The sequence below is a fragment of the Callospermophilus lateralis genome, unplaced genomic scaffold, assembly GCF_048772815.1.
Source record: "Callospermophilus lateralis isolate mCalLat2 unplaced genomic scaffold, mCalLat2.hap1 Scaffold_146, whole genome shotgun sequence".
NCBI lineage: Eukaryota > Metazoa > Chordata > Mammalia > Rodentia > Sciuridae > Callospermophilus > Callospermophilus lateralis.
The window spans coordinates 461,370-533,458 of record NW_027512598.1 but is presented as its reverse complement, the minus strand read 5'-3'; positions in this window follow the sequence as shown (position 1 = coordinate 533,458).

Here is a 72,089-nt window from a genome sequence, read left to right as displayed (position 1 = left end):
GCTTAAATAAACAAAAATTAAAGGTCCACAATTTGACTATCTACATATACTTATTTGATTTTGAAAATTTTGAACATACAATTTAGAAACAATTTTTCAAGTAAGTTGGACTTTCATTCAGAATAAAACAACTTTATACTTGTCAACATTAATTAAAATAACAATTTTGGGAAGTCAATAATTCACATCAACACATTAATGTTCAATTTGTTACCTGTATGGGGCTGATGCCTGTCTGGTAGAATCAGATGTTAGAAGTTGATAATACAAACAGCCTCTGCTCCTAACCATCTATCAGAAACTGCTTGGATATAGTATTGGGAAGGCAAAGGTTCAAAAATAGGGATTGCAAATACCAGTAGTTGAGCTTCTTTACTAATGACCTAATGTGAAATAAAGTCTAAAATAAATAAAGTTCTTAGTAGTCAATTCTTAATAGTATCTATACCAGATGTAATAAAAATAAACTATGTTGGATTTCTAAATAGCTCAGATATTCAGGTACTACAGTAACTTGTAGGTGATTTCCTTCTGAGGATTATTTGATATAACAGAAGGTAAAAATTTCTACTCACTTTATATTATGTATATATATGCTATCATTATGACATGTTACCAGTTTGATTCATTATCAGAATTTCCCAAACATGATTCATGCAATTATTTCCTGATTTCTATAATTTCAAGTACCATATTATTATTTACTTAATATTTTTCTTTAAATCTGATCAGTATCTTAAGTGGAATATCTGAAATCTCTTAAAATATATATGTTACATGGTTATCAAGAAGAAAAATGCATGAAAACAAAATATTGCTATAAAATAGTATCGGTATCTAGTCAAGATTTTCAATCGGAAGCTTGCTTTCTCTTTGATAAAAAGAGAAATTACAAATAAAACATGAGTTAAATATGTAACAACAATTGAGTCTTTACAGATAATTTTACAAGGAATGATCTTTTCACTATGCAATTTATTACTTTGCACGAAATTATTTTTACCCTCCTTATTTTATATATTCCATGCCTCTAGAAGCCATGCCTTAAACCATGGTAAAGATAATAAATGAATTTCTTGAACTAGGATCAGACTGAATAATCAATATTGTCACACTGAATCTCTGTGTTCCTTTGAAACAAAACAGGAAAACAGAACATAACAAAACTTTCATGGCACTCTGAAATCAGAGAGATAGTAAAAAAACAAAAATTGTTTATATATTTTTTTATGATAGCTAAATAATAAGGTTATATTCACCTGGTTTTAAGAGCTAGAAAATACTCTGAATGATAAATATGATCATTTGTAGGATCTCCCACCCAAATCCACCAGGGTTCTCCTACTGTCCCATGGACCTAGAATAAAAATTATCCTACTACTATGAAAATCATAACTCAAGTAACAGTACTGTTTACATATCAGCACCTATTAGTCTAATAAATTTTGATATATAATTTATAAAACAAAGTTCACTCATTTAAAGTATACAGTTCAATGGTTTTAACATATTTAACAAAGTTGTACAACTATGAACATAATCTAATTTTAGAACATTTTTATCACCTCCAAGAGAGTACTTATATTCATTAGAAGTATGGACATGGCTATTCTAAACACTTTGTTAAATGGAATGATATAACATATGGTCTTCTGTGACTGGCTTTTTAAACTTACCGTACTATTTTTATAGTTCATCCATGTTTTAAACTGCATCAGTACTCTGCTTCTTTTTATTGTCAAATAATATTCCACTGGACATATATATCATATTTTTTTTATATAAGCCAATCTCTCTTTTTTCCTTATATGGTCCAATACTGTTCAGTATTCACTTCTTCCTCGGGGACTCATGAAAAGGAGATCACATCCCAATCATTTCTCCTCCAAATCTTCTTGTACTGTTTCACATGAGCTTTTGGGGGACACCACATTTAAACCATAACACCTGGGATAATTTTGATTCACATAAAGCCAATCACCTCATGACATTCTCGTGACAATATCTATAGTAAAGGAGAAGTCCATAACAAACACTTGGCATAATTAGACTGGGGGGAGCATGTATTTGTGGGAAGAGGGCTTACAGTTTATGTTGTGGGCTGAGGAAGTGGGTATGTGTTCCCCTTACTCCATTAAAAGTGAAAGAGAAGCAGGAAAACATTTGGGAAGTATCCAACAGTGTGAGCAGAGCAAAGAAGAGAATGTAGAGCTTATTGTTCACTTAAACTTTTACTGTGATACTGCTGATATACATAACAGATCTTTGAAATTAGTTCAATATTAAGAAACAAAATGAGAATAAATATCACTGAATGATTATTATCATTTATGGGTAGGATCTACATTTAAAATACTTAAAACTTTGCTAATATAAACTATTTTAATTAATTGCTAATTTTTTGGAGGGGGTAGTGGGGGTTGAACCCAGGGCCAGCAGCTAAGCCACCAAGCAATATCCCTAGCCCATTTAATTTTTTTTTTAAATTTTGAGACAGGGTCTTGCTAAGTTGCTGAAGCTGACCTGGACTTGTGATCCTCCTATCTCAGCCTCCAGAACTGCTGGGATTAAAAGCATGTGTGACCACATCCAGCCTTAATTGCTAATTCTGCTAAATAACTTCATAAAATTTGGAGTGATTTTTGCTCTTTTGCATAAATAAAGAGATTTCACATGTAGGTTCAAAATTTATATTGAGTTATATGCATTCATGGATATGTCAAAATTAACAATGTAAACTATAATGTACTAAAAAAACAAATAAAAGAATAGAGAAAATAAATTTATTGGGGCTGGGGATGTGGCTCAAGCGGTAGCGCGCTAGCCTGGCATCCGTGTGGCCCGGGTTCGATCCTCAGCACCACATACAAACAAAGATGTTGTGTCTGCCGATAACTAAAAAAAAAATGAGTAAATATTAAAATTCTTTCTCTCTCTCTCTCTCCCTCTCTCACTCTCTCTTTAAAAAAAACAGAAAATAAATTTATGTTATATAATATGAAAATTCACAATATTTTTTTAAAATATTTATTTATTTATTTTTAGTTTTCGGCAGACACACATCTTTGTTGGTATGTGGTGCTGAGGATCGAACCCGGGCCGCACACATGCCAGGCGAGCGCGCTACCGCTTGAGACACATCCCCAGCCCCCACAATATTTTTATATCTGGTAAAATATTTTATTTTCACAGAAAAATTCATTTAAGCACTTTTCCCCCTTCTTACCTATTTCATCTTTCCTCATATCTTTCAGCTTATCTACAGTAAGATTTTTTTTTCTTCTAATCTTGTTAGAATGTGTGGTGGTAACACTGAAAATTGTCTCAAAGGGCTAGCCCAACCCCAAAGCCTCTTGTTGATGACTTTACTAAGATTCAGGAGCCTGTAGGTCATGGTAGGCCAACGTTTCCTCAGAGCAATTTCAAAAAGGGCACGAACAATTCTAGCTGCATTCTGAAGAATAAAAGGGGGAGATTGGTTGTTAGGTCCAATGTATTTGTAAATTTGTCATTAATTTATTATTCAAACTCAGTCTTCTAGAATGAATTAATAAAATCAACAAAGCAGCAGGATATAAAATCAATACCCATAAATCAAATGTATTTCTCTACATCAGTGATGAATCCTCTGAAAGAGAAATCAGGAAAACTACCCCATTCACAATAGCCTAATAAAAGAAAAAAACAAAAACAAAACAAAACAAAAAAAACCTTGGGAAATGAACTTAACAAAAAAGGTGAAAGACCGCTACAATGGAAATTACAGAATAATAAAGAAAGAAATTGGTGGAGACCTTAGAAGATGGAAAGATCTCCCATGTTCTTGGATAGGCACAATGAATACTGTCAAAATGGCCACACTACCCAAAGCACTATACAGATTCAATGTGATTCCAATTAAAATCCCAATGTCATTCCTTATAGAAATAGAAAAAGCAATCATGAAATTCATTTGGAAAAATAAAGAGACCCAGAATAGCAAAATCAATCCTTAGCAAGAAGAGTGAAGCAGGAGGCATCACAATACCAGACCTTAAACTATACTACAAAGCTATAGTAACAAAAACGGCTTGTATTGGCACCAATAGACATGTAGATCAATGGTACAGAATAGAAGACAGAGAGATAAATCCACATAAATACAGTTGTCTCATACTAGAAAAAGGAGCCAAAAACATTCACTGGACAAAAGATAGCCTCTTCAACAAATGGTGCTAGGAGAACTATAAATCCATATGCAGCAAAGTGAAATTAAGACCCTATCTCTCACCATGCACAAACCTCAACTCAAAATGGATCAAATATCTAGGAATTAGACCAGATACCCTGAGCCTGACAGAGGAAAAAAAAAGTAGGCCTAAATCTTCATCACATCAGATTAGGCTCCAACTTCCTTAAAAGACTCCTAAAGTACAAGAAATAAAATCAAGAATTAATACACAGGATGGATTCAAACCAAAAAGCTTCTTCTCAGCAAAAGAAACAATTAATGAGGTGAAGAGAGAGCCTACATTTTAGGAGTAAATTTTTTCCACAACACATTGGAAGAGAATTAATCTCCAGAATATATAAAGAATTCAAAAAACACTTATAAAAATCCCAATCAATACATGGGCTAAGGAGCTGAATAGACACTTATCAGAAGAAGATATACAATTGATCAATGAATATATGAAAAAAATGTTCAACATCTTTAATAATTAGAGAAATGCAAATCAAAACTACTCTAAGATTTCATCTCACTCCAGTCAGAAGGGCAGTTATCAAGAATACAAACAAAAAGAAGTGTTGGTGTAGACGAGGGGAAAAGGTACACTCATACATTGCTGGTGGAACTGCATAACTGTGCAACCAGTCTGGAAAGCAGTATGGAGATTTGGAATGGAACCATCATTTGACCCAGCTATCCCACTCTTGGGTCTTTACCCAAAAGACTTAAAATCCACATATTACAGTAATGCAGCCACATCAATATTTATAGCAGCTCAATTCACAATAACTAAAGTGTGCAAGCAACCTAGATGCCCTTCAATAGATGAATGGATAAAGAAACTGTGGTATATATTCATGAAGGAATATTACTCAGCATTAAGAGAATAACATTATGGCATTTGCAGAAAAATGGATGGAGTTCGAAAATATCATGCTAAGCAAAGTAAGCCAATCCCCAAAAAACAAAGGTCAAATGTTTTCTTTGATAAGTGGATGCTGATCCATAATGAGGGAGGGCATGGGAAAAATGGAGGTATTCTGATTGGGAAAAGAGGTGGGAGGGAAGGAGAGGGGATAGGGAAACAGAAGGAAAGATGGTGAGATGTGATGGACATTATTACCCTAGGTAGATAAATGACTGCACATATGATGTGACACTGCATCATGTACAATCAAGAGAAATGAAAAGTTATGCTGCAATTGTGTACAATGAATCAAAATACATTCTTCGGTCCTGTATACCTAATTAAAATAAATAAATAAAATTTAAAAACCCAACAACACTATTCATTACATTTAAATAAAAATAAGAATTTTAAAATAAAAAACATTTAAAACATACTTTTTCTATATTAAATCTTTGAATAAAATTACAAATATAATGTAATAGAATAATTACATGAGATAACATAATTATATAAGATTAAAGATTACTTCTCAACTTAATAAAGGTATTTCTAAATAAAAATAATCAAAATGTATACTTTAAAGGTTAGGATTTTTTTAAATTTATGCTTAGAATCAGGTATGGTGGCACACACCTGGAATCCCAGCACCTCCAAAGGTTGAAGAGGAGAATCATAAATTCAAGGTCAGCTTCAGCAACATAGCAAAACCTTGTCTTAAAGGAAAAAATAAAGCCAGGTGTGCTTGTGTGGGAGGCTGAGAAAGGAGGATTGCATGTTCAAAGCCATTCTCAGCAATTTAGCTAGGCCCTGAGCAATTTAGTAAGACCCTATTTCAAAAAAAAAAATAGAAAGGGTTAGGGATGTGATTTAGGGCCCCTGGTTTCAATCCCTAGTACTAAAATAAATAATTAAAAGAAAAAAGTAATAAAGGACTGAGGATATATTTCAGTCATAGAGAGCCTCTCAGTTCAATCTGTAGTATTATGAAAAACAAAGAAAAGAAATGAAAGACAAAGAAGACAAAAAATAACTTACTTTATTTCACATGATGGTTTAAATATATGAAGAATTTTTTACAATACCAGTTTTTAAAAGTTATAAATTAAATGAGCTGTAGGTTTAGGGAACAATTTTCTTTCAGTATTCAATATTTAAAATCAGAGACCTATCATACTGGAATATATATATTAGGCCTTATATAAGATAGATTTGTTACTAAGCCAAACAAACCACTAACTTTCACCCCCAGTCCTGATTTACAAGCACAGGTTACATAAAAGATGTACAAATCAATATCTTTAATTCTAAGGAGAAACTGTAGTTCATAGAATTTTTCAAAGTAATGTATTCACAGAATAATAGAATTAATTCCTTGGTCTCTAGAGATAAACAAAGAAGAGAAAATGGGGAGTAAGATTCTTACCTGTGCAACATATGCAGAATCTGACATAAGGGAGAAACTATCCATCTCTCCTCGGCTGGTGGAAGTTTGAAGTAAGATGTTTATTTTCCCATAACTATTTTCTACACCTCCAGGAGCTGAGAGTTCACAAAAAATTTTTAATAGAGCATCTAACTCCTCTATTTCTTCTTCTCTGACCTAGAAGAGTCAATATTTTTATAGTAATATTTGGTTTGATTTATTTAAAAATCATATTGAATGTTTTTAAGATTGCCTTTTAGTATAATGTAATATTTTACTCTTGTACAGCTAAAACCCAGTAATTTTCCCATAGGTAATTATAAAATATAATATGAAATTATGTTGAGGCAGGTACAATTATATTTATTGTTCATCACCAATATTAAAGTTGCCATTGACACATAAAAATTTGATATGCCACAAAAATTAAGTCATCTGACCTCACCATCTTTCAACTGATGAGGTTTCATTTTTTATTTGACCAGAGTAAAACCTCTGCCCAGACTGATTAGGGAAAAATTGATTATCTTCAAATGCATTCATTATAGTCATATATTTTATATGGCATAATGCATTCATAGCTTAAAATTGTGAAGTACTATTTCAAAGTATTATAGTTTTCACTGTTAATAACATTAAATTATAATATGGGTACAGAATCATGGATTTTCTTAACATTTTCTTCAGTGAACTATATTGCAAATAAACCAAAACATATACAATATATTTTTGATAAATTCATTAATACACAACCTATTTAAATTTCTTGATTTGGGATACAAAGCAAAGCATGATGTTAGGTATGCTGTGATATTATTATCTAGAACACTGAGTTTTCTTGTACAATAGAAAACACTGCTGATACTCCAATATGCCATATGGCTTTTTTTATTGTATCAGGAAAAACAATTAATTTCAAACTTTCATAAATGAATAAATGTGTCTATGTTGTACATATCTGACTGAAATTTCAAGTAATCTTACCTTGATCTGATCAAATTATTCGGCTTTGGAGACTATCTCAAATATGTCACCTTCTGTTTTGTGAGCATCGAAGAGTTCATTAAAGGTCTACCAAAGTAAGTGTCACATTTAATTAAAATAGAATATCAAAAGATATTATCAAATTTATGAAAGATTATAAAACACTCTTAAACATAGTTAAGAAAGCCATTAGAACCAAAAAAAGATCAGTAAAATCATCTAATAAAATCTATACTAAATGTCTAAAAATGTTCAACATAACATTCTGGTCTTGACTTCAGTATAGGCATATGGAAATCTGCATCATTTACTAATTATAAGCTCACATACATCATATAAAATTCAGAGGGAAATAACTAGACAGCATGCAATTCAAAGAGTCTCAAAATATGAAGAGTGAGAATACACAGAAAAATCAGTTAAAGGCCATATGGAAAAGACAAAGGTACTACAGGGCTAGAGTTGCTGAAAAAGAACTGCAAAAAAAGAAAGTGTTAGGCTGTAGTTTGGCAGCAGTCTACTAGCAAGAGGACAAATGAGAAAGGCTGTCTCATAGAGACAATGAGATGAGAGTAGGTGATATAAGGAGGAAGGACTATGTCTGGGATTGAGGAACCACCAAATCACAGCTCTGAGATAATATGTGAAGAGGTCTTGCAGAAATCTAGTGTCATACACATATAGGTTATTCTGAAAAAATGAGGAAAACCAAGTAAGCACATAAAGGTGTTTTTCTGAAACCTGTTTTATATATAAGCAAATGTTAAATCTACAAACCCGAGATTTCATATAAGCTGAGTTTTTCTTTTTGATGATTTCTATTCTCCTATTTTAAAAACAACTTTATGTACAAAAGGCAAAAATGAATTTAAGAAAAAGCTCAAAACACTATCTATTGAAAAAAGTATAAAAATTCAACTTAACCTATTTAAATCTCTTCATATTTAAGTATTCTCCCAACAGGTTATCATTGTATTGACATGTACTGATATACATACATGAAAACACATAGAGAAATGTATATGCTTTTTAAAAGTAAAAATATTAAAGTATCACATCATCTTAAACAGGACGTTGTTAAAAAGCAACAAATCCTCTTATAATTGTATGATCAAAATTGGCCTTAAAAGTTTCTTAAATTACTCATCTAGTACAAACAGGCTGACTTGGTAATTTTAGTAGTTTCTTAAACTCTTCTTTAGTGTTTCTTACTAATATGCAATTAAGTTTTCAACTTTTTATTCAAGGAAATAATTAAGCTATCAAGTTCAGCTTAAAATCATTCTGGCATACACTCCGTAAGACTTACCAATAGGCTTCAACTATTTCAGGTGTATGTAGTGTTTAGGATATGTTCATGAAACAGGATGGCAGAAGAGCACCATTGCTATCTAAAGTCATTTTTTTCTTGTCATTACTAAAAGTATATTGCTGAATTCATATAAACTAAATGTATTTGCTCATAAGTTGCTTTTGTTATTTGGCATTATTAATATATTTTGAAGTCTAGAAAATATTTGACTATAAAAACAAACATTTTTGCATTTGTTCCTCTCAGAATATTACCTCAATGGTATTGTATTTAATATACTAGTGGCTGGCGGTTCTACCCAAATCCGTTGAGGAAAAATAACCACTTCTCTCTTCAAAATGAATCATCTGAGCTTTGTCTAGTTTTCATCCAACTTCAATGACTAACTGTTCTCGATGCTTCTTAATGTTGGGTCAATCTACAGGAAAGAAATATAAACACTTGATGTTTTAATTAGACTTTTAAAAACTTAATTTTGAACTGGTACTTTGAAGCATAAAATTATATGTATCAATGGTGTAAAGTGATTTTTCAATACAAAAATATATTGTGCAATATTTAAAACAGATTAAATACAACTATCTTTCAAACATTTATCATTTATTTATGGTAAAAATTTAGTACTCATTGATCAGTCTAACATTTATCATTTATTTATGATAAAAACATAGTACTCATTGATCAGTCTCTCCCCATCCCTCTCTCCAGCCCCTGGTAACCACCATTCTATTTTCAACCTCTGTAAGATCAACTTTTTGAGATTCTACACATGAATGTGATCAGGTGGTACCTGTTTTTTTGTACTTAGCTTGTTTCACTTAACGTAGCAACATCCAGTTCCATCCCTGTTACTGCAAAGACAATATATCAGTCTTTTTTTATAGCTGAAAAATGCACCATTTGTGTAGAGGTATTAGATTTTTCTTTATCCATTCATAAGCTGATGAACACTTAGGCTGCTTCCATTTCTTTGTATGGATAGTGCTGCAATGAACACAGGAGAACCGATGTTCTTCAACATACTGATTTCATTTCCTTTGGTTATATACCCAGTATTAAAGCTGCTGATCAGAGAGTTTTCAATTATAAATTCTGAAGTACATTCTATAGATTTAAGAAACAACTAAAAAAGATTTTATTTGATTAAATAAAGAAAGCTTTAAAATTCATTAAAATTATCAATCCACATAGTCTTTTTGGATAATAAAACTATCAATCTGTACAGTCTCTTTAGATACCAATATTATTCTTCCATGATCTTATAATCTTTCAGGTTATAGACACAGGGAATCAGGTATAAGGAAAAAAAAATCATCTTCTCCTTCCCACACTTAAATAGGCACTTCAAATTACCGAACCATACTTCTATTTTATCAGTCATTTGGGGATATGATGGCAAGAATGCTTTCCCCTGTCAAAGGTAAAATAAATGCATGGTTATTCCCTTAAAAATACAATTCTATTGTTTTAGTAATTTTCACAACTGTTGGTGGAAAAATCCATTTTGTCTATAATAATAATAGAAGCAAAGAATAAAATGAAGTTGACAGTGAACTTTTATATAGTTTTAAAACTATTATAATTTTTTTCTAAGTATAAATTGATATTCAATACAAAATACTAAAAAATATTCTTTTTTTAAAAGAGAGAGAGAGAGAGAGAGAGAGAGAGAGAGAGAGAGAGAGAGAAAGAGAGAGAATTTTTTAATATTTATTTTTTAGTTATCGGCAGACACAACATCCCTGTTTGTGCATGGTACTGAGAATCAAACCCGGGCCACACGCATGCCTGGCGAGCACGCCACCACTTGAGCCACATTCCCAGCCCCCTAACAAATATTCTTGTTGTTATGTATATACATGTACAACCATACTGTACAAGTGCACAACCATACACATCTAAGTCTTGAAGATTAATCTTTTGTTATGAGCAATAATGTAAAATATGACCTTTAATGGGGTGTTGGAGAAGTAGTAAAACTCCTAGAAATCTAATGAGTTAATACTTCTTCCATTTATTTTAACTTAGATCTTTATGGCAGCTTAAAAAGTTTTAAAAATCAGAAAAATGAGGCAAAAGGAACCCAACTGCAGATAAGTAACATAGCATCAAGAGTATTATCAGCAAATATTTGCTATAAGTGATACTATATATATCAGGTCCAAACTACTTGATTTCTTTTTGTCTATAAGAATTCTATAGATACAAATTTACAGAGCAACAAAATCAAAACATATAAGTTAAAGAAAAAGTTAAGATATAGAACTGTAAAGGCAGTAAAACAATGAATCCTGGAATGAAACAAAATTCCTCTTTTTCAAATACCAGAAAACTATGTTAAAGTTTTCATTATACTGCAAAAAAACTTTTGATATTAACCTAATACTTAAAAATCAATTGATGTGTTTATCTTATTCCAAGGGATATTTAACCCATGAAAATACATGTACTTGTTTATTTTTAGTCCTTCAGAAAATTTTCATTGTACCTTTGACTATTCTCAAAATGATCATATTTGTGATGAGAACATTTAGAGACACATAATTTAAAAAGTGCAAGGTCTGTTGGGATTGTTGGGTCACAGCAGCACAAATCATAATAGTCAAATTATGTGACCAGTTCAGGTACCCATTAACATATGAATGAATGGAGAAAATATGGTATATGTACAAAATGGAGTTTTATTCAGACTTGAAGAATGAAATGGCATTTGCTGGCAAATGGATGGAACAGGAGAACATCATGCTAAGTGAAATAAGCCAGACTCAAAAAAACAAGGACTTATGTTTTATCTCATGTGGAAGCAAGAGATAACTAAGGAACTAAAAAAAAAAAAACAGAGAAAGGGGGTGGGCAATGTCCCATGAAAAAATAACTGAGATCAGCGAAGTAGATAAAGGGGACAGAGGGAAGGGAGAAGGGATGGAAAAGGGAGGAACCGAGTGAAGAAACTGACCAAATTATGCTATGCACATGTATGAATAACCATCAGTGATTCCCACCTTTATGTTTGCCTATAGAGTATAAGTTAAAAATTAATAAATATAAAAATGTATGAAATCACAGATTACAATGCAGTTATAAATTGCTTATAAAGTAAGACATCCATATGAAGATCAGCACATATTTCAACTGAGAAGCAGAAAAGTAGTGGAATTCTATGTAAAGAAGACCCAAGTATGAAAACCTAAGAATTTCAGATTACCATCTTCAGAACTAGTTGCTACTATTATTCTTAATGTTTCCCCCCTAAGTCTTAAGTTTCAACTCTTCCATGCAAAATCTACTGCACAAGAAAAGGAAAAATGAAAGAAAAACCCCAAAAGTTTGGCAATTGCTTTGATAACAAATGTATGTATGTGTATATATATATATATACATATATATATATATGTGTGTGTGTATATATATATATTTACCAATACACACACACACACACACACACACACACACACACACACACATACACTCTCAATGGATATGTATGTGTATTTATTTATCAATACAATATTTGTGTGTATGTATATTGGTAAACAGAGAAAAACTATAATTTTGAGTTAGACTCAACCTCTTTGATAATTTTGACTTAACAGAAGTAAATATCATATGAAGATGGTGAAATAATGTTTTTATTACATTACTACTGAATTTTATCTGTAATTAGGAAGCATTTACAGTATATAAAGCAGAGTTCTAAAGAAAAGACAAGATCTGTAAGCCACATGGATCACACAACTATAAAGCTCATAGGAAAACCTGCTATCACATGTATCTAATTCTCTGTCTATGCACACACATTGAATCATGAAACTGACTTCAAACTTTAAACTGTTAAGACAATAATGTATTAATGCTGTCTTTTATTTCACTATAGGGAATAGAAGGGACATGACAGGAGGAGTAGATTGTATATAACAAGTGTATTTTTAAAAATGGTATATATGTTTCCTTATATATGGTTGTTTCTAAAACTCAAAGTACCAGAGTAAAAATCATGGTGAAATATTAACATCTAACAGAAATATACCTGAAAAATAGAATGATACAAATATCAACATTATTAATGGGAAAAGAGATTTAAATAAAGGAAAATAATTACAAGGAACCAATTTATCTTTTTTTTTAGTGTATTTTAAAAAACAATTAAGGCTCTTTATTTTTCTTCTAGGTCCATAACTCTATTCAGATGAGGCAACGGTAGCAAATATTTATCCTCACATCATGAAAGAATTACAAAACTAAAAAGAAGGCCTGAGGTTTTTTTTTAATAAACGAGTTTAAGTTTTCTACCTGATAAGCTTTGTGACTGATGCCATACACTAATGGATTTTCTCTCATCCGTACATAAAGGTAAGTGTAACTTATCCACTTCACTGCTTCTTCCATGTTTGTGACTGTCCCCAGAGTAATCTGCAAATCAAAAATACAACAGAAATTAAAGGAATGCATTAAAGTCAAACATAAACATTACAGCAAAGGCCATTCTGCCAGAAATTAAGTTTTCAAAATAGATCACTGTGCCACATTTAAAAGTAGGTAAGCACAATCACTGAAATGATTTCTCAGTTAATGAAAACAGCAGGCCTCTTTATTTCATTGAGAATAATACATTGGAAATGCTATCTTCCCAAACTGAACTTACTCAATGATGACATTTGATTGTTTTTCCCTGTATGGATTTTAATTCTACATAGCATTAAGAACATTTTTGACATTTGTTAATTCTTTTTCATATTCTGTATCCATTTTGTTTTAGTTTCATTTTATATAATAAAACTACTGAATATGTTTAAACGTAAGTGTACCAGAATAAAAATAACAAAATAAGGGGCTGGGTTTGAAGGAGAGCACTTGTCTATGCACATTTGAGGCACTGGGCTTAACCCTGAGCACCACATATAAAATAAATAAAATGAATAAAGATTAAAAAATAAAACTCAACATTATTAAAAAAATAATTAAATATTAATTCTGTCGAGAATTTTGAGGTTTATGTGTATAAAGTCATTCATAATGACACAGATAGCCTAATCCCCATAACCAATTACCGTATATGAATCTTGCTATGCTAATTATTCACTTTAATTTAGGAGAAAGAAAGTACTATAGGTTCTGTTCTATGATATATCCCTTGAAAGATGGTCTTGGTTCCCACATGGTCTGTCCTGATTATTACTACAGTACAATAATATAGTAACAAGTTAGAATTTCAGAGAGAATCCTGGTTAGAAAAAAAAAAAGTCATCTACAATTTTCATCCTCTTTATTCATCTGGTTATCTTAAATAAATATCAAAATAATAATTTTTAAAATGTGTTTTTAAACTTAAAATTTTCTCATTACAAATTTCTGTATCTCCAGGGATTTATAACATTATTTATTTAATTTGTATGTGTTTATAGTGCTTCCCCTACTCAGGTATTTTCAAATATTGCAATGAACATGCTCCCCCCCACAAAAACTAGCATGGTTCCTTCACGAGATGTATAAATTTTTCAAAAGAAAACTATTCTATGTTTCTAAAATTCATTTTAAAGTACAGGAACAAAAGTTGCTGTAACAAAAATTTACTTAAAAGTAATAGAAGAAATAAGGATAAAATCGCACTGTTACTCCCTTCTTTAAAAGTGTGTCATTTAATCAAAGTAAGCCATGTGAAATGAACACCTGGGTTAGGTGAATTTCTCCTCTCTAAAAGAGAAAATGAATTCCATTTTTTAGCATTTGAATTCACATCACAAAACTTGGTTCTTCAATAGTCTTCAATAGCATCATAACTAAGCATACAAGTTAAGTCCTTTGTACTCTGAACGGAACCTACATGCCTAGCCCTCTGTGCATCTTATACTCCAATGACTAGATATTATTCTCTGAATATATCTAGTATTTTCGTTTAATGGTCTTTTTCTTTTCTCCTTGTAATGTCTATTGAAATCTGAGACAACTAGCTTAAACTTACCTGCTTCCCTTTGGTGTTCCCACAGAACTGATTTTCCTTTTCTTAAGCAATAACAATTCTTGATTTACATAGTACATATGTGTGTACATATTCATTTCTAAATCCTGTTGAGTTGCCTGTATCTCAGAGGTAGAGGCCTTGCCTTGTTTAATCACTTATCATTTAGAGTGTCACTCAAGACATGATCAATTAAACTAGTATTGACAAGTTAATTTAAAACTGAATGTCTTGTTATACAGTCTAAAATAATGTCTTAATTTACAATATTTAATTGAATTTCTGACCATACTTTAAAATCCCCTACTGTTATATATGTTTGATGTCTATGTTTTTAATTATAAATAGTGTATTAAAATAAAAATCTTGGTGTAGATTTAATTTTTCATTAAATTTTTTTCATTTAAAAAAATTCCCAATTTTAGGACACCAAGATTAAAGGTGCTGGAAAAAGATTAGCTATTAAAATATATTACCAAAATGTTTTGTAACAGGATTGAAATGTTCAAATACCACAGAAAATCTGAGTGTGCTAAATCCTCAAGGCATTTTCAGAATTGAACATTAAAATGTTTAGTTTTTGACAATTAATTTGAGTTAAGAATATATAATCTTTTTAACGTATTTCATCTAATGATATTTTCATCCAAACTTTGTTTACTCATTTTGTTTCTTTTTTTTATTCATTAGCTTACTTTTCATTTATTGGCACCTGTATTTCTTAGTTATTAATTTTAATAAATGCACATATTAAGATGTTAATATTAACTAACCTATTGTAGTTGTAACCAGTATTTCTACCAACCTGTTTGCTGCCTTTTACAACTCATTATTATTTTTGTTGCTCCAAAGCTTTAAATTTATGTATTTATTTATTTTTTATTTGATACCGAGGATCAAACCTAGGGCCTCACACTTGCTAGGTGAGCACTCTACCACTGAGCCACAACCCCAACCCCTAAAAGCTTTAAATTTAAATGTGGTGACAGCAACAGTCTTTAAAGCTGTTATCTTTTTATATTCTGACCTCTTCAAAGGTTATAGATACCATTATAGAATGTGTTGTTTTTCAGGTGAGGTATACATTTTATCCTATTTTTAATAAAAATCTCATTATATAGGTATCTACTCACTTTTTAGTGAAGAAACTGTGGATTAAGTGAGTTAAAAAGCTACATTAGAGTTTTTAAGTCAAAATTGAAACTCAGGTTTCCTTAGAACTAAGGTTTTATTCCACTGAAAACAGAAATCATATTTCCAAAAATCCAATTAAGCAGTCAGTGATATTTATTACTAATTTTTTGACTTTATTTAAAAAATATTAACAAACTTTTGATATCCTTTCTATGTGGCTAAAACAGCAGAATTACTATATTAGCTTACAAGATGAAATAAGGTAGGATAGGTAGATGAAATTGGTAGGATACATGGCTAAGGAAAAAATAAACTCTGAGAAGATAACATTTTGGATGTAAAGTTAAAAAATAAAATATAGTGAACTATCACACACCCTTGCTACTATCTTTAGTGAACAGAAATCATCTACTCCAGAAAGAGAAACTTCTAATTATATTTAGTCTTAGTGATACTCTTAAGTTGTTGAAGCAGAAAAAAAAGCTATTAGTATTAAGCAAAGTTCCACCAATTTCGTTGCTATCAACTTAGGTAAAAGCTATGCTGAATCTATGAAATTAAGAAGATTATTGTAGATTTAGATAATAAAAAGTCATAAAATTATATTTCAAAGTAACTTGAGGGTTTTAACTTTTTCAATAGATACTCCCAGTAACAACATTCATTAGGCTTATTGCATGACAGACCATATTTAACTAAAACTCTCAATATCACTAATATATATATACTCAGTACCCATGAATCAAAGTGCCCATGATATGACTCAGGGACCATGAGTGAAAAGAATTCAGTACAGAGATGGGTGGGAATGCTAGATACAATATCAGAATTCTTAAAGACTTATGTACAATTTTGTCCCTGAAGAGGGAAACAATATAGATTTGACTGATATCTTGAATGAAACACAATATGAAGATTCTACCTGAAATACCCATTTAACTTAAAATGAAAATCATAACTGAAAACAATGGCTCAATAATAAAAAAATATCTACATCCTATTGACACATTTACAAATATAAGCTGCTACTATTCCTTGAGGTATATTGTGTTTTACATAGAGGTTGCTTGAGACAGTATCTTAGAGGGATGGTAAAAAAAAAAAGGAAGACTATGCTGGGTGCCATGGTACACGCAGTAACTTGGGAGACTGAGACAGGAGGATTGAGAGTTTAAAGACAGCCTCAGGAAAAGTGAGGTACTAAGCAACTCAGTGAGACCCTGTCTCTAAATAAAATACAAAATAGGGCTGGGAATGTGGCTCAGTGGTCAAGTGCCCCAATTTCAATCCATAGTACAAACACAAAAACAAACAAACACACAAACAAAAAATATGACTATGCAGGGTAAAATAGGAAAATTGAATCCATACTGCTCATTATCCTTTCACCACCTTAAAATTTCATTATCAATGTATGTTTTTTAAAAAATAGTTTTACAATATGATATTTAAAGTCTTATCAGTTTCAGCCAGTTTCCAAAATGATGTCAAAGCAATCCCACTTGTTTCTCATAAAACTCCACTAAAATAGGTATTAAATACTCCATCATCATTCCATTTGATAGAAGAGAAAGTAAGTTTCAGAAATGTTTAGATGCCTGAGGTCTTATAGCCTCTAGAGTTGAAATCACACCAGATTTTTATCAACTTCTTGTTTTAAGCCTCATTTGGAATTTATGAGATACTCCCTTTCCAGAGGAAACCTTGAGTTCAATCTCTATCTTGCAAGCTACTTTTGGGGCCCTTCACTTTTCACTTTTCTCTCTCTGTCTACTTAGTTCAGTAGATGATTTAGAAATAGAGGTGAATTTTCTTATGAGGGTAACTTTCATATTGGTGAAGGGAATGATTAGGGAAATCTTGAGAGAGACACAGTGAGAAGGGAAAATGAAAGGCCTCTTAGTGGAGTTTTATTATTTAAACAAACAAGGTTATAACATATTAGATAAAACTATAAAGAAGTGCATTTAAAGGTCTTTCTTGTTAAGAGAGGAATTTGAGATGATATGTTAAACAATATGAAGTAGAGTAAGTATGGCCCAGTAGAGATTAAACTGTATTTCCATTAACAGGAGTCATGAGGCTAAATTTCTATGTACTATACTTGCAGATGTACCTTGTAATTTCATTTTAATGTTTTGAGTGCTTAATTTCCCACTTTCCAAAATGTAGGAAAAAATATCTCTTATCACTTCAATAATAGCTTCTTTGGAATTGTTAGAAAGTTAATATGACTACCAATAAAAAAAATTAAATTCTGGGACTCTGAGAAAACACTCAAAAAATACTCTCTCTCTCTCTCTCTCAACACACACACACACACACACACACACACACACTTTTGCAATATGGAGGAATGAACTGAGGATTATGCACATGCTAGGCAATGCTCTATCACTGGGCTAAATCTAAAGCCCTTTTTGGACAGGGTTTTCCTAAGTTGCCCAGGCTGACCTTGGAACTTGGCATCATCCTGTCTCAGCCTTCCAAGTAGCTAGAATTACAAATATGCACCACTACATTTGGCAAGATTATTTTATCTTTTGTTATAATATGAACTGTGAAAGTTTCACTTTTTAAAGTCTCTTTAGGAGAAGTAAGGGATAGAGTTAGGTTGAAGAAATTTTCTTCTATTTCATTAAAAAGGAAAAGAAAACACAACTCAATACCCTAAAGACTTTAGGAAGTCCCATATTGGATCCATTCTTTTTGCTTTTGAATAAATAGAACACAGTACAGTGAAAAGGGTGGACTTCAGAGTTATATTGGTTCAAATCATGATTTAGATAGAAGTGTCTGGGGAAATTATATACTCTCCCTTTTACTTTATCTATATAATGGGTATAAAAATCTTTAAAGGACAGAATAATAGTGCAGATCATATAAGAAAATTAAAATGAAACCACCTATAGATGGTCACCCAAGGCCTTTTGTCATAGTTTGTCCAAACTTGATGTAAATTATTAAATTGATATTATTAAATAAAATCTTCTATATATCTTAAGAGAGTACCAATACACAAATTACCTAGAATAGTTCTTAAATGTAATGTGCATGAAATCACTTGGGAAGCAGGTTGAAATGTAGATTCTTATTTGGTAAGCCTGAGATTCTGAGGATCTGATTTTCTAACTAGAATGCAGGTGATCCCATGGTTTTTTAGTTATTTGAGCATACAACAATTAGTAAGGTAATGTTTTCAAGATTTTTGGCCTCAGAGTTCCTGTACATTTTTTAAAGACCTTTTGTTTTTTTAGGTTATATCTGTCAATACTAACCTCAGAAGTTAAAACTGAGAAATTAATTTAAAATATTAATTATTTAAAAGAACAAAAATCCAGTAGATAACATATTTTTTTTAATTTAACTGCATTTCACATTTTAACTACAATTTAAAAATCAGGAATAAGTATTCCATTAAAGTCATATTAAAAGAAGTGATAAGTGAATACATCAAGTAGTGGAACATTTCAAAAGATCATTTAGTCAAGAAAAAAGTCAAAAAATCTATGAAATTAATGTCTTAGAATTGGTAGATGATAGATATTTCATATGTAAAATACCAGGTATTTGTGGCACATTACTTGCTTTAGTTCCTTATTGCTTGCTGTAATTTGTATCCTACCTGTTTTTCTGCATGTCCATATTCAGGTTCTTATGTAGGTAAAAAGCAGGATATCTGGCCACAATTTTTTTGCTCTTTCTATAAGAGACATAGCTGTTCTTACAGTGGCATTTTGAGCATGTACAAACACCATCAATGACAATAAAGGAAAAGAGATTATTTAATATTCCAGTTTATTAAATTATATCTCAATACAAAATCATCTTATATAATCAATGATAAATCTTTCAGAACAAATTCCAATGTATGCATTCTCCCACAGTGCCATGATTTTGAATAAAGTATATACAGAATAAACGCAAGTTAAATAAAAATCCATAACATGGCTTTATTATTGGCCTATAAGTTGGTTTATATCTAATGGATGGTTTCTATAAAATGTGTTTAATTTTGTGCATTCCTCTTCCAAAGTCATCATTCATAATGCTTTTATTCATACTATAAATTTGAAAAAATAATGTGACCAAATGAAAAAGCAAAATTACTTTTATCATAGTAATGAAGTAATTGTGGGGAAGGTGGAGATCATAAAAGAAACACAGGAGAGAGGAGGTACATAGCCACAGGCAGCCAATATAGACTACTAATGGTTTTCTTAGTTTATTCTCTTCAGGTGAATTCGCACGCTGCCTAAGTGTCCCTGCTAGGGAAACTGCAGGCAGCCTGCAAGTTCAGCTCAAAAGAGTTGCCACATGAGCTGTATGTAACTAGCAAAGCTGAAGAGGTCGGGTTGCCTGAGTTCCTGGGAGACCACATCTTGCCACAGTGTGCATCAGATGCCAGACATGGGGACCTAGGATTTAATGTTTGCCATGTTGCATTTCAGTATTCTTTGGTCTGATGGCTCATTATTATTTTCCTATTCCGCCCTCTTTGAAGGAGAATGTTTACCCTGCACCACTGTATTTTAGAAGTATGTAACCTTTTTCTATTTTTAATTTTATTAAGGACTCAAGGTTTTAGTTTGCCTTGAGACTCTTGAGGACTTTGTAATTGGACTTTTGAGCAATGCTAGAATGGTTAAAATTTGGGGGACTCTTGGAGATGGACTGAATGCATTTTGCATGATGAGATGGACCAAAGCCCTTGGGGGCCATGTGTGGAATACTATGATTTAGTTCTTATATGTCCTCAAATGCCCATGTATTAAAGGCTGAGAGTCCAGCTTGATAATATTAAGAGGTGGTGGAAACTTTAAGAGGTGACGATAAATGGGGATTTTAGGTCACAGGGGGCATTATTTCAAATGTGTCAAAGCTGGTCTTTTAACCCTCTCTCTTTCCAGCCACCATGAAGTCAGCAGCTTATTCTACCATGTCTCCAACTTAATGTTCTGCCTCACCACAGACCAAAAGTAATGGGAGTTTCTGAACATGAAAAGAAATTTATGAAATCATGAGCCAAAATTAGCCTTTCCTGTTTTTAAGTTGATTATCTTAAGTATTTTATTACAGCAATGGAAAGCTAATACAATCTATAAATTATTAAAGAAAATGTTCTCACATATGTGATGCTAAAACTCACATTGGAGTAAAATCTCTTAACAATCATTCACAAAACTGGAATGTTTAAATAACTAATATTATTTTAGCATCTATTCAATATAAAGATACACATATAATCTGGAAAAAAATCAGAATTTCTTCAAAGAAAAAAATCTCCAAAGCATTTAGAAAAAAAGGGAGATAAAAGCATTTAAGTCAACTGGAAAAATTTAACAGAAGTTAACAATAAAGGTATAAAAACTTGAGATTTCACACTTTATCAGGGCTCTCAGTTGCTGATAGTATTTTCAAAACAAACATAATACGTACACACATGCGCATGTGTAGAAGTACACATACATATATGTAAATGTGTGTATATAGGTATATGTATGTTTGTGTGTGTTTTGTTTTTGCAGCACTGGGAATTGAACCCAGGGCCATGCAGGTGCTCAGTGAGTGTTCTGTCACTAAGCTACATCCCAAGCACATTTTTTTTCTTTTTATGGTGATACAGACTGTACCCAGGGCTCGGAACATAAAAGGCCTATGCTCTACCACTGAAGTACTTCAAAAGGTCCATATGAACATTTTTAAAGACTACACTAATAGAACTTATTTCAGAAAGTGTTGCTTCTACTTGAAAATATCTTCTATTTTCTTACTTTTGACTAAAAAAAAACTCTGATTTTGGTGGGCTCTCTAGCTTGCACAGAGGAAATATCTTTACCTCACAGAATGTTAAGAGACTACATTTCGGCTCAAATTATTATATTCTCATAATTACTGACATAATCTCTTTAAAACTAAGAAAAAAGGAAAAGTCTGTTAACCATAATGCCCAGATGAAGCTTCACCAATTCCAAATCTGTCACAATCTACCATTTTATCCCTTCTAAAAGGTAGGAACATTTCAACTGCAATTTTGATAAGGTAGATTTTTTTCTTCCACATAAAAATAAAATTTATTATCTATAAAACCTCAGTAACCCTCATCTTTATATTTAATCAAACTTAAATTAAAATAAAGTTACTTCTTATTTTGTTTACATATTTAATCATTCAAATGTTTCTAAGCATATAGTCACTTTCAAGCAGTAAGAAAGTTAAAAAAAAATGAGATAAACTCCCCACCTTCATTGAGGTGAGAATCTAGTATGGTATAAAGAAACACAAAATATTTTTACTTGATAAATATTTACTAACCATGTATGTGTAAAATATTACTAAAAGGAGAAATATGAAAATGTCTGGAAAAGACATGGGACCTTCCATGAAAATCTGTATAAGAAAGAAAATAAAACTACACATGATTTAGACAGTGGAACCAAAGGAAGGATGGAATGAGGATAATGCAGAAATTCTAAACATTAAGCTGGTGGGTCTCCTTTATTCACTCATCCTAAGATATTTATGCAGTACCCACTATGTTCCAAGCCTTGGACTGAGTAACAGTTATACAATATTCCAAGACTCCAATTTTGGGGAGGAAATAAAAAAAACTAGGATATACAGCCTGGCCTGGCTGTAGAAGCAGCATATGTAACAGGGGCTAAAGTAGTTTTTGGAATATTTATCTTTGGTATCTTTGGTGTTAACGTGAAGAAGTATTTTTCTCTTCCTTTTTTTACACTGAGACCCAGGAACTCCTTCATGGATTCACTGCTGGTGCGCATTTAAACAGATTTGTAAGCCCTCTTCTAAGACCATCTGAGTAAGAAGAGGGGTGGGATCAAGAAACTGAATTATTAACAACTACAGAGATCACTGAAGTATTATGTGAAATGACATATTTATCCTCCCCAAAGTCAAAGAAGTTTAAAAGAAAAATAACACCACCACAATAAAGATTTTTTTAAAGGTATTTTATATAACAAGTAGAGCCTCAAATTCATTTACCAGATAAGCTAGGGTAATATAATATGACAAGATTTTTATTCTCCATAATGCAAATGCTACATTATGTAAATTCTTTTGCAATAAAGATACAGTGAACATAAGGGAAAGTAAAATATGACCCTAAATCATCATTAATTATTTCAGTCTGACTTTTCAACTTATCACTTTGCAAATTATTTTCTTCTGTAGCCAAGAGAAATATTAGTTACAACTTAAAGTAGCAATTTATTTTTATTAAATAATCCATGATGTCTTGTTCATTAAAGTAACCTAATTTTCTTTTTAAGATTTTTCTGTCTAGAGGCTTCAGTAGAAGTCATTACAAGGTTTTGGGTCTTTATAAACATACTTGATTTTATACTTTGTTAATTTGGTTAATTAATTTAAATGGTCTCATGAAAACTGTTCTGTTAGTTTTTGCAAAGCACAGGTTTTTAAAAACTAAAGTATAAAGAACTGCATTTGATATGAAATTTGGATATTAAAAAAAACTATGACATTACTTTTAGGTAAAATTTTATATGTAACATTAAATAAAATGTAATTCAATATGAAAATCTGAAAATTTTGAAGAAGCAGAGCATGGAATGCTGTGGTAAGGAGAGAGAAAACTCCCTTAAAATTGAATATTTGGTACTTTCTAGATTATGTGGGTTTGCATCTGGAATACAATACTTTGTTGTTCTTTTTGTTGCTTAAAAACACTTAGCCACAATGCCAGATAATGCATAGTGAAGTCTAGCCTCATTAGCATATGGGAGTAAAGAACATAATGCTCAGTGTTAAGCTTTAGGTATGAAGCATCCCCCAAAAGTTTATGTAAATGCAAGAAAGTTCAGAGGTGAAATAGATTATGAGAGGTGTACCTATCAGTTCATTAATCCACTGATATGGATTTAACTGAATGACAAGTTTAAGTACGTAGGGTATGGCAAAAGGAGAGAGGTCACTGGGGAGGTACCTTTTTGGTTTCTTCCCTGGTGAGTACGGCTCGCTTTCTGTTTCCAGGTTGCCATATCCTGCGAACCATGATTTTGTACCTCGATGTATGCCTAGAGTTATGGAGTTAGCAGACTACGAATTAAACCTTTGAACTCATAAGCCAGGTCTTTTCAGGTCTTTTGATCACAGTGAAGCAAAGCTGACTAAAATATCTGTTTACCCTAAAACTGAATTAACTAGATATAACTAAGAAAACTACAAAATTGTTTACATTTCTGTGTGTACAACCCACAAAGACTTCCCTTCACAATTCTAACTGCTGGGATATAATACCCCAGGACTTTATTCCATTGAAGTTCCATAGAGCAGGCATTTCCCAACTTGTAAAGCTTCCTGTGGACATTCAAAAAGAAAGGTTGCCACTGAGGGGTAATGAACTTGTAGCAACATGTCCTTTGGTGACTTTTAATCTGTACAATCAGAATATAGTTTATAGAGAACAGGTTTCCTTGAGTTTACGTACTCTGTGAAAGTGGAAAACAACCCAGAAAACTCCTCTTAAAGGACTTTATTCAAAAACAATATATTAATCCCAAGAACAATCAATCAAAAATTTGGGTCTACCTTTGGGAAAGAGAAACAGAAAATGGGAGGAGTCTCAAACTTTACAAATTATGGCAGGATAAAAGCTAATGAAATTGAAGGCAACTTAAGGAAATAGATGTTTTTGTGGTTCCTTACTGATCCATTATTTTTGTTATTTGAATAATTTTATTGAACATAAAAAAAGAACAAAGGCAGGACATATATACCATCAAATTACAATTTAGAATAACCCAAAGAAAGCTTCCTGATGGAAGTTTTGACTAATCCAATAAATGTTCTAAGGTATGTGTCTTAGTTAAAAAAAAATGCTAACCAGAATTTTAGAGATTTATACTTTTAGGAGGAAAAACAAGAGAAATGTGCTCCAATAAATTTCATACAATATCATGGAATGCAAAAGTTATCTATAGTTGAAGGTGTTGAGAGCCTCTGAGGGCTGTGTTGCACATTATGCCTAGTGAACAGGATAATTACACATATCGGCATCCAAAATATAAAACTGTGTCTGGGAACTCACAGTGGACATTTCCTCTGATTGACTGCCCAGAGACATTGTGAATTTCTATTCAGCTCTGCCATGTCCCACACAGCACGAGAGTAGGGTGACCTGCTAGAGTAACACAGCCCTTCTGAAATGGGTATGATTTGACAAGATGCCAGTCAACCTGCTGTTTGCAAGAGGTCAGAAAGCAAGACTCTACCCTTGAAACCTTATCTCAGCCTTTGATGTACACCATTAAATAAACTATGGGAGCCATTTTCTTTTTGTCTAGCTGCAGCTCCTCTATGGACTGAACCTATCAGGACTCCATCTTTAAAACTATCCTTCTGACTCTTTCTTGTTCTTCGTTAATTATTCCAGACTTTAATTTCTCAGGAGGCTTAGCCCTTGGAGCAGGCAAGAATTCCCTGGTAAGGTGCTGGACACCCCACAATAGAAGGGACCTATGCCAACTGCCACTACCTGTGTTTCAAGCCCAAGGACTACACTACTTACAATGTGATGACAGTGTATGATCAAGTGAAAGCATACATTTTCCTGCATTTTTCTACATTCTCTTCCATTTTCTACAATCTAACAAAGTTAGAATACTGAAAAAGAGATGAAAAAAAAACAATGATTTTTTATTTTTTTTTAAATGGATTAACAGAAACTTACAGTCAAAATGGGGGCTAGAAAGAATAAGCTAATACAGTATCTGTGATTGAGTATAAAACTTAAAAGCTTTAAGCTTTCTTGACACACAGTTAAAAAAGAAAACATGCCCCTGCACAAAATGGCAAAATAGAGGAGGGTGTTTTCCTGACTGCTCCCTAGCATGAAATCAAGATATCAGATAGGCAACTTTACAGCAAGGGGGGGGGGGGTTTACAGGGAGTTAATACTGGACTTTCAAAGCAGATCAGAGACTCAGGAAGTTGGATATAAGAAAATAAGGAGGAAATCCCCAGCAACACTGCTAGCACCTCCACAGTAGTCCCCCTGTAAGCAAAGTGGAGGGATATAGAACCCACATTCTCAGGAGGCCTGTGGCACATTTGGGTATGCAGAGATCAGAGATCAAAGACAATGCTATGCTGTATCCTATCCTTGTGCAGGACAGGAAGCATGACTATATCGGCTGTCCACAGACAGAGAAAGGAGCCATTTTGTAGCTGCACCATGGGCCCATGGGTGGAGAGGAGAAGCTTTGGGGACTGACTTCTGGCAAATTTAAGCTGGGTTCAAAGTACAGGCTTGGAGAACCCTCACTGCATGACATAGAAAGTGCCTACCAGAAGGTCAGATGCAAAAAGAGGATTTCATGAAAGAGTACAGGTCATTGAAACACCACTGACAACCCCAGCCCCAACTCCCTCCAGTCCTGCCTATTGCAGGACCAGCTGGGAGGGACAAGCTCAGCCTGGTGGGGGGAGGAGTGATTTGACTTTGGAGCCTGAATCTGAGTTTGTAGGTGACAAAAGGGATAAATGATTTTTTCCTCCCTGCAAGAGTGGAACCCAGAGTTTCCCAGCATGGGCAGGCAATTGCTGGGTCCTGGAGGAGAGCTGATTTAAAATCCTCAGACTCAGTGAAGAACACAGAGACTACCCATGCCTAAATCCAACTTCCAGGAGCTTTGCCAACAAGATCTCCTCTCTCACTCCAGCAACTCCACCACGAGGGGGGAGTAGACATCACACACCAGCCCATGCCACCTAACACTGCTGAGAAGGGAAGCCAAGAAATTCTCAACTCCAACTGAAACAATTCTTTGTATTTCCATTGAGAACCTTTTGTTTCTTCTTCATTTCTCTGATTAATGGTGAATGAATGACAAATGGACACCTATACATATTTGTCTCTTTTTATCACTTCTATAATTTTTGGAAGGCAGTTATCATCAATAGCTCAGTCTTTTGTGGGCTATGATATTTGATCACTATATTTCAGTTTTATTTTATATTCTATTACTTATTTTTTTATTTTATTTTTTTCTTTTATGTACTAGAAATTGAACTAAGGGGCACTTAACCACTGAGCCATATCCCCAATCCTTTTCTGTATTTTATTTAGAAACAGGGATTCATTGAGTTACTTAGCACCTGGCTAAAGTGCTGAGGCAGACTTTGAACTCACAATCCTTCTGCCACAGCCTCCCAAACCACTGGGATTACAGGCGTGCATCACTATACCTGGCTTAATTTTTTAATGTATATTTTCTCTCTTGCTCCCTCATACTCTTCACATCCTATATCTCTTCTGTTCTCTCCATTTTTAAAATTTTCCCCACTTTTGAAATTGTGAAACCTTTTGCAAACGTACTTTTTTTCCTATGGGCAATAACTGATCACATCATTTCTGTTCATTGTGCCAATGAACACAGAAAAGGATGTAGCAGGAACTATTTGGTTTAAAGCTATATATTATTTGAATGTGTTGCTGTTATTATTTGTCTCCCCCAAAACTATGAAATACTGGAAAGCTGCAGGGAAAGTATAGGTCCACAGGGTAGAAACTCTACAGCCTCAGATTGCTATCTTTAAGTAGATAGGCACACAAACAACATGAAAAAGCAAGGGAACAAACTGCACTAACAAATCAACATGATCCAATAACAGAACCCATATACAGCACAGTGAAAGAAATGCTCACAATTAAACTGATCTGTGCAGTACAGAAAGACAGAAGAAAAGATGTCAGAGTGAAACTACAGGAAGTGAGAGATCACTTCAATAAAGTGATAGTGGAGATTCTGAAAAAAGAAATCAAGCAGTCAAGCAGAAATTCTAGAAATAAAATAATCAATAAAACAAATTAAAAACTCAATGGAAAGTATCACCAGCAGACTAGAACACTTGGAAAATAGAATTTTAGACAATGAAGAGAAAATATATAACCTTGAAAATACTGCTGAATACAGACAAAAGATGTTAAAAGACCACAAATAGAAATTCTAAGAAACATGGGATAACACAAAAAGACCAAATTTAAGATATACTAGGATAGATGAAGGCTCAGAGATAAAGCCAAAGGAATGCACAATATTTTCAATGAAATAAAATCAGAAAATTTTCCAAACCTCAGGAAACAAATGGAAAATAAAATATAGGAGGCTGACAGAATCCCAAATATACAAAATTAAGACAGACTCACAACAAACCATATTATCATGAAAATTTCTATTATTACTGTGTGTATATAGTGAATGCATGACCAATGTGATTCTGCAACCTGTATTCTCACAAAAATGAGACATTATATTCCATGTGATTCAAATGTAGGATATGTCAAGGTCATTGTACTGTCATGTGTAACTAATTAAAACAAATAAAAATAAATTAAAAATTAAAAAATTATAGATTTTTATTGGTGCAATAACACAGTAGAATAGAACTTCCTCTACCCTTATAAAATAGTCATTTTGAATCAGCAAGAAATATTAAAGAATACAATTAAAATATCAAAAAAAAAAGAAATTGCCTTACATAATTAGGATAAACTTTTAAAGGCTATCTGAGAAAAATAACAAGTCAAATTTAAGGAAAAATCATTCTGGATCACAATGCAGGCTCTCAAAGATAGAAAGTTTTGTAATAATAAAGGCCAAACTCTGAAAGAAAATGGATGCCACCAAAAACACAATACCTGGCAAAATTAAGCTTCAGAATTGACAATGAAATAAAAACATATCATGATAAACCCAAGTTAAAAGAATTCACAACTAAAATATATGCTCTACAAAACATACTAAACAAAATATTTCATCAAGGAGAAATAAATGATAAAAGTGAAAACCAGCAAATGAAGGGACTACCCTAGAAGAATAGTCATAGGGGAAACAAATTCAAATTATAAACCAGAAATAAATCAAAATGACAGGAAATAAAAATCACTTCTCAATAATAAAACTGAATGTAAATGGCCTAAACTCATCAATCAAAAGACAAGAATGTTGGTCTGGGGTGGTGGCTCAGTGTTAAGAGTGCTTGCCTGGCATGTGTGAGGTTGCCAACCAGAATATTTCACTGTAACAGTGGGAAATTTTAAGCTCTACTTCATTCTCAGTATCACATATAAATAAATAATAAAGTTCCATCAACAACTAAAAAATAAGATACAGACTGGCAGATTGGATTAGTAAACAAGATCCAACAATATGCTGTCTTGAAGAGATCTCGTAAGCAGGACATCCATAGATTTAAGGTAAAAGGATGAGAAAAAAACTTACCATTCACTGGATAAAGCAACTGTGGTACATATACACAATGGAATATTACTCAGCATTAATATATAAAATCATGGAATTTGCAAGTAAATGGATGAGTTGAAGAAGATCATGCTAAATGAAGTAAGTCAATCCCAAACAAGACAATGGTTGAATTTGTCTCTGATAAGTGGATATTGATCCATAATGGGGGTAGTGAAGGGAGCAAGCAAGTAAAGGAGGAACTTGAAATAAGGATGGGAGGAGAAGGAATGGGGCCTAGGTATATGTGTGAAGACACAAATGGGGTGAATTTACTTAGTGTACAACCAGAGAAATGAAAAATGGTGCTCCATATGTGTACTATGAAATGAATTCTGTTGTCATGTAGAACAAATTAGAATAAATTAATTAATTAATTAATTAAAATCTTAGCATTCACATGGATCTTGTAAATAAGCAGGGGTTTCTATCCTCATATCAGATAAAGTGGACTTCAAGTCAACGTTAATCAGAAGGGACAAAGTAGTACACGTCAGACAACTTAAGGGAATTATACATCTACAAGACATAACAATCATAAATATTTATGCTCCAAACAATGGAGCACCTAAATACATCAAACAAACCCTTCTCAATTTCAGGAATCAAATATACAACAAAATAGTAGTGGGTGACTTTAACACAACTCTCTCATCACTAGATATGTCTACCATACAAAAACAAAACAAAGAAGCTACAGAACTGAAAAACACAATTAATAATTTAAACTTATGAAACATATATAGAATAATTCATCCGTCAATGACTTACTATAGTTTCTTCTCAATAGCACATGAATCATTTTCTAAACAGAGCATATCTTAGGCCACAAAGCAACTCTTAGCAAATAAAAAGAAACAGACACAATAAATATATTTTATCAGATCATAATGGAATAAAATTAGAAATGAATGATAAAATAAAAATAGAAGCTGCACTAACACCTGGAGACTAATTACCATGTTAATAAATGACTAATGGATAGATAAAAATTAAAGGTTGAAAGTTAAAAAATGCTTAGAGGTAAATGAGAATAGAAATACAACATAATATACTCTCTGACAAGTTGGTTCTTTAAAAAAATAAATTTCATAAAACCTTAGCAAAGCCAATTGAGAAAGAGGTTAAAAAACATAAATACTAAAATCAGCGATGAAAAAGAAAATATTATCATGAAAAATACTTATGTAAGTATTTTATCATAGAGGATCATCAGAAATTATTTTGAAATTTATGCTCCAATAAAATAGAAAATCTTAAAGACATAACCAAATTTCTAGAGACATATGACTTATCCAAATTGATTCAGAATGACACAGAAAATTTAAAGATCTCAATATCAAGCAATGAATTAGAAGATGCCATCAAAAGCCTCCCAACAAAGGAAGGTCCAAAACGAAATGGATGCTCACCCAATTGGTACCAAACCCACAGAGAACAACTCAAACCAAAACTCCTCAAATTATTCCATGAAGCAGAAAACTCTTCTAAACTCATTCTATGAAACCAGTATCATCCTGATACCAAAACCAGACAAGGACACATCAAGAAAACAAAAGTTCAGACCAATATTCCTGATAAATATAGATGTAAAAATTTCAATATAATAATAACAAATCAGATACAAAAAATATATTTTAAAGATATTGCATCAAGACCAAGTGGTGTTAATCCCTGGATGCAAGGTTGTTTCAACACACGGAGATCAATAAATGTAATTCACCACATTAATAGAATTAAAAGACGAGAATCACATGATTATCTCAATAGATGCAGAAAAAGCTTTTGACAAAAGAAAGCATCTATTCATGTTCAAAACACAAGAGGAATTAGGCATAGAAGGAACATACTTCAACACTGTAAAAGCTGTATACATTAAACTTATAGCCAACATCATCCTAAATGGTGAAAAATTGAAAACATTCCTTCTAAAAACTGAAATAAGACAGGCTGCCCTCTTTTATCATGTCTATTCAACATAGTGCTGAAAACTATAGCCAGAGGTATTAGGAAAAAGAAAGAAATTAAATAGATATGAATAGGAAAGGAAGAGCTCAAACTATCTCTATTTGCAAAAGGAATAATCCTATATTTAGAAGGCCCCAAAACTGCACCAGAAAATATTTAGAACTCATAAACAAATTCAGTGACATAGCAAGATATAAAATTAACATGCATAAGTTAACTGCATTTCTATAAACCAATGATGAATCAGCTGAAAGAGAAATTACAAAAACTGTCCTAATTCACAACAGGTTAATAAAAAAAAAACCACCTGGGGAATCAATCTATCAAAACAGGTGAAAGACCTCTATAATAAAAACTACAGGGCTGGGGGTGTGGCTCAAGCGGTAGCATGCTTGCCTGGCATGCGTGCGGCCTGGGTTTGATCCTCAGCACCACATACAAACAAAGATGTTGTGTCTGCCGAAACCTAAAAAATAAATATTAAAATTCTCTCTCTCAAAAACATAAAATAATATAAAATAAAAACTACAGAACACTGAAGAAAGAAATTAAAGAAAATGTTAGAAGATGTAAAACTCTCCCATGATCTTGTACAGGCAGAATTACTATTGTCAAAACAGCCATACTACCAAAAGTACTATACAGATTTAATACAATTCCTATTAAGTTCCCAATGACATTCTTCATAGAAACAGAAAAAGCAATCACGAAATTCACTTGGTAAAATAAGAGACTCATAATAGTCAAAGCAATCCTTAGCAAGAAGAGTGAAGCGGGAGGCATCACAATACCAGACCTTACACTACTTTACAGAGCCACAGTAACAAAAATGGCACAGCATTGGCACCAGACCAGAGACCCTGTGCCTACTACAAGAAACTGTAAGCCCAACTCTTCATGGTGTGGGCTAAGGGACCAAATTCCTCAACAAGATTCCAGAAGCATAATAAGCAAAATCAAGAATCAATAAATAGGAAAATATCAAACTAAAAAGCTTCTTTAGTAAAAGAGGCAATAAAAAAAACCTGAAGAGGGAGCCTACAGAATGGGAGAAAATCTCAAAGACACGTGTACTTCTGCTATAGCATTAATCTCCAGTATATATAAAAAACTCAAAAACTTAATAGCAAAAAACCCAAATAACCCAATCAGTAAATGGGCAAAAGAATCGAACAGGCACATCACAGAAGAAGAAAAATAAATGGCCAACAAATATGTGAAAAAAAATTTCAACATCTCTACTAATTACAGAAATGCAAATTAAAACTACATTGAGATTGCATCTCACTCCAGTCAGAATGGCAATTATCAAGAATATAACTAACAATAAATATTGGTGAGCATCTGGGAAAAAAGGTACATTCATACATTTCTGGTGGGAATGCAAATTGGTGCAACTATTCTGAAAAGCAGTATTGAGATTCCTCAGAAAACTTGGAATGGAACCACCCTATCACCCACTTATCCCACTGTCAGTATATACTCAAAGGACTTAAATTCAGCATACTATATTGACACAGTCACATCAATGTTTATAGCAGCTCAATTAACAATAGCTCAGTTACAGAACCAACCTATGTGCCCTACAACCAATAAATGGATAAATAAAATGTGGTATAAATACACAATGGAATATCATTCAGTGATAAAAAGAATGGAATTATGGCATTTGCTGTTAAATGGATGGATATGGAGATATCATGCTAAGTGAAATAATCCAATCCCCCCAAAATAAAGGCTGAAGGTTCTCTTTGATATGTGGATGCTAACACACAATAAGGTGGTGTTGGGGGGCAGAAGTTCAGTGAATTAAATAAAAGAAATGAAGAAAAGAATTGGGGTAAAAGAAATACAAAAAGGTCTACTGAGTTAAACAATGCCCTACAAGTAGCCCTTCAGGTAATGCACCCAGTGGTATTATGTAAAAATGTGGATGTGTAACTGATGTGATTCTGCAATCTGTATTTGGGGTAAAAATGGGAGGTCATAACCCACTTGAATCTAAGGTATGAAATATGATATGTCAAGAGCTTTGTAATGTTTTGAACAACCAATAAAAAGAAACACAATGTAAAAATAAATAAATAAATAACATAAAGTTGTTGTGTTCAACTACAACTACAAAAATAATTATTTAATCTAAAAAATGAAGCATATCTTATCACTTATCTGGTGTTTCCAAGGCAAAATCAGGAACTCACTTTTCCTGCTGTTATGGTTGAAAGGTACTTTTATGCATGCTTGCAGAATTATAATTTCAATTTAAGGAGTATATATCAGCATTTTTGATAAACAAGAAGTTTCCAGAATTAATTATTCAAAGAACAAAAACTGTTATTTCTTGAATTATTCAGGATTTTGTTCTGGGTAGTTTTAAATGTTCTTATTGAAGAAAAGTATTAAGGAATGAATTAATCTATTCAACAAGAATTCATTGATTTTTCACTATATCTCAGACCTTTGCTTGCTGCTTAGAATATAAAACTCAATCAGAGCCAATTCTAAGTGTTCAGATTTAGTATCTTGTAGGACCCATCACTTAAACCAAAATTCTAGCACAGGTTGCAGTGGTAGAAATCTATCTAGATTCATTAGGAAAACACACACACACACACACACACACACACACACACACACACTAAAATACTAACCCTTTGGACTTAATCAAAATATAAAACTTTTTTGCATCAAAAAAACATTAAATAAATGAAAAAAAAACCCTACAGAATGGGAAAATTTGTAAATCATGTGTTGAACAGGGACTTATATGCAGGCTCCATAAAGAATTCTCACAATTCAAGAATAAAAAGTAAATAACCCAATTTCGAAAGATGGAAAGATTGTGAACAGACTTTCCTCCAAAGAGGACATATGAATGGATAAAGAACACATGAAAGATGTTCAAACCATTAGTTAATAAGGATCTGAACATCAAAATCAATGAATGAATAGTATAATCCAAAAGACAGATAATAGCAATGTTGGAGAGGATTTGAGAAGCCTGAAAGCCTCATACGTGGCTGGTGAAAACACACCATGGTCTGTTGTTCTGGGAAGCAGTTGGCTGCTCTTCCACAAGGTAAGTGTAACTATCATGTGACCAACAATTCCTCCCTGTGCATTCCTATGAAAATTAGCAAACCCAGGGCATAGCTTGATGACGTGGTGGTTTCTAACTAGGCTTACTCTTCCGACTCACTGGGCAGAGTTTGCAACATACACATTCTCAGACCAAAGCCCCAGAGAACCTCACTTACCAGGGCCCCCTGTAGGTTGCCAGGGCCTGGGCAAGTGTGTATGGATGGCCATGGGTGTCAGGAAGACCCCAGCACTGCTAGCTGAGCTCCTCTGAGGCCCAGGTGAAACAGGATAAGAGAGGCTTCCTGGTGGCCTTCCTTTGGGTACCAGTAGGTGCCTCAGCAAGCGATATGTCAGAAGTACTGGAGCTGCCTCACCAAATGCCACTCAATTTTAAGACAAAGAAGGTTGCCTGTGAAAATGTCTTGTTATGCTTACAATTGAGCATCACCAAGAGGGATTCCAACATAACAATTAAACCTGCCATCCTTTGGCTTTAAGAGTTGCTAAATCACTAATGCCTCAGGGGAAATTTTGTACTTTATCATTAAATAGTATAATGTTGCCATTTCTTACATGATGATATATTTTTTTAAAAAATCCTAAATGTTAATTCACTTTCCTCTAAAGATTCTGAGAGGTACCTGTGAATGTAAGCCACACAGAAAGTCATTCAACGCATATAAGGGATAAATGCCATCACTGACAATTCACCTGATGCTAACAAGCCCACACTGTTTTTGTGGGAATTTATATGTCAGCTCACTTTACCAACAACTATTTTGTTTTATCTTTGATTTGCCTCCTTCTGGAATCTGTATCTGAATACTTAATTATCCCCTTGTTTCTATAAACTATTCCATCTTATTTCAGCTAGGATTATCTGGCCCCTCCTGCTACATATTTACATTCATTAACTGGATTATTAAGCAAATATTGATAGATTACCACCAATGCACAGTTCACTGAGATAGGTGCTCCTGAACACACAGAGAGAAAACAAGGGTCAACATGAGCAGCTCAGTAAATGGATTAAAAACCACTGCAAGGTACGGACCCTGTGAAAGGGTAGACCTTATGGCATTAAGAAAAAAAAGTCTTAAAAAATAGGTCAGAGGGCTTTTTCAATTCATGTTTATAGATTAAGAAGCTAAATCTTATTTCATTTAATTTACTTGTATTGAAGTCCATGGCTCCTTGTAATAGCATCTCCCTTTCTGAGTTTTTGCAAAGACTATTTTCAGTAATCTGGGGTAGAATACTGTCAGGCTCATGGCTCTATGTAATCCACTGGTGCTTCATTACTTGGTAAACAGGAGCATTGGCTTTTCACCAAACATTTGGAATTCTGCAACTTGCTATGTCATGCATCTCTATATTACAATGAATTCCACTTTTATATACTATTATACTGCACCAATTAAAAATAATAAATAAATAGAAGAAAACCAATAGAGTCGAGGAAGAAGAAGAGGGAAGGTGTGGGTAAGAAAAGGGAAGTACTGGGTGGTTGAAATTATACAAATTATATGCATTTATGAATACATCAAAATGAACCCCACTGGTAGGTATAACTATATTGTACACATACACACACATTTTCCACACACATCCCAAAATGACTGTATGTGACCATATGTATACATTCTTTCCACTAAGAAACCCTGTACAACTAAGATGAAACATATGAAACAATAAAATATTGTTTATATCTATATAAACAAAACATTGGGAGAAGACTGTAGCCATCACTTCCTCTGTTAGACTCACAGACCCCAAGGTGATAACACAGGCGGTCACAATAAATTTTAGTGTTGGTCAGGTTGCTCAATTATCTCATCTGCTACTTCTAAATAAAAAAAGTTCCAGGCCAGAATTCAGTTGTAAGCTGGTATCTCTGATGGTCTGGGTTAGTAGGGGCTGTGAGTAAAACAGAATTTTCTAACATTCCCCTCTATTACAGATGCATCACTTATTCTAATTTGTTGAAAGAAGAAAAAATAGTCTAAAATCCAAGGTGTATCGTGCTCATTATTTTCTATCCCATTTTCACCTTCACATGGCTGCTGTTGGAAAGGACTTTCTAAACAGGGTTGCTTCTTGCTCACTATAGATTTCTAAAAGAAGGCATGAGTGCTGTATGACACTGGTGGGTTGAAAACTTGGCTTTGTCCCTTTCAAAACTGCCACAGTCCTGTCCCGCTCTTGTAAATTTTTTGTGGTGCTGGGGATGGAACCCAGGGCTTTGTGCAGGATTGGAAAGTGCTCTTCACTGAGCTCTAACGTTGATCTCATGACCTTCCTACCTTGGCTCCCCAGGTAGCTGGAGTTACAGATGTGCTCTTTTGATGCTTATAGTTTAAAGAAAAAAAAAAGACATTAAGTAAGTTTCCAATTACAAACCTGATAGGTGTGGGAAGAGGTCAGGGAAACTGGGTGTGGAGGTTGAGGCAGGTGAGGTCAAAGCCAGGAGGAGGGTGAGGAGGAAGGGCAAGTGTCAAGGTTGGGGCCCACAGGAAGGAAGAAGAAAACCCAGTTAAGGCAACAGCACCTGCATGGGCTTGTAGAAAGAGCGTTGAGCACAGTGTGGAAGAAAGAATTGTGGAAAAGAGTAAATGCTTGGCTTTGTAAGCTTTTCAATGAAGAGTGGACATGACCCTGAGGGTTCTAGAGAGCCAATGCTGTACACTGGCAGGTTTCCAGCCCTCAAAACTATCTTCACAAATCACTGACACCGTAGATCTGTGTCATGAGTGAAAGGCACTGAGTAGAGAAGATGCTACTTTAATATTTTAAAACATTAGGTAAGTGCCAGGCGCGGTGGTGCATACCTATTATCCCAGCGGCTCAGAAGGTTGAGGCAGAAGGATAGTGAGTTCAGAGCCAGCCTCAGCAACAGCCAAGCACTTCTTAACTTGGTGAGACCTCTCTCTAAAAAAATACAACATAGGGCAGGGGTGTGGCTCGCTGGTCCAGTGCCCCTGAGTTCAATCCCAGGTACCCAAAAAATTTTAAAAAAGCATTTGATAAGAACTTTAGTAAACTCAGAATTCCCATGTTCAGGTCCCTCTCATTATTTCAAAGTCATCTATTTGGGAAAACTTAGACCAAGTAACACGAGATCCACATTTCTATTCAATTATATTTTATAATCTATAAAAAGAAAACTCCTCCAAAGTACACATTCATGAATAATGAATAATTTAGACAGTCTAGGGCAGATTTTTACATGTTGATATGTGTTTGTGTGTATACATATAATATTCCATTTGAAATAATGCAACAGTGTAGGTTATCAAACTCAGACAAAAATATCAATCAACATATTTAACAGCAGCAATATGTTAATGGGTCTGATTAATGTATATATTATTAAATATCTTTTAATGGAGCTTATGAACTTGTATATATCTTATTAAATATCTTATTAAGAAGCTCATTACTTTCAATATATCTTATTAAGTATCTTTCATTTCTTAGTTTCATTAATATTCAGCCAAATGCCTTATATTCTTAATATTTTCTTTCATTCAATTTCAAGTGCTTGAGTTAGACGTTCTTGCCTTGAGTCGGAGTGCTGACCAGCCCATAGGTGCCTTCTGACTCCAGACTGATACAGCCGAAAGCACAGAGGGAGATTCTGAAAGGAAATACATTCATTGCTCTTTTTTTCTTGATATGATGAATTTACGTACTACCTTTTTAAAAGAGGCTAATTAGCTTTCTAAAGCTGCTGGAAATAAATTATAAGGAATATACTAATAGATGATACATATTCAGATTTACAGGACAATAATCTTCTCGGAGTTCAAACTGTTACTGTTGAACTGCAGGTTCCCACACACACTCTGGGTCACCTCCTCAGGTATAGGGAACTAGAAAGGCATTCCTCTTGGCTTCACAGCAAAGCAAGCTAGACAAGTCATAAGTTCAAGACTTTTTTGAATCTATCAGAAAGCTTTGGTCACAGGGCCACCATGAAGTCCAAAATCCAGGGAGAAAAACACAACTGCAGAGAAGCCAGCACTTGTCCTTGGGGCAGAACCCACAGGGATCTTGGGGGAAATACAGACTAGAGGAGGAAGAGCAGAGTGGAGCCCCGGGGACCTCAGATAAAAGGAGGGGGAGGGTTCACATCCTCCATCTGACCTTCTCCACTGACCCTGCGGGCTTCATCTATGTCTTCATTGGTTAAACAACAACAGTCCTGGCTGGGAAGCACTGGGAAGGAGATTCCTCCTCAGACTCTTCCCCACCCACACTCCATAGAAAAGCCTTAGGGGGAAGGGGGAGGAAAACACTACTGCCCCAGGGAACCATCAAATAGGGGGCAGCCCACAGCAAGGGAGGGACAGGACTGCCAAGACCATCCACCCCCAAGAGCAAAGGGTACAATGTTGGCTTACTGGGAAAGAAGCCACCACCCTCTCCACCACCCCACTGAGGGGAGGTATGAGGAAAGAAGTGTTTGGGAGCAGCTAGGAGACAGAGAAGGAGTAAAACCACTTGGAAATCAACCCCACGCCAAGCACAAGGTATCACCAGAGGGGGCAGCCGGCAACCATACCAACCCTCAAATTGCCTACCTCCCCCTTCATCCCCACGCTGAAGGCCCCACAGGAAAATATGAGGGGCTCACCTGCAGGTTCAAGAATGACTTACTTCTACCTCAATTGTTTCCATAACATATTCTGAATTCAACAAGCAATCATAAAAATCTAAAATGATAAAAATTATTCCAAAAGAGGACCAAAGTTGACGAATGTATACTACCCATTTTTGAGGTTCACGATAAAGCTAGTGTAATCAAGACAGCCTGGTATTTGCTGTAGACACACACAGATACTATAAAAATATGTCAGCATTAACACAGGAAGCTAATGTTTTACGAAGCTGCAAAGGTAGCCAATTGAATAAGGAGAAGTTTTTTCCACAAATGATGCTGAACAAATGATAACAACTTGATGTCCAGATGCAAAAAAGAGGAACCTGGACCCATATCTCACCCTTCATACAAAAATAAGCTCAGAATGGATCACAGGCTTCAGTGTTGAACTATAAAGCACCTAGGAAAATCTTTTTGTGATTTTGAGTTAGGTAAGCAGTTTTCAGACCCTACCCCAAAAGTAGGATCCACAAAAGAAAAATAAATTGAAAACTTTTATCTGTATCAAAATTAACTTTCAGACACTGATACAAGAATAAAAAGTCAAACAAAAGACTGACAGAATATATTTCAGATTGAAGACTTACATTCAGAATACATGAAGAACCCTCAAACAATAATATAAAATCTATTTTTTTTAATAGGAAGAAGACTGAAACAGACACTTCAGAAAAGATACAGGGGTGTCATAAAGTGCTCAGTGTTATACAAATTAAGGACAGTGTCACTCCCCTGAGTTCTGACGAGGCTGACTCCTTGCTACACAGTAAGCTGAAGGTTTGGTTTTTCAGAGGCAGATTAGGTTTTATTTTATACTTGATATCCAGAACAGTGTTCATTCATTCCAGTGTTATATCTTTAACATAAAAATGTTCAAAATTATTAATTAATCAGGGAAATTTATAATTAGGGAAATTCAAATCAAAACTAGAACCAGGAGATACCATAGACTCTCTGAACTGAATGAATCCTGAAAACAGCAAGGGTCTGGGCCACTACAGAACATGCACACAGCCACCTCCACCTGCACAATCACTTGTGAGGTTAGAGCTTCCTAACATGCACCTATCATGACTCAGCAATCCCCCTTTCTGGTATTACTAACTGAAATTCACAGCCACACACACACAAACACACACACACACACACACACACACACACACACTAATATGTACATAAATGTTAATAGTAGCTTGATTTATAATCCTCCAAACTGGGAACAACCCAGATTTTCTTAACTAAGTATCCATAAAAGAGAAGGCCACTCTGTCATTAAAGGAAAAAACTCAATACCTCATACAACGTGGATGAGTCTTAAATGCAATCTGTAAATGAAAGGACCCAGATTCAGAAGACTGCATGTAAGACTGCATGTATATGATACTTAGACCAACAAAATTATAAGGACAGGTCAGTGGTTACAAAGGTTGGCATGAGGGCAGGGTTCTATAAGACAAGCAAATGGGAATGTGGGTGTGACAGCTGCTCTGATCATCACTGGGGAGGATTCATGACTCTGTGTATCTGTCAAACTTACAGAAGTGTATTCCACAAAGAGTCAATTTCACTGAATGCAAATAAAACTAATAAATCACTACTGTTAATCTGCCTCTGAAAAAACAAAACCTGCAGCTCACTGTGGAGCAGCAAGAAGTCAGCCTAGTCAGAACTCAGGGGCTGATGCTTTCCTTAATTTGCATAACACTGAGCAATTCATTTAGGAAAGAAACTTGTTACTCAGATGTCTTCTTCCCAGTTGGTACCTGGAGGTTACAGTGCTCTTAGACCAGCTCATTTCCATGGAAGGTGCCATCTGCTCCTAGTACCACTGAGTCAAAACCCTGCATTGCTGTCTTCTAGGACAGGACCAGCCATCGGCTCTTGGTGAGCGCACTCACCTCCTTGGAGAGCTCCTGGCTCTGGGCACAGAGCCCTTCACATGTTGGACCTGCTCAGCTGTCTGCTCTCCTGCTAGAGTGTTCACCCCTCTTCTGCACTCCCTGGAGTTCAGCCCAGGTTTCACTTATGCAGGCAGGTCTTTGCGACACAGTGCTCTAAAGCTACCAGGTAAGAATCTCAACATCTATACTGGTAGAACAGCCATCAAAGTCCATCACTACTGTAATTAACTAAGGAACCAAGGAACTGGAGAAGAAGGAACCACCTTCACATCACTCACCATTAGATCTTTAGCAGTTAGCAAAGAACCCTACAAAAAGTGATGATCTATAAATACTTACTGACTGAATGAATGAACAAGTAGCTGTATTTTAGTGCTGATATCCAGAACAATTCTCATTCATTCCAGTGTCACATCTTTAAAAGTAAATTCAACAGTTCATTGCTGGCTCACACTCAGCTCCAAGGGAGCTGTTTTAGTTTAATTTCATGTGTTAATCTGGCTGGGCCAGGGGGTGCTCAGGCACTGGTCAAACATTGCTCTGGGCATGTCAGTGAGGGTGGTTCTGAATCGGTGGACCAGTGAGCAGACTGCTCCCCTCCTGTGGGGGGTCATTTACCCAAGCAGTTGAAGGCCTGACTACAAGAGAGAGCTGATATGGCCACCTGACTGCCTGAGATGGGATACCAGCCTTTCCTGTTTTCAGACTCAAAAAACTCAGTCCTTCTAGGGTTTAGAGAATGCCGACTTTCAGACTAATACCTCACCTACCAGCTCTGTTGATTTTCAGGCCTCTGAATTGTTTTTCCAGGTCTGTAGCCTGCTAATTACAGAAGCTGGAACTTCTGACCCTCCATAACTGTCAGCTAATTCCTTATAATAAATCTATTTGTTAGTGGTTTCTCAGGAGAACTCTAATATAGGACTTCCTATAAAATTTTCCCCCTACATTAGTTACTTTCTTAATTTCCTGACATACTTGGACTTTTTTATGCACACTCTGCATCTTGTACCCACAACGCATCCATTTTGCTTCCTACCATCTTTGCAGTGTTGCCCCACTTCACTGTGTCCAAATACTGAATATGGCCCACTGTGTGACTTTTTGGTTTGGGTTCTAGAAAGAAATAAACTAAACTGCTCTCCAGGGACCTGTTAAATAAATGAAATAAATGAAACGGTGTCTTATAAAGCAGGGACAGGGCTTGGCTTAGATCAGAGCATGTAGATGTAGCACGTGCCCCCTCCCCCACACAAACAGCAGCTGACCCACTTCAGGGGAGTAGGAATCCAATACTGTCAAAATGGACATTTTTATTTTTTGTCCCAGGAACACACAAAAATCGGAATATGTGTGTGAAACTTCCTGAATTGGGCAGAGAATATATTGAATTTATAGTGTACCACTGGATTCTCTCTGGCCTACGCAAACAAGCAAAAAACCTGACTTATCCAAAGTGAATAAAAGCACAGGACTGCAGAGCAGAACTGAGAGTGTGGCAGGCTTTGAGCAGACCAAAATGCAAATAGGGCCAACATGTTGAGCCACCAAAGCACAGGTGGCCGAGGCCCAGGACAACAGGCTCAGCAAGTGGCCAAGAGCACCACAACAAAGCAGAAGGTGCTTCTCTGTGAGGCCCAGGAACCAACCCAGCATGAAGAGAAAGGGTCAGAGGAGTGGGTGAAAGCTCAGAATAAATGGAAATCCACCCTGGAGTCCACCCCACACAGCTCCAAGTCAAAAGCCAGAGGACCACAGTGGAAAATGAACTCAGACTGGGAAAACTGTTTTTGAAAATACACCGATTTGTTTTATTTTAAATTTGGACAGTCCCAAATCTCTTCAGTGATCTTTTCATCTGACAATATTTGAGCATTGACAGTGATGGCTATCTGAAATAGTACCAGGTATATGAGATGGATTATGGAAGGAGAATATTCTGTGGAGAAAATACTCCACAAGCGAGGGCAAGAAGGCAGCAGCCCTCCTGCTCTTGAGCCCCTTTGTTGACTGTGCCAGAAAAACTTGGAGCCAGTTGAGACATGAGACAACTATCTGGCCACTTAAAACTCCCTGGACTGATGCCATATTCATGCACGCTCTACAGCAGACAGCATGTCAATCAATTAATCACCATACCAGCCTGGTCTGCAATTAAAACTGACCTAAATCATCAACTACCTCTGTTTTCTCTTATGAAGAGCTTGGGCATTCTTTTAGCTAGGCTGTGACAGTCTAGATGGGCAGCAGCATTGTGTGCTGCTCTCCCTCAGAGGACAGCTGGCATTATGATATGTAAAGTGCCACACAAAGCACTAGGGTCCATATAAAAATTTCATCAGAAATGATGTCATAAAGAAGCCTAACAGAAGGGGTATGAGATACAACAGATGCCTAACAGAAGAGGTGTGAGGACAACTCAAGGTAGAAGTTGAGAGAGAGTGAAGTGAAGAACCATCAATGCTACAAAAACAGATAAAAAGCTGGGAAAGAACAGTCCATCATTGAGGGACTCTTATTTGACACAACAACAAGTGTCAGGGTGGTCTCCCAGTTCGCCATCTTGTCCTACCAAGCCACGCTGCCTTCCACCATGGACTCAAGTTTCCTGCTGAACTCTCAAAACCTAGACAACTGATCTTAAGTTTTCATCACAGTTTCATTCGGTCTATGCTACATCTGGGGTGCCCTGAAGACACTCTTTCTTCCTACTCCACAGGGCGACATAGGAAGCCATGCCACACACAGAAGACTCACTCCTGGTCCTGCAGATGTTGGCCTGAAATGAACACAGGCTCTGACATGAACAGGACATTTTTTTTATGAACTGTTCTTAAAAACACACAGCTTTTGCTCTCAATATTTGCAGTTAAGAATTAATGATGTTAGGGCTAGAGTTGTGGCTCACTAGTAGAGCACATGCCTACCATGTATGAGGCCCTGGGTTCAATTCCCAGCATTGCATATAAATAAATAAAGGTCCATCAACAACTAAAAGAATATTTGGGCTGGGGCTCAGTGGTAGAGCACTCACCTAGCACATATGAGGGACTGGGCTTGATCCACAGCACCACAAAAAGGTAACTAAATAAAATAAAAGTACTGTGTCCATCTACAACTAAAAATATTTTAAAAAATAAAATTGATATTAAAAAAAATTCATGACAACTAAATCTAAGAAATGACATGCTGTGCCAAGTCCGAAGGGAACATGAAGGTATGGAACTAGAATAATGTGAAATTCCTCTTACCTCTCTTTGTTATTTAGGAAAACGGAATCTCTGTAAGTTGGTACTTAATGTGAATACACAGTCTTATCATTGCATGTAAGAAGTCAGCATACGATATTATGTGTTTCACCTAGTATTAAGAGTGAAATATAGGGAAAAATAGAAAGAAAAACTGAAGAAAAAGTAAGTGGCTAAAAAAGCATCTATTACTAAATCACTTCTCTGAAAGTTCCCCAGCTTAATGGATCTGAGAATAAGGGTTTTTTCTTTATCAATTTCTCACTACTAATAAATTATTTCACATGATTATGTGGAACTATCAACATTATCAAATTTTAAATGTTAAGAAAATAACAATATAAAAGCTGGTTTTGGATTTTGTTTTTGTTTAAAGTGAAAAAAAGATTTTGTGTATCTTTGCTTATATTTATATTTCATCTCATCACATAGCTACTTCTATCTCCCTCAAAATGCCACAACTCCTTGAAAACAATGGTCCTCTGTCCCATGGTCTGGCTGTTAAATTACAACTATACATGCCCTGATAGAATATGTTCCTATTAAAATCCCCTTGAAGGACCTATTTAACAAGTCAGTTGACTTAGTCAATTTTCTGCTTCTGCAACAAAATACCAGAGAATGGGGAATTTATAAACAGAAGAGGTTTATTTAGTTCTCCATTCTGGAGGGTGAGAAATCCCTGATGGAGGGGCAGCATCCAGTGAGGGATTTCTTACTGGTTAATGTGGTAAAAGGGCAAGCAAGTGTAGACATAGAAAATATAGGATGGAAAGACAAAGCGATTAGCACCCACTATCAAGAATAGCACCTACTGTCAATCAGAAAAGCAGTGCTGGTGTGGTTTTCACACACAGCTCTAAATGCTTCTTTCTTCCCTTCAATTAGATAATAACTGTAAATTACACAAGAAAAAGAAAATATGAGGAACAACTGAGTAAGAGAAAAATTTCTTTTAGAAAAATCAATGATACTATAGTGAGAGGTACGCTTAAGTATTAGAACATCAAAAATATATAGTTATCAGGATTTTAAACATTTAGGTATTAGAAATTTATATATGCATTTCACTAAATTACAAAATTATATAATTTTAATTAATTAGGGTCTTCTTGAATAGCAGGATGCATTTTGGCATCTCATAGGTAAATGGAGCAGTTTTGATCATGACTTAGTTTACCATGCAACACTGATTGACTCTAGTTTCACAGTTGTCATTTTATGTTTACTGAAAATTTTAAATGAGAAAAATGTATATCACATTTCATTTCCATTAAGCCACTTGCTAGTGTGATAATTAAAATAGTTTCTACCTAACAGGGAAATTCCAGAAACTTGGTTTGGTGCCCCTTTCTAATGATAACTATCACCCTGCATGGAATACAATTTATAGTAACATCAGCTACATCTAAGCAGTTAATAATCTTCAGCCCATCTAGAATTTTATTTTTTTTTACTTTAAATAAATTTTATTTCAGGGCTGGGGTTGTGGCTCAATAGTAGAGCACTCACCTCGAATGTGTGAAGCCCTGGGTCCCATCCTCAGCACCACATAAAAATAAAGACATTGTGTTGTGTCCATCTACACCTAAAAAATAAATATTTTTAAAAAAAATAAATAAAATTTATTTCATATACAAATAAAGTTTATTTCATTTTTTATTGCTTTTTGCTTTCCTCAATAGAAAAGTTTTGATAATAACAATTTTATAATACTTCTTTTTGTTAATTACCTGTATGCTAAAAATAGCATGAGCAGAGTTCTTAGTCCTGCTACTATTCACATTGTTTAATCAGTTTCTTAGCCATCATTTTCTCCAAAAGTAGGTACTGGCATTTTCTGAAAAATGCCTTTTTTTTTTCATATGGCTTTCCTTATTTTTCTTTATAAGATTTCCTAAAATTATCTTCACAACTGCATAAATTTGAAGTTACTGACACCTTCAATTACTGCTTCTCTATAGAATCTTAAATCAAAAATTTTCTCTGTTTGTAGGACGGCATCTACTACGTTCAAGCAAACTCTGCTTAATGTATTCTCAATTCTGGTTTCTTCAAATGTTCAGCTTAAATCTTTCCCTAGAAATTGTCTTTTTAAAATCCACTTAGAGCTACACACATCAACATATATTTTTACAAGAGGAAGCTCAACATATATTTTAAGTTTGTTGCTTTGATGATCTTAAGCAAATTTGTAGACTGCACAGATTGACATCTCAATTTTAGCACATTTGTGTACAAAATATAGTTTGTTGTTGTTGTTGTGGTACTAGGGATGGAAGCTGTGGCCTCCTGTGTACTAGCACTCATCCTACCACTAAGCCACATCCCCAGCCCCAAATATAGTTTTATCCAATTAGAAGCTCCATCAAAAGATTCTCCCCACAAGTTCAAGTATCCCAAAGCACAATTAAACATTTCAAAATTAGTTTTTTTATAAAGTTTATGCTCTTTTCATAGAGTACATTGATTTTCTTTTTGGTCATTATAAGACTTTAAAGCTGCTGAAGGTGAATAATCTGATTTTAGAGTGCCAATAATTTTGAATGAAATGCATGAAAATGTAGAGGTTTTGTGTCAGTCCTCCGGTTTAACTAGTAGGTCCATAGGTTTATTCACAACAGAGTGCTTTAAGGAGATTTCCCAGCAGGCTTTCCAACTGGGCCACAGTGTACAAAAGCATTCAGCATACTTGCTTTCTCCTCCGCTGTAGGCAAAACCATCTCTATTTCACATGTTCCAGACAAACCTCATGAGATTTTCCACATGTACCAGTGGGTCTGAGAAGTAGCAGCCCGGTGGGGCTCTTGTGTGTGGAAAGTGGCAGCAGCAGGCCACAGCATTCTAGGCACAAGGCTGACACACAGAGTCACAGCAGCGTCAGAGGCCTCGCAAGCTTCTCTGATTATGACCAGGCCCAGGACTGCTTTGAGGTGCACATGTACCACCTCTCATATCAAGTCATATTTAAGTCATATTTACTTACTTCTTTTCAGATAGCACCCTGTACAGTATTCTAGTCACTTTGAATCTGGAAAGGTTCAGGAAAAAAGTTATCACCGGCCATCTTTCATATTTCCCCACAAATTTAAATTCTGTCCTCTCACACACTATTAAACATGGCAAACGCTGGAACTAAGACAATGAAGGTCTATCAAACTCATCCCAAATGATTTTAATGCTAATATTAATAAGGCCTTATCTACACAAACACGTGCATTTGAAAGAAAATTGACCACAACACTCGGAGCAACCAAAAGATCTTTATTGCAGCAGTGCAACAAAGAGAAAGAAAAGAAGGAAAGAGAGAGAAAGAAGGGAAGAGATGAACAGGGAGGAGAGCAAGAGCGAGAGAGAGAGACAGAGAGCACGTGCAAGAAAGAGAGAGAGAGCAAGAGAAAGAGGTGCCTGGCAGGAGGGAGTTTTTATAGCCCAAATCTAATGGGGCCTCTGGGTCTGCAAGCTGCCTTGTTGGCCCAAGGGGTGTTGAGTGCTCAGCCTTGAGCGGGACTTGACACAAACAGGTGATAAAGGACCAGATAGAGGGGGGTTTGAGTGCCTGGGCTATCTTGCAGCCAACATCTGTTCAGCCTGCCCTGCAGACAACACAGTTCAGCCTGCTCTGCACCCAACAGCATTATGTTAGTTATGTTGATTGGTCTTGAGGGAGACCTAGACCATGCAAAAGATTTGATTGGCATGATAAGTGTATTGATAGGGATAGCCAGCTGTGTTGCTCTCTTAAATACTCTTTTAAAACAAACCTTATTTAAATTTCACATTTAAAAAAATTAGGTGCCAGCTTTATTCAGTGCTATTCTTGAAAGCATGTCTTAAAATAGTCTTTACTTATAAAATGTGAAAGAAAAAAGCCTCTCCTTCAAAGAACGCCAAAATATGATTCATTTTGCAGAATTACCAGCTAAGCAAGATGAAGACTTGCTAGCTATGATTATCAAGTAGCTGATTACAATGCTTTACCATCAACCAAAGGTCTACCCCGCCCCCTTTCAGAAGCAGTGCAGAGTGGCCCCAAAAGGTCATCCCAGGGACAGGGAGAGGTCCAGCCAGCCCACATCCCAGGGGGCAGTGGGTCCTGGGATGATTCCAGCCTCCACCACCATGAGCAACAACTTTATGAAGAACCCCAAGAGAGATCAGAGAAAAAATTGTCCAGCTGAGCCCCGGGAACCCCAGAAATATAGGGGCTGACAAGGCCAGTGGTGTTTTGAGGTTCTGGGGCGGGGCTTGTGAAATAGTAGTAAGTAATTTAAACACTGTCAGATGGAAACAATAAACAGCTTCACGGTCCATACATAGGCTGAGCATCCTGAATCCAGAAATCTGAAATCCAAAATGTTCCACATATGAAATTTTTTAGTGTTCCCATGACACTACAACTGTAAACTTCCATGCCCAGCCTCACAAAATGGTCACACAAGAGTCCCACTGCATTTATTGTTGCAATCTCAAAAAATAATAAAACATTTATTTCCAACCAAATTAGGTACATTAAAAGCCTAGAGTAAATGGAAAGGGAGGGAATCAAGTTTATGCTTAGAGACCTACAATCTAAAATAAAGAAGGAAGCCAGGGACAGGGAACACACCTGTAATCCCAGTGGCTCAGGAGGCTTGAGGCAGGAGGATTGTAAGTTCAAAGCCAGCCTCAACAAATTAGTGAGGCTCTAAGAAACTCAGTGAGATCCCCAGTACCATGAAAGAAAGAAAGAAAGAAAGAAAGAAAGAAAGAAAGAAAGAAAGAAAGAAAGAAAGAAGCAATCATTTTGTCTAAGAGAACACAGGAAATAATAGTAATAAAAAAGGAGCTATGTTGTACATCCTTCAGGAGGGAGTATGTCTTTGAATTTACTTTAAGGTGAAGTCATATTTGAATGTTAGGAGCTTCATGGTTTGAGGACAGTGTAGAGTCACCACAGATAACTGCACAGGCTGAGTACTGCACAACTTCAGGTGACATTATTCAAATGGATTGTGATGCAATTCTCAAGGATTAGAGGGCATCAGGTTGGGAACATAGTTAGAGGTTATGTTGAGTATGGGTAACAAAGCCCCCAAACAATGGTTTGATCACGAGGGCGTGTTTCTCTTGGGCAACAAGAAGTTAGGGAGGCCTAGTTTATATGGTGTACAAAGCCATCAAAAACCACCCTGATGTCTCTCTTCTGCCATTCTATGTAGCTCAGCATGGTGGAACAGAAATAGGGAAGCGGAGAGCCAGAGGAAGCCAGGCTGGGGACTGCCCAGGGAAGGACAGTGGGAGGCCAAGGAACCAGATTGTGGTGGGTGCATGCATATGATTCCCCAAATTGTCCATCCTGAAGTGCATCCTGGGGAAGGAGTGCCAGACAGCCAGGCAGGGCTCTGCTAGTGAGACAGGCGGTAGGACAGGTAGCAAGGTTCCTTTTGGACTTTCAGATACTGGGGAAAAATTCTACCTGAGAAAATCAATGATCTTAAAGAGGTAAATGAATATTACTTCTTTTTGGCATATGACAAGAATGTTTGCCTTTAATTTGAGATTCGTTAAGTAATTCTGTTTTGCTCATTGAAAAATTCTAAACTTTAGGGGTTGGGGATGCAGCTCAGTGGTAGAGCACTTGCCTAGCACATGTGATCCTCTGCACCTCATTAAAATATATATAAATGTGTATGTATGAATGTGTGTGTGTGTGTGTGTGTGTATATATATATATATATATATATATATATATATATATATATATATATATATATACACAAATAAAATAAAGTGAAAAAAAAAATCTAAACTTTAAGGATAAAATTTTTGGGCTGAAATGAAACTATTTCTGTCACAATGATTTTGTTTCTCAAGCTAGAGCCTAGATTTCCACATGTGGGCTTCATTTCTCACATTGGTCTAGGTTAATTTTACCCCAATAAATTTTCTCACTCCTCTAAGCCAAGGAGAAAAAACAATTCTCATGAAAAATGAGAAATGAACAATAAATCAATAAAGACATCTTAACGATAAAAGCAAAATTTTGTAGAAAAATAGATGGTGATTTGATGACTGAATAATTTTTTTAAAAATGTATTTTAATGAAAATATGTGTGTGTAAATTTAAGCTAAATATTTTAGTGTCACATGATAATTAGGATAGCTCGCTGATTGAAAATGGAAACCATTTGTCTCAAATGAATACTGACAGTTGTTGAAAGTGACAGCTAAATTGGAAGCACCACCTAATACTTAAATTGGGGCACATTTAGGAATATATGCCCTTATCAGACTGGGGATAGCAAGAGCCATAACAATCTCTCTAGGGGAAGTAGTATTTATTGCATATTTCAATTTCCCCCTACTAATATTTGAAGGGATTAAATAAGTGAAATCCAGAACTAATGCTATTTATGTAAATAAACTTTAAGGAATCAGTAAAACAAGTCAGTCCTTATTCAGATATTACAAATAAGAAAATAAAAATGACTGTAACAGACTTACAGACCAGCATCACAGCTGCAGTGGTGGAAGATAAGACAATGCTCTAGGAACCAGTAACATAAATTTGATTTTTCTTGTGTGGACCTTATTTTATTTAATACTAACAATTAAATTAAATAGTAATTGTTTCTTTCATCATCACTGTGGGTGATCATCGTTTAGAGTAGGAGATACGGATTTATAATTGCTTGAGTTCAGACCTGGTGAACATAAAATGACACATTTCTCAGAGGGGGAATCCTTCCTCATGAGAGCTTTTAAAGCTCCAACCTGAAGATTCTGTATACTTGACTAAGGAAGGCCAAGGCATTCCATGGAAGATGGAACCTTCTGGAATAAAGAAGAACCAGGCCCACAGAGTCGGCAGCAGAAGAGCTGCGGGGCCCCTGCAGCAGCCCCGCTCTGGTTTGGCTCCGCTGAGGCAGGAGGCTTTTGTGTCTCAAGCCAGAGCCTAGGGCTGGAGATGTGGCTCAAGCAGTAGCACACTCACCTGGCAGGCGTGTGGTCCCAGGTTCAATCCTCAGCACCATATACAAACAAAGATGTTGTGTTCACCAATAACTAAAAATAAATAAATAAATATTTAAAAAATTTAAAAAATAAAAGAAAAGAAAGATGGACCGAATGGATCCTTCAATTAATTAAAAAAAAAAAAAAAGCCAGAGCCTAGATTTCCACTCATGGGCTCCATTTCTCACATTGGTCTAGGTGAATTTTACCCCAATAGATTTTCTCACTCCTCTAAGCCAAGGAGAAAAAAAAATTCTCAAGAAAAAGGAGAAATCAGATAACAATACAATGGAGGAAATATTACCTGCAGAATTGGCTGCCTCTCCCTGAGAAATTGAAGATGGTTTGAAGCCTGCGAGCTCTTACACTGATAAAACGATACTGTAAATTTTAATTTATTTAAAGATAAAAATACACTAAGTATAATTTTTGAATAGGAGAAATTAATTACAAATTTTCAAAGTATAAAAATAATCTTTTCTATTAATATTATTCTCTAATGCATTTTTCTGAAAATGATGAATGCAATATTACCTCCTTTTGACTCATTGAATAGAAAAAGATCATTAAAATGTTGGTACAGAATCTCTTTGTATATAGCAGTTTGTAAAGAAGTCTGTGGTAAAGTGGAGTTTTTGAAAGAGGACTCATTTTTTGTACCAGCTATTGGTGGAGGATTAGATTTTTGGACTCTGTGGCTGCATTGAATCCCTTAACCTGAAGCGTAGTGGCTGAAAACAACCCTTACCTATACTTCTCCACCATGCTGTGTTCAACTGGTTGCTCTGATGCCTATTGGGCCCCCTCATGCAATTGCCCTGAGGTGGGGGGAGGTCACTGCATGTGTAGTCTAGCAGCTGAGAGACCCTAAAATTCGATACTGGGTCTTCTTCTCTTCCTGGGGGTCCAGAGTTCCTCAAGGGCTGGGGGCAATGGGGGAGGAGGTTGTGAAAAGCTGTGAAAGCTGGTGAGGTCTATATTCTGAAATTGCCCCACATAGCTTCCTGTCACATCTTATAAAAGTCAAGGCATTTGACCAGGACAGCTCAGCATCAGAGGTGGGGGCAAATCATTGGCATAAGGTTCACAAAATTACAGCTATGTTTTTTAAAGACCACAAATGGAAACCTTTGAAAACTTGATATTTCATATTAATTCCCCACCAGAGAAAAACAAAAAGCACACATATACCAGTTCTCTGTCCATTTTAAAGAAAGCTGATCTTCTGTGTTACCTTAGAATCAGGATGGTCTGATTCAAACAGCTTCCATTTTTATGGATTTAATTCTACGTACTGTTTAACATGAATAAACAGGAAAACCACAAGAAAAAACATATGTCCATCTGTACCTTTTTCAGTGTTAGATTCTGTACTTATTAAAAATTGTATTTTTATTCAATATAACATGATTTTTACAGAAATTAAGGCTGAGAAACTTGAAATGTAGTAGTTCAACAGAAACTTATAACTTTTGGAAAATATTTTGTTTGACCTCAAATGGAACATTACTCATATGAATGAATACATAACATGATGATAGTACTTTTCAAGTTTTATAAAAAGCTTTTTTATTTCAATTAATTTGTCATTCTGTCTCTGATTACATCTTTTAATCTGTGGAGGCTAAAAGCAAATAGTTTATAATCTTCTGCAATTATGGGTAGAAGGAGCTTCCCTCAAAGAAGAAAGCAAATATATTTTTGCTTAATTAATGTGCTTTAAAAATATGTTAAAGCATATGAGCATTTTGCAAAAATAATTTAATAATTACTATAATTTAATAATTGGCATCAGTTAAATCTTCTCAAGATTCATTTCTTATTTGATAGAATTTTTGTAGTGAATTGATTTTATAATCCCTCTTAGTTTAATTGGGCTAACTTTAAAATGAAATCAATGAAGAATATTTTATTACTTTTATTTTTTATGTGCATTCATTATTTGCTTCCAGAAGAATTTAGAAATACCAATTACATAAGTGTCTAGCACTTCAGTCTATAATTTGTGATGGATTAGAAAAAAGCAGGACTTTTGGATATGTACACAAATTACATAAAAGAAACCCTGGCACAGTTCCTGAACTTCAGGAGAACCAAGGTGCTGCCATTGGATGCCACACAGGAACCTGTAGAGAGAAATATCATAATCAAAATATGCTCAGATGGGAGCAGGGACAGTCATGGTAAAGTCCATTGTAGGGAGTTATATCAGGAGCTCACTTATCACACACTAAAGTAAATGAAGGAAAGTCCCAGTTCAAGCAAGATTATAGAACTAAACCCCACCTTGGGGGTGACTCTCCGGGAGAATCTTTGTTCAATTGTATTTTGCCACACTGTTGCTGGCCTTTGAAGATGGAGAGGACCATAAGTAGGGATTGGAGAATGACTGCCAGGAGCCAAGAGTGACTGCTGCCCAAATACCCAGGAGGACACGGGAACCTTAGTCTGCAACTTCAAGGAGCTGTATTCCCCCAGTCACAAGAATGGGCCTGGAAGAGGACCTGATGTTCCTGAGGGAAACAGGCTAGCAGGACCTCAGTTGGTCCTGCTTTGACTCCTTAAGCTGGGAACTCGATTGAGTCCTGCTAGACGTCTGGTGCACAGAAACTGGGAGGTAGCAAGTGGGTCCTTTTTTAAGTTTCTAAGTTTGTGATCATAGGTATGGAAGCAACAGAACACTGATATAAATTCTGGTACCAGCCATGCTACAATAACAAAACCTCAAATATGTGCAAAGTGTTTTGGAATCTGCTGGTAAACTAAGCTGCTGGAATTTTGAGAAGAATGATAATAATTGTAAATGCCTAGATTGCTTTGAAAACTGCTATAATTATGGACCCCAAAAGGACTGTAAGGGAGTTCTCAGAAGAAAAAAACCTCATGTTATTGAAACTGCAGGAAGGGAGACCCTTGTTCCACAGTGGCCAGAAGCTTAGGAAAATGGTTCCCTCCCTTTAGGAGGTTGGACCTGTCAATGGTGAGTTTACAAGTTGGGTTGAGGAGATGTCTAAGCAAAGTGTTGAAGTGAAAGCTGGTTCTTCTTTATGTTTATAGTAAAATTTGGGGGTGGGGAGAGAGAGGGAGAAACTGAGGAAAGAGCTGTCGATATGGGAAATCCTCATCCTCTACAGATGGCAAAAGGTGCTAAAAATAATAGACTGCTGCTCTGGAGGTTAGCACAAAGAGCTGAATGGGTACAGCAGTACAGCCCTTTGCTGCAATCTCAGGAAGATGGAAAGGTCCCAGCATTCAACACCAGGGGTTCAAGTTATGCCAGTGGGTCTTCTCAGTCCTTTTAGAGAGCCACCAGGGAACTTCTTGGAATTATCCTTCAGCCACCCCAGAAGAAGCTGAAAATGGAAAAGGAACGACCTCAGCAAGATGTGAGCACATGTTCTGTCTCATGAGGCATCCAAGGGGCCCACAAGGAACTGGGCTGTCTCATCAGCAGGAGAGCTGCCTGTGGGAACTGACAGGGACAGACCACAGGACAGGGGGAGATGCTCAGAACTATCAAGATCTCTGGCAGGAGGGGACTGGGCAAGCCACACGGCTACTAACAAAAGTTCCCTTCCATGCAGAAGCAAGAAGACACAGTGAAGCTCCCAGAGGGCAGAGATAATCCAGATAGGATTTTCCCTGCCTGGGGACCTAACATAGAGGAATTCCCCCATTGGATTCAATTTTCCCCATGTTTAAAGAAGAATGCCAGTAACTGTCACTTTTCAATCCCCATGTAACAAATTAGCACAAAGGTAGTGACTTAAAACAGCACAAATTTTTTGGAACCTGTTGAGAGCCACAGCCACAGTCAGAATGATGCCTGGCATATTGCCAGAGGGAATGGTTGAAAGGTGACACCAGTGAACCGTTGAGATGATGATTTGAATTAAGCTGTATATAATTGCTGTGGTGCTAGATTGATTGAGTTGTATATGGACCCTGTTGGGGGGGGGAATAGGGCGGCTCCGGGGAATCTGCCTCAGGCACCCGATACTTTGTAGTCATGTTGCAGGGCTCTTCTTTTGGAATTGCTTTCAGAGTTTATTGGAAATTTTTAAATGGTGACAAGTCTTGTTCTCTAAAGATTAATTAATTTTCAGCAGTAACTAAATTTCCAAAAAGCAAAGTATGGTATATAAATTTGGGCTCAAAATTAGACAAAGGTTATGAAAGGACTAGAAATCAAGTAGACAAAATTTCCCATATGGCTTTTAACTGACTGTAAAGAAAACTCAAGAATAACGTTTAGAATAGTTGAAATCAGTTGTAACTTCCCATATTAACTTTGCTTTTATAATTAGTTTGACATTATCTTAAAATCTAAGTACTTTCATATCATTTCAAACATTTTAGCAGATAACACTAACTTGAATCAGTTACTCTTAGTTTCTTTACCTACATTCATTGTATTCAAATAATAATAATAATGATAATAATAATAATAATAATAATAATAATAATAATAATAATAATAATAATAAATGTGTTAGGCACCATTCTGCTTCAAAGGTGTTTCTATCAAAATTTGTGTGAAATTACAGAAGGAAAGTAAGATTTTACCTTGTAGGTTGAGTTCTGTTGCCTATTATAATAAGTAATTCAGCCTCAGGTGATTCTGTGCAGAGTTCTGTATTTGCTGTCATTCTAAATTTTTATTAATATTGTCAGAGAAGCTGACAGGTAAGGGGTAAGTTTCATGAGTTACACTTAGACCTAAAGACCTTGAACTTTACTGAAATTGTTTAGTAGCAATGAATCACAGCCCTGCATCACCTGAGTCCTCTTCCCATAACCAGAACACTGCTGCTGACTGTATAGATTTCCATATAGGCTGCAACCAAGAGCAATCATTATTCTCCTTACTACAAACAGTAACTCTAGAGTTAAAATGTTGACTTTCAAGAGAATGTATGTGAGGCCAGAGACCTACCAGGTGACCCGATGATAGTGTACCACTCCAAACCAAAAATTTCTCAGTAGGAAAAATGTGGCAGATTCCTAGAGTACAAAGTTGGAAGCCATCAAATCCAACATGGTTTTTTTCTTCTGTTGATAAACTTACAGATTTCTTCTTTAAGAAAAATTCTGAAGAAAGAAATTACCTTATTTTCATAGTCAATGTGTAACTGATTATGTTTTTCTGCCTCTTCTGTTAGTTTAGGAATGAACTTCAACCTTGATTTCTGTTTATCCTTCTCTTTACAACAAATGCTATCAGAGCAGTCAGTTACTTTTATGTTCATGGAGCATGGCACAGAGAAGGTCATGAAGAAATTTTTTTGTTGGAACAAAGAAAAGAAATAAATTATCTTACTGGATTTTGCAAGCTTAAAAATAGTTTTGGAGTCAAACTTTCTGTATTAAGATTTTATTAATTTTTATGATGTTGGTGAATAAAAAAATTATTTCCTCCCATTGAACATTAATTCCCTTAACTATAATGCTGGGGTATAATTTGACCAATCCAAAAACACTGTTGTAAAGATTAAATGAGATAATACAAATAAAGTTGATAATATAATAAGTAGGTATTATATAGAGTTCTAACTGTAAATAGCTTTATACCGTTTAGCTTTCATTACTTGAAAGGGATGTCATGAATCTTTTAAAGAATCTAATGGAATCCCCTCATCATCCCCTCATCATTCCATAGCTTTAGCAAGCTCTTCAAACTATCTAAGCATAATTCACAATAGCTAAATTGTGGAACCAACCCAGATGCCCTTCAGTAGATGAATGGGTTGGGAAATTTTGGTATATAAGCACATTGGAATATTACTCAGCAATAAAAAGGAATAAAATCATGGCATTTGCTGGTAAATGAATGGAGTTGGAGAAAACAATGTTAAGTGAAGAAAGCCAATCCCTAAAAACCAAAGGGCAAGTATTTTCTTTGATATAGGATACTGACTCATAATGGTGATGGGTGGGTAGCATGGGAGGAATGAAGGAACTTTAAATAGGGCAAAAGGGAAGGAGGGAACGGGAGCGCATATGGGAGTAGGAAAGACTGTGGAATGATTTAGACATCATTACCCTAAGTTCATTTGTGAAGACACGAATGGTGTGAAAATACTTTGTGTACAATCATTAGTGAAATGAAGTCTACTTATTTCATAGGAACAGATTTTATTTAGGGGGGAACGACTTGCCAAAGATTGAATTCAGGGGCACTCTACCACTGAGCCACATCCTCAGCCCATTTTTGTATTTTATTTAGAGACAGGGTCTCACTGAGTTGCTTAGCACCTCGCTGTTGCTGAGGTTGTGTTTAAACTCAAGATTCTCCTGTCTCAGCCTCTGGAGCTGCTGGGATTATAGGTCTGTGCCACAGTGCCAAGCCCATTATATTTTTAACTAATATGAACCAATGGAATGGAGTGGAGTAGAGTGCAGTGGAGTGGAATAATAGAAGAATAGAGTCTATGCTTTGCATTTAGTGGGATAAATAAAGGTAAACATTTTGTGCAACTTGCCTTAAGGTGTATGTGCATAGTATGCTTATGTGCCTATATATGTATGTTATGTTCAAACATATCTTGCTTGATCAAGATGGGTCACACAGAGCATCCTGCAGATTTCTATGCCTTATCATTTTCATCACACTTGCTGTTCTTAGTTTCACCTTGTTTGCTTTATTTCCCAACATCTAAACACAACAGCTACATTTGCAATACAACTGACCACAGAGATCACACTCATTTAAAAAACAGATTAAATCAACCAAGTGATCACATTATTAAGCGATCACAATAATTGTATGCTGGATTCACAGAAAACACAAATTGTCATGTTCAGAAGGCAAGATGCATCAAATTTTGAGTGTTCCACATAGATGACCAATATTCCAGAGTTTCTTAGACTATGGCCCTGGGAGCATGTTATACACAAAGCAGGAAAATGAAGTTGCACTCTTCTAGATGATGTCAGAAATAGTTCTAAGTCAAACTTTGTATCAGAGCATGATGCCTTACAGTAAAATTATAATGAATAAATATTCCAGATTTTTGTAAATAAGATGCTTTAAGCCAATTTATCCACTTTCTTAACTTGAAACTAGAATCAGAACGTGAATCAAATATGTCACATGGTTTTTCTTACAAAACATAATTCCACAACTATATATAAAATGTTTTTTTGTTTGAATGATATATAGTAAAGACTGTTCACAAAAAAACTAAAATCCCTGCAGATGATGGAGACACCTTTGAAATTCTCCATTCCAAGGACCATTAATCTAATTTTCTTCTATTTCTTCTTGAATTAATATCTCTTCAAAAAGATTAGTTTCTTATTGAGTCTCTGAAATGCAGTGTAGCTGTTCTCCCTCATTGTTAATGTCTTGTTTATTAAACATTTTCAAGAATTAATCTAATTAACATTGAGTTTACTTTTTAAGACTTGTATTGTTTCACAAAGAAAAGACATAAAATTATTTGAGGGAAAAATGCAAGCATTTATTGTTTTTACCTGGTGCATTTTTACTGTTTGCCACATTAGTGATTTAATTTACACTGAACAAACACAACTCTCTCCAATACAGTTTTATTTAATGCATTTAAATTTGTATTTGGCAACATTGTACTATATTTAGGATGGAAACATTAGTTAAAAGAGCACATAAAGAAGGTATTTATTTTTTATATTCTATGAACTCAACATTAGAGATTTTAGGAAGATTTGCCAGAAGAATTCCAGAAGTTATAAGTCATTATTTATTTAATTGGTCTTCCAGAGAATGTTTGGAACTTTTCATGAATCTATATCTCATGTAGATGCTTGCCTTAAATATTGATTGGATGAAGAATTAAATAGTCAATGTGCTAGAAATTAAAAACATAACTAAACTTTTAACTTTAGCAATTCCTGGTCTGTTGACTAAGGATATATGGATGTTCTTTGAGGTAAAACATCTTTAATAAGCTTTAGAATATATATGTTTTTGAAGATTTGTAACTTCATATATATTATGTGAAGAGTTGAATTAAAGCAATTAACTATTCAAGCCAGATCAAGAATACCAGGAAACATGTCATTGGTGTAATAAATGATGCTCTGTGCATGCAAATTTAGGAGATAGAATTTACAGGCATAAAATAGAATTTGTAACAATGGCAACAGAAGCCAAACAACCAGAATATAGTCACATGATATGGTTCCTTAAAGAGCATTAGCTGAGCAGTCAGGAGGTCTTCATTTTATTTTCCTTGTTGTCATGACTATTCTTAGTTTGTTATCTTTTGTAAACTGAACATCTAATTATAAATGTGTGAAACAAATATAAAAGCAACGTTTATATTTGTTATGGGACAAAACACTGAAAAGGATTTGGTTTGGAAATAAGATACTAAAGTGGTTGCTTAAGTCACAAAGTTCATATTCAGGCAATTATGACTACCCTTTTAATTTCTGTAATAATAATTTTTTTTTCCAATAGCATAATTTTTTTTGTTCCCTCAAATGGTGACATTCTTGAGTAATTTAATAAGCATAGAATTTTTTTTAAAAAGTAAATGTTCTCCAGAAATGTTTAAAACTTTAAGTTTTTCATTTTAATGCTGCCATTCCTTCTCTCATAAAAACAGGACAAAATTCTAACTGCAAATTTAAAGAAAGAAGGATGGACAGACTCAGTCATTTTCATTTATAATCCTTTATATCCAGTCCCAGAATATAATTTGGAGTCCAAAATAAACAGTGAGGGCAGGGACCACAATTATCTTTCACTGATCAAGTTACCAGCCCCCAGTAAGATTTCAGTTAATATAGTTTGAGTAAGTAAAAGAACAAAACTAAATCCAATAAAATGAAACATGATAAAAAAATTTGTGCTTTTAACATAGAAGAGCAAAGGCTTCTTAGCAAGCATTTTTTCTCTTGAAATTTCCTATTACAAAATAGTATAAATTTCTAAGCAATTTTTAATTAATGTATTGTCCATGAATTTAGAAAAACTTGTGATTTTCAGAGTTAGGCTAATTTTCTCCACCAATAAGAAGAGGAGGAATTGATACAGTACATTATAATGTTTGATCCAAAAATATTGGATGACATTAGGCAAATAAAGATCCTAACATGCAAAAGAGTGCAGGTCCTGAGCAAACCCACACTCAGACAAACAGAAAAGTTATTTTTCATGTACTCAGAAGATTTCTTATCACTCATGGACTATCTTCTCTTTAGCTGTGGTTTTTAATTAATAGAAGCACAAAAGAAAGGCTATGCGGTGGGATGGCCAAGTTTTGCAGAACACTCTGGAGATGATGCACCTGCCTATACTATTTATCCCAGGGGCACCCAAATTTGGGTTGACACATTTTGAAGTCTGTGATAAACGTTTGCAAAATTAAACAATATTGACAGTGAAATGGGCTTTTTATTAAAGTTTTTTTTCAACTTTGATATCTCATTTTAAACAGAGGTTTTTAAATAGAATATTATTGAATAGTAAATTTTGCTGTTTCCAAGCTCAAATAATTTTAAACTTTAGAAAATTGGCAACAGAAACACCTTCTGAGATTGCATTAAAAAGAAGAAAATAGAAAACATTGCAAGTGCAAGAAGAAAACATTAGATTTGAAAGGATAAAAGAAATTGAAGTTAAAAAGTAAAGAACCAGGTTTTGTAAAGTTTTCAAGCTGCACTCAGAGCCTGAAATTTCTGTGGCAGTTAAGACAATTCCCGGAACTGCCTGTTAGATGTGTGTCGAAATCTTCCCCTGACCACGTAGTTACTAAATCACCCCTTCCCAGAGGCTGTGCAGCTCAGTACATACACTTCTCAGGGCTTCAACCAATCAGTTTAAATGTATGCCTATCTTAGTGCTGACCAATCACCCCCACCCGACCTGTTCCTGCCAATGAATGTGCTAATCATGTTTTAGAGTTGTTATTTGATTTTCCCGCAGTATATGATGATTTGCTAAAGGAGGCTATGACGTATGTAAAGCCCCTGCCCTCTCTAAAGAATGTATATAAACTCTGCTCAAGTGGCTCTTGGGGCTCTTTGTTCTCTGCTCTTCTTAAGTGAGCTCTGAGCCCCAGCATGCTGGGCCCCCAATAAATCCTTTGCTGTTGCATGAGATGGTCTCTTGGTGGTCTTTTCCTCCGACGCTCGCCCGACGTTGTCAGATTAAAGGAACAAATTTCAGTGTCTCTATTTACAACTGCCATTGATTGATGAATACAGAGAGTCTAGGAGTACTATGAATGGGGTTTCTTCCTCTTTTATTCATCCTTTGAAAGAATCCAGCTACCCTTGATACTTCTTTGAAAAATGTCATTCAACTATACCAAAGAAAAAAAGAAAAGAAATGAAAGGATGCTTTTTTTTAGAGAATGAAAATGGCCTTGGTTCTCAAAGACTCTTTCTTTTTCATTAATTTATTCAGACATGACCAAGTTATGATGGAAAGTCTTACAATTTATTGTATAAGTTGTGCACAAATGGAAGAAAAAAGCAAAATAACACTTATTCCAAAATAAACTCACTCTATTTAAGAAAATTGTTATTAACAAGTTATATTGAATTTTAAACAATAACTGATGTGCCTGAATTCATTTTAAAAGAGCTAAACATATGTTAAATTTTTCTATGAGTATGATTTAATTATTAAGATATCTACTTCAAAGTTCAGAGATGCATGAAAACGAATATATTTACTTTCTTAGATGTCTTTTTAAAGAGGGAGCCTGATACTTCTTCAAAATAGATAATCCAGGTTTCCTGGTGAATTGAAGTTTTTACCCCAGGATTATTTACTGTAGGATTATTATGTAAGGGCTGTAGTTGTGGCTCAGTGGTAGTGTGCTTGCCTAGCATGCATGAGGCACTGGGTTTGATTCTCAGTACCACATACAAATAAATAAAATAAAGGTCCATCAACAACTAAAAAATTAAAAAATAAATAAAAAATATGGCCTGAGGCCTTGTTTAAAAAAAGGATTATTATGTAATTAAATTAATTTATCATGTAAAAGTTTTAAGTATAAATTCACATAATTTCTCTTGGTAAGTAAATAAGCAAATAAAAATACACAAAATATACCCCAAATCACCAGTGTATTTAGGGACTAGAGCAGAATCAAGATACCTTTGAGCTAATGTCATTATCATATTCTCTCATGCTTTAAATTAATAATTTTCCTTACACATTTACACATACATTCACACACATATGCACACACAACCGGTTCATACACTCACATGTATAGACTTTAACCCTTTTGCTTTACATTTAGACATTTATAGCTAAAACAAACCACTATGTGCCCTATATGACTAAATAAAACTTTAAAAACTCTCCTGTGGGGAATTGTTAATTTTTGTATATCATTGAAAAATTTATTTACTGCCTCCAATCAATTCTGTAGGAGAATCAAATGAGTATAAAGTCATCTTGAAGATTTAAAAGACTGCAAACAAGTTTGGAAGAAACACTGCATCCTGAATAGGAAATATAACATATATGTAATAACGAAAATGATACACTTAGGCAAGGGAATTTGGAAAAAGTTGTAACAATGGAGAAAATAGACATTTAAACTCTGAGCTGGACCCTTGTATTTAGATTTTTCTTTTTAAAGTTACTCATATGTTAAATAAGGATAATAGTAACTACCACCCTGGTCATTGTGGAGATGATCAGGCATGTTAAATGACTAGCTCTGGAACAAGTATATTTATTAGAATTAGCAAATAAATGTTCATTATTATTAATGGAATTTGATGTTATGTTATTATTAATGAATTTGATGCAGAAGACAGGTGCTTCAATAAGGTCTTAGTTTCAACTTCTACTTGGTTGTGATCTTCTTCCCCAACACTCCTCTCACACTGAAGCTTACTTTACACTTGTCTCACGATCCTTTTCACCTGTTTGATTATTAATATTGTGCTACAAGTTGTTGAACTATGTGGGGCCAAGTATTATGATGAGCTGATGTGTGCATCCTGCAAAGCAAGCACTCTCCAACTACAATCTGGTTTCCATGATTTTATTCTGTTTTATTTTCATTAAATTTATTTTAACTGATACATAAAAACATGAAAATTACACATATTTTGGAGGCTATCATGTAATGTTTCTGTATATGTAAACATAACTTACTTATTCATCTACTTAACATACTGGGGATTGAACCCAGTATGTTAAGTAGATAACATAACACTGAGCTACATCCCTACCATCTATTTCTCCCCTGCATCTTTTTTTTTTTGAGACAGTCTCACTAACTTTTTGAGGCTGGTCTTGAACTTAGGATCCTCCTGCCTCAGCCTTCTGAGCAGCAGGGATTACAGGTGTGTGCCATTGCACTCAGCTACATGTAATTACTCTCAATAATTCTGGACAGAGTTCTAAGGTTTTGCACTTTAACGATGATTCTGGTTCCTCTCATCATGCTTAGAGTACAAAGGTGCTACCATTCTTACCACATTGCAAGATAGTCTATATTTCTTGAATTAAAATGACAACATAAAACATACTATTTAAATTGTAAACTTAATGATTGAAACAACCATTTTTCAAAGATGTTCACAGGGAGAAACTACAGAAAACTTTATAGGAAGAGAGTTTTCTCAAGTTCTAAAAATTATAAAAACGAAAAATGGTCAGGATAGAAAGAAAATAAATTGAGATTTGTAGAAGACTTTGAGCCAAATGGAGCAGAATGGAAGGAATGTTCATGCATTAGTGCAGCCTGCATGCTTTTTTGAAACATAAACTTTAGATTAGATTAAAAATAAGTTCAAAAATATTAGTTGATATAAATGTTTATCTGAAAATGAACAAACGTACAAAGTTTTTAAGTAGAGTCTGTGAAATGATCATGATGTTTTTAGGACAGCTGTTCCTTACAGCCATATAAGGTAGTTGAGAGTAAAGAGAAATGTGAAAGACAGGTGCTTCAATAAGGTCTTAGTTTCAACTTCTATCTGTATGTTCAGTGAGATTGCCAGAATTTAAATGTAAGATATCCTTGCACATGCTTTCTATTGCTATGTTAAATCTCATGCTAACCCTGAGACAATTAAACAAGAGTATTTGTATATTTTAGCCTCAAAATAAACTTGTTTATAGTTCCTTCTGCCAATTAAATATGTTAATATGATGCATTTTTTTCTGATTTCAAGCATCTCCAAATTTCTGAGGTCTCTTACAATTTTCCTAACTGCATTGTATTGGGACTCATATTTAGCAAATATCACTGTTATTTTTACATATATAATAAAATTTCAATGAAATGCTTAAAACATGAAACTATTAACAACCCATGGATGGGGTGTGAAAAGTAAGCCAATTGCTTACCTTCCATAAAAAAGTGAAAAAATAGAATGTAGCATTGCCTACTATATTTCATTTCTAGGGGGAGATAAAATGAGACTTGTCCCATATTATTTAGTAGTAACATCTAATTAGAGGATATAGCTGGCATAAAATAATTGAAGAGTAACTCTCACTAGTGATGTCTAAGATAAAGTGATTTAGTGTACTGCATCACTTAGAACCAATGAAGCAGAGTAAGCAATTGGCAGTAAAAGTTTTTAAAAAATAGAGAAATGGCAAAGCAAGGCAACTACCATTAACATCAACAACAACAGAAAGTAATGATCTTATTATAGACATTGTATGCCATCTCCACTCTAATTTTCACAACTCTGGATTCACTTGCCAGATTTGTAATAATGTTTTCTTCTATCACATAATTTTATCTTTAATTCAAGTGTAAAATCAGAATACTGTTTAATACTGTTTAGATCTTTATTATAGGTTTCACACTTAAGTTACAGTGTTTCATATGCCCATGTGCAGTATTGATTAATACAGTTGCTTTCCTGTCCCTCCTTTTCTAATCTGAGATATAGTGATTCATTTACATATAAAAGTCTGAAGGTAAGCATCCATTAATTCATACTATGTATGTGGTAGAAAAGATTATTTCATATGTGGAAAACTCAATAGAAATCACAGAGAATTCAAAAGATCATTGTAATAAGGTCTTTTAGAAATAGATCTCAGTTTTTTGAACTGTGAGATCTGATTTAAAAATTCATGAGAATTACTTTCCTGTGAGAAGGCTCAGGGAATTATGAATATGACAGACAAAAGCAAAATAAAAATAGGAAACTCAAAAAATCTGGAATTCATTCATTATGTGGGTTTTATAGTTTATTATGACTGATTAAGATAAATCTTGGACATTTTTCTTCAGTTCAAAAACTGCAAAGGAGAAGTTTTAAACTACATGTATAAAATTGCTTTGGAACCATGTAATTGTAATTAGATAGATCAGGATATATGAAAAGACAATCATATGCAGTAAATTCTGCGATATTTTCTAATTGAACACAGATTCTATTTTCAACTTTTCTAACAGTGTTTATTATTACAACAGTTTTTGTTTTAAACTTAAGAGCAATATTTAGAATGTGTGTTCTGCATTAATTTTTAATCATTGAATTTTCATGGACTTTCTGTTTTATTGCTTCATAAATAAATAACTTGTAAATTTGTCTAGTCAATTTTTGTTTCCACATAGAAAACTTGACCTTAAAAAGGAAGTTAATGTTCTAGATATATAATGAAAATATTTGTGAAAATGTAATTTATCATTAAGCATTATAATAGGGGATACATAAAAGAGAAGAACAGCCTCTTTTTTCAAATACAATACAACTGTTTTAGTTATAGCAATGATTGATTTTTTTTAAAATAAAAGTAAGTCCAATTATTATTGCATATATTCATGTACATAATGTTTCTAATGAAAAGTAGGTTAAAAGAGTGGTCATAGTTACATGGTGAGTGGCACACACCTATAATCCCTAGCAACTTTGGAGGCTGAGCAAGAGGATTGCAAGTTCAGAGCCAGCCTAGGCAACTTAGCCTGGTCCTAATCAACTTAGTAAGACCTCTATATTATATAGGGGTGAGTGTGTAGTATAAGTGCCACAGTCAATCAACACCATCCAGTTCTATAAGTAGTAATGAAATAGGGCACCTCCGCACCTCCTGCTTGTATCATTATTAATTGTGCCAGTCTTTTCTAGAATTTTGGGCTTTATTTGAAAATAAATGTTACAGTATTCTGCTTTGCACAGTATGATGCAACTATATTTAAGAGTGAAATTTGATTCACTGTGTGACACTGGTTGAATTGTTGCCTTTCTCTTTGTAAGATTTTCTTCCTATTTTTAAGAGGTAAATTATATTTTTCTGCCCTATGCAACACATAATGTTGTTTGGAAGTTCAAATGAACCTTAAGTAAAGGTGCTTTGAAAAGTGCACTGTCTTAAAGAAAAACATCGCTGTGAAGAAATTTCTAAAGAAAACCTCAGGCCTGTGTTCTCATTATCTTAAGTTCCCTACCAGTGCTATGATGTGTACTCCAGTCTCTTTCTCAGAATTTGTCTAATATTTTATCTAGAATTGGTCAACATCCACTCTGATTTGTGCACAGTACAATTTTCATCAAATACCACAAGGCTATTATACTGCAATATAACTTCAAATAAGTATTTTGTACAGCAGAAACCTAGATAGAACTGGAAATTGAGTTCACCATTTCCACAAACCCTTAGACATCTGTCATGTGTCTGACATTGTGCTTGTCACAGGAATACAAAGAAGAGTCTGCCCTTCACGAGCTTTTTATCTAGTTGAAGAGAAGAGCAAATGAGCATATAATAATGATTTGTAAATATTATTACTCTAAAGTGGATAAATGAGATAAATGAGAAATGTTTACTCATTTTAACAGTTTGATTTTATTTGATTTTAGGAGTTACCATATGATTCATAAAAGGAAGTTACAACTAGTAGTATGATTCCATTCCAATTATTGATTTATGCCAATTTTTCAAATAAATGCTATTTTGAAGAGTAACGTTCCTATTGAATGTTACCCACTATAGTTTATTTAAGTTCTAAAAGAATAATTTTTTAATTTAATTCACTAGTCAATGTCTTTCTGGCAGTAAAATTTATGGGCTTCCCATTGAGCTAACCACTTATATTGAATTAAAGTGATATGTTTTGGTCTATACTGCAGTTTAAGATGGAAAGATTACGACAATGACCCAAAAAGTTTAATCAAGATTTTCATGTTTATAGAAATGCATACAGAATGTATAATGGATTTAATATAACTAAGTTATATAAAATATAATAAATAAACAGATGGCATTTATAACTAATTATGCATAATATTTAACCCATTTATTAATTCATTGTAAGACAATAAGGAATCTATCTATTTACAGATACTTAATAATTACAGTTGCCATCACTTTTGCTGGGAAGCCTTATAGGAATCCAAAGTTAAGACATCAATTTTTTTGATTATTCTATAATAAATAGTAATTGAGAAATTATTCTATAATAAATAGTAATTATTTATTATTATTATTATTCTATAATAAATAGTAATTGAGAAATTAAGGGAAAAAATGGTTCAGCCAGAGAGATTAATAGAAGAAATGCACATTCTGGCTATAAAAACGTTTTGCTCTGAGAAACTATAGCAGCATTTCTTTGTAATCTAAGAAGCACTAATGGCAACAAACTTACAAAGATATTGAAAGAAAAGAAATAAAATTATAAGCCACTGGTGCATAATAAAGAAATAAACGAAAGACTCAGAAAATTAAGACAAAGATTTTGATTTAGTCTCCTCTTGTGGAGTTGAAGACAATGTGCAGAAAACTAAAAGTGTAAAAATCAAACAAACGTAAAAACCAAATCCAAGCTTTTTCGGTTAAGTTTGGGGTAAAATTCAGGTCCTCTTAGAGTTAGTTCATCAAATATACAGTGGCAGATCAGCATAGACATTCCATAGTCCAAGGATCAAGGGAATATGTCCATTATGAGGCACCGAGGCAAAGTGAGTTCCAGCATTGCCAAATCAACAGTCACTGTCCTTCAGGAAATCTCTGAGGCAATCTTAAATTTTGAATGATGGCTTCCCCATCTAAGTCAGGATTTGAGGGGAGATACGATTTGTAATTGAATGCACTAGTAATACTGTTTCTCTTCAAGCATATTTATCATAATTTTTTTTAAAATGATGAAAGCAAGATCTATAGGGGAGACATTCTTTTCCTCCATTCCTGGGAATTCTAGAGACTGTAGAAGGAGCATATTCCTTGAGCTTAAGAGTTTATTTCTAGCCACCACATAAATGGATATCACCCTAGGAAACCTCTATAATGAAACTCATATTTACCACATTCCCTACACCATCCCTTTGTGTGGCTTTTCTGAATTAATTCAATAAATTTTTATTGTGTTCATGCATTATTTCAGGAGCTATTTTTCTGTGCCAGTGAAATCCCAGTAAAAAACCAAGGCCCAGACCTGGGGGACTTATATTTTGGTCAGGAGTTAAAGAAAAGTAATAAATAATGAATAACATAATGCAGGTTATTAAGAAAAATGGACAGGGGGTGCAGGTGATACTGGGTCTCTTGGAACAACTCTCTCATAATGTGGCTCAAAGAAAGAAGAATGTGCAAATCCGTGGGAAGAATTTCCAAAACAGGAGAAATGAGTTGAAGAGCACTAAGAAATAGCTCATATAAGTATCAGAAAGAAGGTGTAGGTGGTTGAGCAGGGTAAGTCAGGAGAACAGGATGAACTGAGGGATGGGTGAGGACACAATACAACTGACACAGATCTTGTGAAGAGAATTTGATCTGATTTGCACAAAGTAGAAATTACTTAGTGAGAGATTTTCAATTAATCCCTCTGCCCGTTGAATAATGAAGATAGTGCACTGACTAGGTTAAGGTAGATCTTGCATGTTAGTCAGAAAGTGATTGCAATAGTGCTGGTGAGAGCTGTACTGGCCATCGCTAAGAGTGTTCCTTGGGGCAACGAAGCCTGACTAGATCATGGACACATTGAAGGCTGTTGGATGGGTGTGGAATGTTTGGAGAGTGAGAATTAGGCGATGATTTTGAAGTTTTAGTCTTAAACTACTGGAATACTGGAGCCATACTGAAACAGAAGGGTGGGAATTAAGAGCATGGTTTTGAGTGGTTTTGAGATGCCATTTGAGTATCTAAATGGAGTTGGTATGCAGGCATTTGGATATGTAGGTCTCGAGTACAAGGAAGGAGTTGAGCTTGAAGTTATAATTTGGGCATCATCAGCATTAAGATATAATTAAAGACCTAGAAAATGATTGTAACAAAAGAAAAGGTCCCCCAACTGGCATTTAGGGAAGATAAATAAGGTGAGCATACAATCTTGGTGTTTCTCTTGTTAAGAGATAAGGTCTCAAAAGACAGTAAGCCAGTCATCTTGTAGTGCTCAGCACTGAATCATTTGCAAGTCACTTTCACATTGATGGGTGAGACCCAAACTGTGTTAACCCCAGTATACAGAGACAGTTATTCTTTTGCAGGTACAAATTCATTAACATTTTGGAATTAACCAACATATTGTAGAATTCTAAAGAAGGAAGTGTGAGACAGAATCTTACTGCATAGGCAATAATCCGATTAAGAGTCAAATTCTGTGGCATTTCTTTGATTAAATAAAAGTCCTTTTTTCCCCTAAACTATCCAAAATTTTTGATGTCAATATCCATTGCTTTAGTTATAGGAACATCCAGCTATGATTGATCAAAATCTATCCCTTAAAACATGGATGGTAGGTAAAATATTATAGCAAAAAAACTCTTGACAGTTATATTTCATAACAACTTGTTTTTAATATTTGATAATGGAAAACATAGTAAATAAATATTCATATAATACTAATAAAATGTATTTATATTGCCTATGTCATTAGGGAATTCCCAACCTGTTGAAAGAATGAGAGATTTGTGGTGTCTTGCTTAATGTCTACTCGTTCATAGACTTTTCTCCATCTGGTTTCCTAGGAGTTTTAAAACATTTAAGTTAAAGTTTTTCATTTTCATTTGTTGTTGTGTTAATATGAAAATTATTCTTGCCAGAAGCATTCTGTTACAATCTTTTAAGAAAGAAATTGACATTAGATATATGTGCCTGTTAATGTTGTGAGAATAGTGCTAACTGCATCTGCTAACTAAATCTGTAGATTAGAAAATCTTCGGTTTAGTGATCACATCAAACTTAAGGAGCTGCAGTTTAAAAGAGATGAAATGTATTTCTAACAACTGCTTCCAAAGCTGTTGATAGCAAAGGAAATGAATGACTATTATCTTGAGAAATGTCTGCAAATTTTCTTAAGGTAATATTTTGATCTTTTTTAACTCAGGTGGCATTATATCAAATGCAGGGTATCGTAAAATAGTGCTTTTGCAAGTATAAATAATAATGCTTAAAATATTTTTCTATGGAGTCATTATCTTTTGAAATATTTTCTGAGATGCCAGAATTGTCCAGAATTTATACAGAATTAAAATATATTATATGAGGAAGCCCAGCATTCAGATAGTCACAGAATTGCAGTTTGAATCACAGTGATGTTAAAAATCAAAACTGGAGTCTAAAGTTATTGAAACTCATTACTTTGTAAAGGCTTAAAATAATGCAAATGTGAAAGACCACATTAAAAATGCAAGCTTTTATAGGAACATTTTTTCACTTTTTAGGAGGATACACAGAGAAATCAACATTAGAGTTTTCCTCTGGCAAGAAATAAAATTGTATATTCTATTTGATGCAATGCTTTCTAAAAGAGCATATTTAACTATTATATGAAGTTTGCATTTGAATGATATAGAAAAGAAATGACTATTGTTTGAACTGCATATTCTATTGAATAAGTTGACTTTTTAGCTGTAAACAGGAAATGTAAAGAAATTATTTTATATACATATAATCTTTATATCAACTTACAACCAAAGCACCACTTGTAAATATTTCTTGGTTCTCAGTTTAACCTGGAAATGGGGATTATAGAATTTTTATTATACAAATATACAAGCTCCATTTTGAAAAAGTCTAAGGAATGTCAAGAGAATATTAAAATTATAGACATGTGGTAATCATTGTCCTTATTTTATTTATGTATTCAGTATGTTGTGGCTTCATAGAATAAAATCGATAGTATATGATGTCTCAATCCATGATGTCAGGTCTCCCAACTCGATTTCAAGTCTTTGTCATTATTCTAACTAAGACCTCAATTTCCTCAGAGGATAAATGGATTTCTGTATATTTTTATAACCTCCCTAGGATGTAACATGGTTTCTATATGATTAGAGAAGAGCAATTCCAGTAAATTGTGTTCATAATGCAGCATCTGCTATTAAAGTCTCCCAATTTTCTATTTCAAAAAAAGAATATCTCATAATTCTGCAATTTGTTATCATTATGATATAATTTAATCTGTATACATACAGACATGCTAAACAGTGGAAAAAAAGGGTATACCTGCAGAAAATAAATAATTCTGTCCTGCATTTGTGTTTACCTTACATCTAAGAAATTGAAAGTAGTTAAAAGAAATGAATGTTGAAAATCAGAGGCAACTACCTGTAAAATATAGTTACCACTCTGTTTAGCAAGGTGAAGTATATACACACCACACAAAGTAAGACAATTGCTCCCTCTGGAATAATATGGGGAGTGAGAGGAGTATTCTGAGTATATCTTTTACTACTTACACATAGTGATTTTTCTTTCCAGAAATAAAATAGTGGAAAAAATTACAATTGGCCCAAATTTTCTAAATCGTGTCTTTTTTTTATTTTTTGTTTGACTCTTTTACTAAATACAATAGTACTCACCATCCACAGGGTTTTTGTTCCAAGACACTCAATGGATTCCTGAAACCACATACACTAAATTTTTTTTCTATATAAACCTATCTATGATAAGGTTTAATTTTTAATTTAGGCACACTAAAAAATTAAAAGAAATAACTGAAAATAAAACATTATAATTATAAAAATAAACATAATAAATGTTATGTGAATATTGTGTCTCTTTAAAAAGTCAAGACAAATATTGACATTTTAAAATTGTATTTCTCCAAGAGTAACTACACCTGTAAGTATGTGGTGACTACTACACT